This window comes from Helianthus annuus, chromosome 16 (genome assembly GCF_002127325.2).
Source record: "Helianthus annuus cultivar XRQ/B chromosome 16, HanXRQr2.0-SUNRISE, whole genome shotgun sequence".
In the NCBI taxonomy this organism is placed as follows: domain Eukaryota; kingdom Viridiplantae; phylum Streptophyta; class Magnoliopsida; order Asterales; family Asteraceae; genus Helianthus; species Helianthus annuus.
In genome coordinates, this window is record NC_035448.2 from 28,080,602 (window position 1) to 28,152,690 (window position 72,089).

General features: G+C 36.6%; 3 protein-coding genes and 1 long non-coding RNA gene across 4 annotated transcripts; all 4 read right to left on the minus strand.

The window, feature by feature from the left end:
• Positions 1-17,677: 17,677 nt before the first annotated feature.
• Positions 17,678-19,074, minus strand: LOC110919136. The gene is made up of 4 exons (XM_022163416.1): positions 18,510-19,074; positions 18,290-18,405; positions 17,833-18,008; positions 17,678-17,690 (listed from the first exon to the last, which is right to left on the minus strand). The coding sequence occupies exons 1-4, from the start codon at positions 19,072-19,074 to the stop codon at positions 17,678-17,680; spliced, it is 870 nt and encodes a 289-aa protein (XP_022019108.1).
• A 179-nt stretch (positions 19,075-19,253) lies between these two features.
• LOC110919137 lies at positions 19,254-24,708 on the minus strand. Its single transcript, XM_022163417.1, has 10 exons — positions 24,648-24,708; positions 24,491-24,556; positions 24,269-24,385; positions 23,800-24,012; positions 23,457-23,687; positions 22,942-23,380; positions 21,008-21,942; positions 20,072-20,913; positions 19,850-19,997; positions 19,254-19,618 (listed from the first exon to the last, which is right to left on the minus strand). The coding sequence occupies exons 1-10, from the start codon at positions 24,706-24,708 to the stop codon at positions 19,254-19,256; spliced, it is 3,417 nt and encodes a 1,138-aa protein (XP_022019109.1).
• Positions 24,709-25,737: 1,029 nt separating this feature from the next.
• Positions 25,738-28,433, minus strand: LOC110943974 (replication protein A 70 kDa DNA-binding subunit E-like). Its single transcript, XM_022185702.2, has 12 exons — positions 28,281-28,433; positions 28,033-28,183; positions 27,917-27,922; positions 27,704-27,803; positions 27,487-27,614; positions 27,277-27,361; positions 27,049-27,181; positions 26,755-26,963; positions 26,533-26,653; positions 26,206-26,397; positions 26,030-26,098; positions 25,738-25,959 (listed from the first exon to the last, which is right to left on the minus strand). The coding sequence occupies exons 1-12, from the start codon at positions 28,431-28,433 to the stop codon at positions 25,738-25,740; spliced, it is 1,569 nt and encodes a 522-aa protein (XP_022041394.2).
• Positions 28,434-31,380: 2,947 nt separating this feature from the next.
• On the minus strand, positions 31,381-31,866 carry LOC110918611. Its single transcript, XR_002581436.2, has 3 exons — positions 31,784-31,866; positions 31,573-31,689; positions 31,381-31,480 (listed from the first exon to the last, which is right to left on the minus strand). It is a non-coding gene; the product is annotated as an uncharacterized LOC110918611 (long non-coding RNA).
• Positions 31,867-72,089: the final 40,223 nt, after the last annotated feature.

Here is a 72,089-nt window from a genome sequence, read left to right on the forward strand (position 1 = left end):
TAGCCAAATAGCATTATTTGAGTTTTTGTCGTAAAATAATGATTCGAGAGGTAAAATTTGGTTTACATAGATCATCACATTAAACCCACCATAAATACAGTTGTGGTGGGAGATTATAGGATAAGAAATGTGGTGATGGAATGCTAGAAGCAATCGAAAGCGATTTTAGGCTCAAAAGTGCTTAAATACCCTTAACGGGTAAAAATAAGCATACGAGTGAAAACGGGTTTAAATTGTGTAATAAACCTATGGTTAGAACCTAAAATGGTAGATAACATTAATTTGAAGAAGTGTATGTGATATAGGAATCAAACAAATGTGCTTGTTTGATGAAATGCGTAAACGGGTCAAAATTTTGCAAAAAGGTAATAAGCCGAAGCCATAAAAGTTTCAAAATTTATTAAGCCGGATGTCGGATTTTAACTCCATATGATGGAGAATCAAATTACAATCACGTAGGAAGAAACGGTAGGTCAAACGGACAAGCGGATTGAAAGATACGAAAGATTTCGTGTCAAAAACGACAAAATGGGAAGGTCTGATACAGGGGCCACCGTAACTTACGGTGGAGCCTGAAAATGTTACGCCAGTTCTCTACTGAATTACGGTGGGAACATAATAAAACAGGGGCTACCGTAAATTACGGTATCCACCGTAATTTACGGTGGACCCTGTACAAGAATGTATTTTAATCAGTTTTGTTTTCCGGACTCGTTTAGATATGTTTTAAACCCCGTATGACTAAAGCATTTCATGTTTATGAAATGTAGGTACTCATTGGATGCCGGAAGACGATCAAGCTCAATGAAGAACCGAACATGATAAAGATACATGCTTCCGCACATTGCCTCGTCATAAATTTTAAACGACGAATCCGATCACGTTATGTTGAATAACTTATGATTTGTAAAAGTTTTAATAAATCCGTATTTTTATAGTATGTGTAGTCTTAACTACACATCTAATTGTTGGTATTTACATGTAAAACCGTTAAATAGTAGCTAGGGTCTTACAAGTTGGTAATCAGAGCTCAAGATTAAAAGAATAAATTGTTCGGTTCGAGGCTTGATCGCAAATCCGGTAAGTACAATGGTTTAGTATCATTAAAGTGTTGAGAACAACACACATGGTTATCGTGCAATACATGTTACACCAATAAAAACGATATAGAATAGATTTAGTCAACGAGATTACACGCATTGATGCGTATAGTAGAAAAGCCTTGTATTATAATACGGGCATCCATTAATGTCGAAATTACTAACTGTTGTAAATGTTTTAGTTGAAGGACACTCGCATATGGAGATAGCGAGAGTTAACAAATCGCGGATTTGACAAAGGAATGGTCCAAAGAACATGCTCACCAAGGACCTAAATCGCGTGGTGATAGCAAACAAGGTTAATGGCAAGAGAAGCCCGTTAGGGCAAGCATTACCAGGTGCACACTTTAAATTTAATTGCACAAATATTGATATGCAACAAATACGTAGAGATTGAAAGTTGCATATGTAGATTAAAAACTTGGAAAAACCCGAACAGAAAATCTATCCGGGATATTGTTTCCAAGAGAAACAAATAAAGGCATTACTTACATCGGGTGTAATGTGAAAATTATAAAAGGGTCATGTATACCAGGTATTGATCGCTTACTCTGGCCAAGTAAGTGGTGAGCATGTGGTACCATGAACTTTTTATGATGGACATGCTTATATCCGATGTAGTAAGGACGGGGTGAATGGGACAAATTAAAAAGTACCCAAATGAATCAGATAAGCAAAATATTTGTTCATAATGTAAACGAACAGCCGAGTGACGGAAGCGTATTATATTAGGATAATGAGCCCGAGAGAAGGGACAAAGAAACATGTAAAATGATGTAGACATGTATTGGGAGGGGGTGTACTTACACTCGAACCCGGAGAATGTAAACATGTAAAACGATTAAGATATGCACTGGGAGGGGGTGTATGATGTATTGCAAAATACATCATTTATTCGTGTACAGTTTGTATAGTTTTAGTTATATTTAGTTTTGTTTTTCGTTAGAATATGCATACTATTGATCAAATCATGTTTCGCAGGTCTTGATGTTCAAATATGCGAGAAAGCGAGTAAAACGAGTAAAAATATTGAAGTGTCAAGTCTTGAAGCATGTTGGAAAGGTCGAGGAGTTGAAATAGAGTTAAAGAGCTGAAAAATCACTCTCTGGCACCCCATCACCCACTAAGCAAGTTTCTGGCACCTGGCGAGAATCTGAAGTTAGTACATGAGCTGAAAAACAAGGTGGCACCCCACCACCCAGCCCCTGATTTTGTGGCGCCCAGCCAGAACGTTCTGGCTGGCAATTATTACGAAAATTAAAAGGGTTTGTTATGAAAAGATATATATAAACATCCTAAACTTGGGAAAAAACCCTAGTTTCGAATTTGAGGCATCTTGGGCGACTTATTGAGGATTCTTGGAGCACTTTTGGAGATTTTGAAGCCTAGGAATCATCGATACGAGTTCGGGGAAGAAGACTTTAAGATCTAATCGGGGTTTCTAGTTCTTTATTCTTGACTTTTCTTACGAAACTTGTTATGATGAATTCCGGTTTAGATTTCTTTGGATTGTTTTCACGTTTTATGATGCTTGGCTAAATTTATAAACCGCCTAGACTTGATGAATGGATTAAAATAAAGTTTTTACCGTTTTCGTTAGTTGCATGATTGTTATGGATTGATTGTGTTTTGTAAGAAGTTTGATTTAATGGTTTGATGTGTATGCGTACTTTGAATTGGTTTATTGTTATTATTTGCTTCATATGATTCTTAGTGACGGTCTATATCACAGCATAGAGTCATATTAGGGTTTAGGATTTCGGTGAGTGTCTATATCACATAAGAAAACCTTAGCTCTTTAGGGAGAATTGGCCAATAAACCCTAGAAGTAATTAGTAATAATTTGCTAATTCTTAGTGTTCTACTAGTCCTAATACCTGGAAAGTGAGGGGCTATTGGTAGGTCTTACCCGGCGAATTGCTTTAGATAGTCCTTGGAAAAGGTCATGTCTTGGTTTACCTGTAGGTTTTATTAGTCTATCAAGTCAAATTGATTACTTCAAACTACCCTAGATCTATGATTGGAAAAGAGTAGGTCAACATTAGGGTACTTACACAATAATTAGACAACTGGAAAGGCGTCTAATAACCGGTAAGATTAACGACCTAGGTAGCTCCACAGGTTTCTCCTTGAGAAGGGTCGAGGGGCCTCGATGGTTCTTAATAGGTTTAGTATTTTAAGATCCCGGTTCCATAACTCGTGCACTTAACTTAATCGGTAATCTCTTAAAAACGATCCAGGATTCTTGTCTAGGTGGTCTCATTCTCATATAAGAAAAGTCCTCAGTCTTTATTCGTCTTTAGTCTAGTTTTAGTTTAATTTAGTAGTTTAATATAGATTTCCTTAGTTTCCGTAACCCCCCCCCCCAAAACAATTAAACAAGTTTATGTCGTGTTTGTCAGTGTCTGTTAGAGTCTAGTTTGCGTGATATATAGAGTCATGTGGTTCGATATCCGGACTTCCTAGGTTATACTACATTGATCGGTACACTTGCCGATTGTGTGGTTTTAGGTCGAGTCTAGAATTAAAGCTTTGTAGTGTCTAGTTTAGAGAGTCTAATTTGGTTAATTTTTATAGTCTGTTTAGCACACATCAGTGTACTTACACCCGAACCCGGAAAACGCAAACATGTAAAATGATGTAGACATGTATTGGGAGGGGGTGTACTTACTCTCGAACCCGAAGAATATAAACATGTAGAATGATCAAGATATGCATTGGGAGGGAGTGTACTTACACTCGAACCCGGAAAAATGCGAATATGTCTCTAAACGGGTCGTTTTTGTACAACGTCAAAACTCGAGGACAAAGTCGGAATATAAAAATGAAATGAGGTCTTAATGCATGCCGGGAGGGTTGCAATAATAACGACTTCGGTAAAACACCCGGTTGATGGGTAAGAATTAAACACATGTGTATACCGAGAAACGAGAACTCGGATGGAAAGTTAAAAGACTCGGGTTTTAAGTCGTAACTAAAAGACGACAAGATAATGTAAATAGAGATTTTGAATAAATTATGTTCAACCATTTTAAAGTTGAACGGGTCGAATATAATATCATGCCGGACGGCATGAGTTAACGCAAGCAGGAAAATGGTAGCGTTAAAAGCAAAAGACTAATGAGCCCGGTAATGGGACATAATCAAATACGAATGTATGTAAACTTGATGATGGTGAGCATAAGATAAACCGACGGCGACGCATAAATGACGTGAGAAGTCATAAAGTCGGAAAATTTGTCCGAAAGGAAACGAATGTAGCCTTAGACTACGGTCAAGGTCAAAGAAAATACCAAGGCGAAAATAAATAATTTTAAACAAAAACAGGATGCCTTGACACCAAACATGTATTTTAAGGATGACATGAGTAAGGAATGATCTACGGGATCAACCTAACCCTTGGGGTTCTAAACAATGGAAAGGTCTACGAGACTAAAACGACACACGAGTCATGACTAGAAATAAATAGATTATAAGGACCTCACCTTAAGGAGGTGAAGGTCTAATAAAATAACCCATAGGCTAAGTGATAAAACCTACGGGTTAATTAGACAAGGCGAAGGAATAAATTGAAAATCCTCGCATAAAATAAAGACTGTAAAAGAATAAATTTTAGACTGTCAATATCCCGGTATGGATAATTAACAAGAGTTAAAGAGAAGGCGCTAAACTAAAACTTCAGTTTTAGTAAGAAATAACGTTTTTACAAATATGAATTCTGATAAACGCATAAATAGTAAACATGAAAGATACAAGTCTTGACACTGATAGGCGCAAGACGATATATTCGAAAAGCGATATTTTCGAAAATGGAAGGTTGATATAGATTAAACATGATGTGACACGAACACGGTCAAGAAATGCAATGTGAAGTGGAATCACATTATAACCAAGTGAGCGGTAAAGAGTAACTGGACTAATAAGTCTAATTAGTGAGACCAGTTAAGGTCATCTAAATAAATTTGGTTGCTTGTAAGCGGTGAATTCGGTATAACTGAACCGAATAAATGAATTTGAAAACAAAAGAAATTGTTGCTAAAAGTGAAATATTTCACTAAAGGCCTTTAAACGGGTCAAGGTAACGGATTCACAAAAGAGTTCGATAATATATAAAAGCGATGGATATCGCTAAGTTAATTAAACTAGTAGAAATAACGAAATTACGTTATTTCAAGTTGCATTATGTCGTATGAGGTACGTAAATGTTTTGTAACCAAAAAGATATTACCATAATTTTTCTGGAAATACTAACAATTGGTTAAAATATGAGTAATGCTTAAAAGATTGCTCAGGTCAAATGCATTGAGTTTAGAACTCGATGAACAATGTAAGAAAGGTTTCGAGGACGAAACCTCTTTAAGGGGGGTAGACTTCTAACACCCCGAAAATGGGTTTGGTAATCAAACTCCGTTAATACTAAAAGACGGGTAAAGTACCGCTAGTAGTAAAAAATAACCCGGTAAATATTTGGATTTAAATAAGAAATCCTAATAATTAAATACAAGCGATCAAAGAACTAAGGAATTGAGTTTATAAGAGCCCGAGTTAACGGGACTTAAAATAAAACAGGTTATGACTTCCCGAACCTAGTAAGTTAACTAGAGATAATTAACCTAGTTACTAGTATGTGCCTAAGTGATAAATGGTAAGTTGTAGCTTCAATTGATCAAGATAAAACATGAGGGACTAATATTTGCCAAGTGGGGAAACTTGTTTTAATTAAAAACAAGTAATAACACACAACACACACACACTAAGAGTGTGTGTGTACGTGATCGACCAGGAGACCAAAAGAAAGGGGGATAAACCCTAGTTCAACAAATCACCAAATTGAAGGAGTATTTGGGTCTCAAATTCGTGCATGAACGCGTAGAAACGATCACCAAGTCATGGGGATCACAAGGTATGCCGCAAAAACTAGATTGGTTGAAGTTGAAAATTGAGACAAGTAGGTTACTTGCTAATAAATCGATGGATTATGATCCAAGGACGAAGTTAGGAATGATTTTTATGTCTAGGAGTAAACCCTAGTCATTAACTTGTTGAATTGAGGTTCATAGTTATGAATTTCATGATTATCCATTTATGTGTTAAATGGGTTTTGTAGAAATAAGATGAACCCTAGAATTATGACTATTAAAATGATGATTAACTGATTTCCAAGAGATGAATCTGAGAATAGTATGCATGCTAGACATAATGGAATTGAAATTATGTTTATGTTTAGTAGAAATAACTAGTTATGAACTAGTTGTAAATGTGTAAAAATGTATGCCCATTAGGTGTTTGTTAAAATGTCTAAATGAAAACTAAAGTGTTGAAATTAGAGTGAAAATGTGTATTTGAATAATATGGCAAGTTTTATGAAATATGAAACAAGAAGAGTTCTAATCATCATATTGATTTGAACTAATGTTGTAAATTATGTGATCGAAAGTAGTTAACTTTAATAAGCTAAGTTAACTAATCATGAAGTCGAATAGTAGTTTCGACTTATGAAATAAGTGAGATGGAATAGTCGTGAATAATTATGACTAGTCTAACCATCTTACAATTTACAATGATAGTTTGACGATTAACAAGCTAGGTGAAAGCTTGGGAACGAAGCGGGTCAAACGAAGCAAGAATGACGGAAAAGCATAATTTGGGAAGTAAGGTAAGTATGGCTTACACTAGTCTTATATTTTAGAATATTCTCTTATCGTATTAGTTACGAATAAGATAAATACATAGTTGAGGTATGATGTTCCGGCGTGTAGACGTACGGAACAAGATAGTCCACCATAACTATTGGTTTTAAAAGACACTTATGAAGTAAGCCTTAATAGGCCGAAAAGTGTTAAGAAATGAATTATAAGTAAACGACCGCACGATGTAAATCGGAGCGAGTCATATAGTCGAGATGAAAATACATGTCATCTCGCTAATATAATCGGTCATTTAGACCAAACGGGTCAAAGGGTGAAGATACCACCTTTTGATAATAGCGACTAATGATTCTTGTCGAGTTATATGATTTCAGGAATAAATGTAGAAATGATATTTGCATCGCTATTATTTGGCGAATATTATACCAAGGCATTAAAACGGGTCAATACATTGACCCGAGCCAGGTATGTGTAATAGAGTAATTATTCATTAGAACGTAAGGTTCAATGAGCATTAAATGAAGTCTTAGATAGACAATGGGTTACTTAAATAGGTAAACCAAATGTTTTAAAAGAGGGTCGTGGCGTTTCGAAAAGCATAATAACTTTTCGAACAAGATCATAACTCAAAAGAAGAATTATGGACCAAACATGCTCTCAAAAGACCTTGTCGTAATTGAAAGATTAAAAAGGACCAATACGCCCTTGTTAGCTAATTCGATCAAACAACCTTTAAAGGTTGTTTGGAAACGAGTTTTATGTTTAGGTAAATACTTAGAATAAGTATAGAAGCTGAAAGAGGTAGTATATTAGCCAAATGGCATTATTTTAGTTTTTGCCGTAAAATAATGATTCGAGAGGTAAAATTTGGTTTATATAGATCACCACATTAAACCCACCATAAATACAGTTGTGGTGGGAGATTATAGGATAAGAAATGTGGTGATGGAATGCTAGAAGCAATCGTAAGCGATTTTAGGCTCGAAAGTGCTTAAATACCCTTAACGGGTCAAAATAAGCATACGAGTGAAAACGGGTTTAAATTGTGTAATAAACCTATGGTTAGAACCTAAAATGGTAGATAACATTAATTTGAAGAAGTGTATGTGATATAGGAATCAAACAAATGTGTTTGTTTGATGAAATGCGTAAACGGGTCAAAATTTTGCAAAAAGGTAATAAGCCGAAGCGATAAAAATTTCAAAATTTATTAAGCCGGATGTCGGATTTTAACTCCATATGATGGAGAATCAAATTACAATCACGTAGGAAGAAACGGTAGGTCAAACGGACAAGCGGATTGAAAGATACGAAAGATTTCGTGTCAAAAACGGCAAAATGGGAAGGTCTGATACAGGGGCCACCGTAAGTTACGGTGGAGCCTGAAAACGTTACGCCAGTTCTCTACTGAATTACGGTGGGAACATAATAAAACAGGGGCTACCGTAAATTACGGTATCCACCGAAATTTACGGTGGACCCTGTACAAGAATGTATTTTAATCAGTTTTGTTTTCCGGACTCGTTTAGATATGTTTTAAACCCCGTATGACTAAAGCATTTCATGTTTATGAAATGTAGGTACTCATTGGATGCCGGAAGACGATCAAGCTCAATGAAGAACCGAACATGATAAAGATACATGCTTCCGCACATTGCCTCGTCATAAATTTTAAACGACGAATCCGATCACGTTATGTTGAATAACTTATGATTTGTAAAAGTTTTAATAAATCCGTATTTTTATAGTATGTGTAGTCTTAACTACACATCTAATTGTTGGTATTTACATGTAAAACCGTTAAATAGTAGCTAGGGTCTTACAAGTTGGTAATCAGAGCTCAAGATTAAAAGAATAAATTGTTCGGTTCGAGGCTTGATCGCAAATCCGGTAAGTACAATGGTTTAGTATCATTAAAGTGTTGAGAACAACACACATGGTTATCGTGCAATACACGTTACACCAATAAAAACGATATAGAATAGATTTAGTCAACGAGATTACACGCATTGATGTGTATAGTAGAAAAGCCTTGTATTATAATACGGGCATCCATTAATGTCAAAATTACTAACTGTTGTAAATGTTTCAGTTGAATGACACTCGCATATGGAGATAGCGAGAGTTAACAAATCGCAGATTTGACAAAGGAATGGTCCAAAGAACATGCTCACCAAGGACCTAAATCGCGTGGTGATAGCAAACAAGGTTAATGGCAAGAGAAGCCCGTTAGGGCAAGCATTACCAGGTGCACACTTTAAATTTAATTGCACCAAACTATGCATAGTAGGGGCATTTTGGCCATTTCACACATAGTTATAAGGACAAAATTGAAAGTCTAAGTTCATGACTTATACCTACTGTAAAAATTATTAAAATTTATTTATAAATTCAGTGGGTAACAAGTCTTAGGTGCTAAATATGGTTTTGAACCATACTATGCACCTAATTAGCGTAAAAATCGATAAATTGATGATATTTGCAAAGTTTATGTGATTCTGAGATTTTGACCAGCCTTTGATGGTTAAAATATTTTATTTTACATATTAAATCAGTAGGAAAAAGGTTTGGCATGTTAATTATATGTAAATCACATTTTATTAACAAAAAGGGCATTATCGTCAATTATATAATGTATACAAGAACTCTAAGTTATGGTCGGTATATAATCTGACCCAACATTCCAAAAATTCCTAAAAATGATATCATAACAGTAGGTAATGAGTTTAGGGTCAAAAATTATTTTTAATCATGGTTTATGCATAAAAGGGTAGTTTAGACTTTATAAAAACTAAATTTACGATATCTAGCATATCATCAATTTGAGACCAGAAAATAATGTCAAAATAATTTAGACATGTTTATATATCAGTAACTAAGTTATTTGTATGACCATATATTCAAAAATCCCATTTTTGGACTATAAGGGCATAATGGTCAACTAAAAGCATAATAACGGAAATTTGCATATAACTCAGAATATCAAGTGACCAGGTAATATAACCTTAGAGGGTTATATTAAAACATTATTTGGTCCTAATGGAAGCTTAAAACATAAAGGATTTAAGTTTAATCGGGTCAGAACTGAAAGTCAAAGCAAAAGTCAACTTTTGCGACTTTCGGTTGCGAACCGAGCATAAACTCAGAATTGTCGGGTTGAACATGTCCAGACATGTTCTAATAATATTTACCAAGTTATTAAAGTGACAAAACATATTTTATAGCTTCTACATTATCAGATATGAATTTATTTAAAAACTGATCCGTTTGACTTTTTATGTTAATTACTTTGACCCGACAATTAACTAAGTAAACGTGGTAATTAGAAGGTGCCCTTTTGAGGGATTATCACCTACCTAATTACGATCACGTAGCCACATTCGCCTCGAACAATGGCTGGACCGTTAAGGTTTAAACTAAAAGTCAAAGCGTTATTACGACAACTTTGACTTTCGGTCTTTAAACATATAAAAACCGAATTACATAGGCTAAGAACACTTACACAAGGTCCTAGCACGAAACTTGTACTGAGGGGAGACTCCTTGACCAGGAAGCTCTAGAGAGGAAGTATAGAAAATTTTTTTTGATTGTGCAAGTTCAAGGGCTCAAGAATGAGCTCTATTTATAGTGCAAGAAGTCTCAAGAGATCAATCCAAGTGTTATGGAGTGTTACCAGATGATTACAGGTGTTAAGGTGGCAGTAAAAACCATCAAACAATCCATGGTATCGAGTTTTATGCATGCAAAGGCGGTGGACAGGTCTGCAACATGCAGATGTCCAGTTTTTGGACGCTGGTGTTTTCTCGCGGGCCGCGAATGAGATAAGAAAGGTTTACGCGCCCCGCGACTCTCCTTCGATCCGGTAAACCATGTTTCAAAGTTGACAATTTCAGTCCCGGTCCTTTATAACTTCAAATAACTTTCTTTTTTAGCACTTTTGACCCCGAAAGTTAGTTTTTAAGTATCTTGGGACTTGTAACAAACATCGTTCGGCTTCCGTACAGTTACGAGATCACCCGAAAGGTACTAGTTTCTCTCGTTGACGCTTTTAACCCTTTTTCTTGAAATCTTGCACAACTTTTAAATTAACGATACCGAAACCATATATAATTATCATTTGGCATTCTCGGAAGTATAATTGGACATTACAAAGCTCCAGGATCGTTAAAAGGTCACTCAGATGTAAGAATTAACATGTTGACACATTTAACCCCTTCATCTTATAAGTTTCACTTGTTTTTCACAAATGGCTTCTTAGGCCCAATAATTCATTCATTTAAAGATTACGAACATCGTGCAAGATTATCCAAGGCATAGTTTCAACATGTTGATACTTTTAGCCCTCCACATACATCTTTTCACTGTTTGTCAACTTTAGTCCTCAAAGTTAACTTATTACACGTTTAGGGTTTATGACACGTGTCTTCACTTTATTGGTCGTGATTTTGCGAGGTGTTACAGACTCACTAGTTCCTTTGTGGTCTAGGACCATCTTTTGAGTCATTCTCTGCCATCATCAAATCGAGTCAACCCCCGCCATCTCTTCAAGATCTTATTGCCAAAGCCGAAAGCCATGAAATGTTTTTTCGGTCATTACATGCAAACAATCAGCCTCCACTTGCTTTCACAGCTCAAACCGATCGCACCTCCACTCCTATGCGTGGTCGTGGTGGTCGTTCTTCTCGCTTCGCTGGATCTGGAAACCGTGGTGGTCGCAATGGTGGTCGTGGTTATAACAAGAGACCCCTCATTGCTAACTGTGCCGTCAATCGGGCCATTATACCTCTACATGCCCCTCGTTGTCTACCTTTGCTAATTGCCACAACTCAGTTGATGAGAGCATTGCTAATGCTTTCTTATCGAAATGTGTTGTTTCAGATAATAAACAAAAGTTACCAACGGTATCCACCTTCATCAACAAGTAATTAATATATACATAGATTTAATGCTTGTATAATTTGAGCTTTAATGCTTTATAGTTTTTTTAATAAAAATCTAATAACAAGTAATTAATATATATGCCCATGGCTTTAGACCATGCGTAGTCGTTTGGGTGAATAATGTCCCATCCTTGGGCGTTGTCGGCCACGTGGCATCCTTGTCAGCAAAAAGGCATTGTGCAGAAATGGGCGTAGTGGTATAATGCCCCACCCTTGGGCGTTGTCCGCCACGTATCACTTCCACACTTTCCTATTTTTTATTTTTTTTATTTTTAAAACAAATTATATTCTGTCAAAAACGTTCCAGCCAGCCTATTGGTCAAAATCTTCCCCCTTCCGGCGGGAATATTGGACACCCTTCGACTTCTTTCGATCAAAAAGCCCATCGGAGTCGTTCAGCGGCATGTTTGGGGCGTGTTTGGCTTTGAAAACCCCAGATCACAACGACTACATGTGGTCTTATAACCCAGTGGCATTTTAGGGGTGGGATAAGACTTTGGGACCAATAAGTCTTGAGTTCGATTCCTACAAGGGGGGTTTTTCTCATATTTATTGGGTTTCCTCCTGAATTGGTGTATAGTCATTATGCCTAATTGCCTAGTGGAGATGAATATGATCGGGTGGTTTCGCTGGTGGCATGATGATACTCCAGTGATCCGTCAGTGATCCAAATTTGTCGTTTAAAAAAAAATTAATGTATATTTTACCAATTTAAACAAAAAAGTTAAAGATTTGGTCTTCTTGTTTAAGACAACTTAGGGGCTGTTTGTTTAGTTCTTAATGAGGCTCTTAATGATTCAAACCTCTTACAGGTTCAGCACTTAATGGTTCAGATTGTTTGTTTCGTCAGCAGATGTCTGAATGGTTCAGACATTTGCCTCTGAATGGTTAAGCATTGTACTGAGTCCGAATGGTTAAGACCTCTAATCTGAATTGGTCAGACATTTGTCTCTGAACGCTTAAGCATTATACTGGCTCTTAATGGTTCAGACCTCTTACTGATTCAACACTTAATGGTTCAGACCTATTACTGATTTAGCACTTAACCATTCAGAAGTTGTCAAACAGCCCCTTAATCAAAAGCAGCGGGGTTTCATCTCGAACTATGTTTTAACATCATCGATCTCTTTGTTTATTGAAAAGTAATACCATTTTCTAATGTCCCGCTGAAATGATAATATTAAATTTTTTTAAACATTATTATAGTTTAGGTAAATAATGTTGCAGCTTTCAAGAACAAATATTTGCCATCACTTTTAACCATCTTTATCTACCCTTGTCACTAGGGTTGTTAATTAACCATCTTTATCTATCCTTGTCACTAGGGTTTTTAATTAACGATCTTTATCTACCTTGTCACTAGGGTTGTTAAAAAATCTAGTTCAAGTCGAGCCAATATCAAATTGGACTCGAGTTAGCTCGGCTAGTTACATATATATAGTATGTGCTATAGGCTTGGCTCATATTCAACTCGAGTAAGCTCATGGCTAATTGAGATGAGTTGTTTCTTTAAATTTTGACGATTATATATGTTTCTTTTTATACAAGCATTAAATCTTAAAGTAATAAAAACCTAAAATAACACACTACAAAGTACACATATACTAAGAAAGAAAACAAGAAATTAATCTTAAGCTTGGAAATATATACGAATAAACAAATGAGCTACCTTGTATTGTATTATTCAAGTGATCTAACGAACTTGCTACGTTACCTCACACTCAACACAAAAGTTTATAAAAACTAAATCAACTTAAACTGAATTTAATCAAACTTTTATTTTTAAGTAGTTTTAACAAGCTAACTTTTTACATATTAATTACTTTTCCAATCTTTACTCTTTTAAGTAGTTTTAACAAGCTAAGGGGCTGTTTGTTTACCTTTTAATAAGGCTCTTAATGGTTCAGTCTCTTACTGGTTCAGCACTTAATGGTTCAGACTGTTTGTTTCACGAGCAGATGTCTGAATGGTTCAAGCATTTGCCTCTGAATGGTTAAGATTTATACAGAGTCTGAATGATTAAGACCTCTAATCTGAATTGGTTAGACATTTGTCTCTGAACGGTTAAGCATTATACAGGCTCTTAATGGTTCATACCTCTTACTGATTCAGCATTTAATGGTTTAGAACTCTTACTGGTTCAGCACTTAACCATTCAGATATTGCCAAACAGACCCTAACTTTTACATATTAATTATTTTTCCAATCTTTACACAATTGGAATTGGAAGTCAACTACAAAACGTAACCAAATAGCAAAAAAGGCCTTTAGTGGGCCCTTGGTGCTTAGAATTTTTTTTTATCATGCATGTTGGGTTTGACGGTAGGAATGCCACTAAATAAATGGGGGCGTTTCTGATGAGTTACAATTCGATAAGGACCATAAACTATAATAGTATTTTCGCAACAATTCTTTTAAGTTGAATATCGACCGTAAAACTATTTTTTCACGTGACAACTTGGTCTATATAGTAGAGAAAACATGAGATCATCATATTCTAGTTGACTTTTAAAATAGAATAGTCAAAATTGATGTAACTTTAGTGGGTAGGAGCAAATGTTGGTCTACACCACATGTGAAGCCCATAACTTCCCACTAATGCTTTGTGACATTATTCCACTTTATTTCCAATCAAATCTTGCTTTTTTTTTTTATAGTATCTATTGTGAATATAATCAACTTATTTTTGGTTGTTAAGGAGTTTCCAAATTACCAATGGTTATGACATATTGAAAGCCATGTTTCATGTTTCATGATATAGGGTAGATGTTGCTCTTTATTGACTTTCTTTAGTGCTTTATAGGTAGTCTAATCAAAATCCCTATTTTGCTTTTGAAGCTTGCCACAAGATGTCTAAGTCACATTTTTTAGATATAACGTGTATCATTGTAATGGGATAATTTTTTTTTTTTTGGAAATTATGACCAAAGTTTTTGTGAAATTGCTTTTGTGGAAGAAAACTTATGATGGAAGGTTTGCTACCACTTTATTATTTGGTAATATAACACTCAAACGAAGTGTGAATTGGACTATTATACGTTATAAAAGTGTAAAGCCTTCTTTAATTTTATAACGGCTGTGGATGTGGTAGAATCTTGCTTTTGTATGCACAAGTTTCTCATGCATTACTCAAAGGTAATAACAACAATGCAATATAAATATGAAGTTTATATTATAACAATACGAATATTCTCATGATTTTTTTTTCCTTTGAACATTCCTTCAAGATTGTTTACAAACGATTTTATGACAAAAGGAAAGTGGAAAATAAATCTTGTTTAAAAATTTGTCTAATATGCGGTCCAAGTACATGTTAATATATGACACTCAACGTAATATTTTCCTAACAATGAGACTATATCTGAAATATCCTGATATTTCTCGTTACTTCTGATAACATAAACTTTGTCGAATATATTAATGGGTTTTTAGTTTCTTATAACAAATTTCTTAACTACATCATGTATACTAAAACCACAAGAAATTAGGGGTATTAAATTGGTCGTGTTTAAGAATTGCAGGTTGAACTCGGTACAAATCAGAAAACTAGCCTGCATTTGATTCAAACACAATATGAGAACCCATAAATCATGTCAGACGCTACTAGAAAATGTTTCATTTTCCTTGGAAAACTTCATAGTAAAAGTTGGACAAAAATCCCGACTAAATACAAACAACACTAGAAACCTAATTTAGCGACCAAATACTATAAAAGCCATTTCTTAAGAAAATTATCGAAAGTTTCCTACGCATTTCCCATCAAAAACTAACACCACTGAAAAGCCAAAATTAATGACTAACTACCGACAAAATTTATTCGGGGGAAATGTTAGAAAATTTCATACGCATTTCCCAAATAAAACTTTGTTATTTAATATAATAAAGTTTCCTTGATAAAATAGCCAAAAGTTTTCTATGTATTTTCCACAAAAACTTTGTTTTTAATATATTACAATTGTTATTTAATACAATAAAGTCTCCTTGATAAAATAGCCAAAAGTTTTCTATGTATTTTCCACAAAAAGCTTTGTTTTTAATATATTACAATTTTAGATGTGGTCGGAAGTTTCCTACGTATTTCAATCAAAACTTTGATTTTTTTAATATATTTGATTTTTATGGTAACTAGGTTTTTTCCAGTCGCGTGTTGCGGCGAAACAGAGCAAATGATAATGTAAAACAAACATTATTTGAAAATGTAGCATGTTGTTTAGAAAGCCAAACCGTGAGAATCGGTTCAGTTTATTATCGTATCATTTTACGATAGTAAATAAATACTTTATTTTTTAATATAAATTAGTTTTTAATAAAACTTATATTAATCGAGGGTAAAAATTAAGCTCAACTACGTACTTAAGTTTTTAGAAAAAACAATTAACGAACATAAGTTATTAAAGAAATATCAAATTAATTGATAAAGTAAAGATAGATTTAAAAAAATAAAAATACGTTAAAAGTAAATAGAAAAAAATTAAAATATGTTAAAAGTTAAAAGTAAATATTAAAAAAATATATTAATATAATAAAATATTAAAAAGCTATATATTATTTTAAATTTGAAATTACTATTCATGATCGTTCGAAAACTATATGTACTAGTTTTTTTTATATCGCACGTTGCGGCGAAACCGAGCAAATAGTATAAAACAAATGTGATTTGAAAATAAAGCATGTTGTTTAGAAAGTCAAACCATTAGAACGATTTAGTTTATTATCGCACCGTTTTATGATACCAGATAAATATTTTATTTTGAGTATAACCTCGTTTTTAACAAAACTTATAACGGAATATCAGGGAAAGAAATCAAGCACAACTACGTACTTAAATTTTTAGAAAAAAGTTATAAACGTAACTTATTAACAAAATATCAAATTAATCGATAAATTAATATATGTTCAAAAAAAAAAGAAAAAAACAGTTATTAAAAAAAGGTAAAGGAAATATATGTTTTTAAAAAGGAAAAATATGTTAATAAAAGTAAATATAATAATATACTATTATATTATAATATATTAAATATTTATAATATATTAAATAATAAAATAATAAAAACTATATACTATTATAAAAATAAATTTACTATTCATCACCCTCAAAATCAATATATATATAATATATACTAGGTTTTTACCCGTGATTACTTCCCGGGCTCGGGAAAGTTATTTAGATTAATTAATTACTATTTGTTTGTAATACGACCACATTACATCAACCATCTCATTCGATTCAACATCAATGTCTTCAAATCACTGGATTAGATCATGAACTCATATTAGAGGACAAACAAAAGCACAACAGGACCATATGAATAATATCATTTCCACTTTTACATCAATGCACTTACATGATAGGGTGATTTGGAATTTTGAAAAAATCTTTGTTTTTGTACCTCTTTTACAAAATAAGGTGTTGACCAAATTTGAAACAGATATTAACCAAAAGTCAATAAGATATTGACAAATAGTTAAACAGATGTTGAGCTTAAACAGATGTTTGGTTTAAGGCCAAACATCTGTTTATGCAAACATCTGTTTAAGTCCAAATATCTGATATAGAAGAAGAACATCTGTTTATGGCAAAACATCTGTTTAAGGTCAAACATGTGTTTAAGGTCAAACAACTGTTTAAGTCCAAACATCTGATATAAAAGGCCAAACATTTGTTAAATGCCAAACATCTGTTTAAGCCTTAACAGATCTTTAACTTGTTAAGATCTACTGTCTTCTAACACAGTGTTCCTCTTCAAAACACTGTTAAACCTAACATGGGTTTCCATTAACTATTGACCAAAAGGCAAACAGATGTTCAAACCACTATTTGTTATTGAAGTTCTTTAAAAAATTAGATAGAATTCAAGAAAATGGAACAATGACTTAAAGGACTATAATTTAACACATAATCTAATTGGCCAAATTTAAAACATAAAGTGCTAATAACAGTGTTTTATCATCTTAGCCATACATAGCAACAAATCATCAAGTTAATAATTTAAGAAAAAAACCTACACATCACCATCAAAAAATTCATAATTAGTATCTGATAACAGAACAGACTTAAAATATGTTTGTTAAACTGATGTAACTTGATTTAATACTATCTTCTGTTGCGAAGACACGTATGTGAAATGCAACATATCACCAAACCTCAAGTTATTGTCAGTCATAAACTTTCGCCAACCGTCCAACGCATAACGTGGCTTCAATTCATTTAACTCCAACTTAACATCATAAACCTCCACAACTCCAACCATGTTTTGAACTTTCAAAGGATGAAGATCAAGAGAAAGACCTGCTCGTCTCGCAACTTCAGCAGGAAGACGCTACATGTATTGTGTGAAAAAAAATAATAGTCAGACAAATAAACGTAAATCATTAGTTTATTATAAAAAATGGTATACTAGCCTATAGTCTCCTTTGCGATCAAAATGAAAGAACTCAGGGTCAAGGGGATGTCCAGAATGTTTTTTTGCAGTCTTTGCAATCTTATTTCTATGGTTAATCTTTGTCTTCGTTGAAATTGAAAAGGTATTTTTTTGTCAGACGGAATCATATTAATCCTTGGAATAAAAACTCTCGTGCCAATGTTCCCACCAGATATTACTTCAGCTTCTATAACTCGTTTACCAAGAAAAGTAATTTGAAGCCTTGTACCGTTACATAACCCTTTCTGTTGATCAATGTTTCGAAGAAGCATCACAGGAACACCAACTCTAAGAACTAATATGTGATTAGGCAAGCCAGAATCTTAAGAGCATTCAAATTTTCTGTTGAGTATAAGCTTTGTTGAAAAGAATCAAGAATTTGTTCAGTTTGACATATACTATCAGAACTCAGATACTCTTTCGCATCACCAGGAAATAACGAAAGCAATCGATCATTAATTTCATGAACTACCTCATTTTTGGGTGCTAGAATTGCTCGCTCAGAAAAAAATCCAGCAATCCTAAATTGTTGAATAATTGAAGGATATACAAAGTCAATTAAACTTTGTATTGGGTCATAAATATCGGTGATCAGTAAATCATCTGGTATCTCTATAATGGCGTCACCATCATTATCATCTCCAACGTTTCCTTCACCAATATCAATAAGCCATTTTGCAAATTCTATGATAGACTTCATATTCGAACTTTCAGCTCCAATAGTTAGACGCATGTTTTTAGTCAGCCGTAAGAGTCTGCATTTTGCCCATATGTATGAAGAGCTTAAAGACGCACTAACAATTTCTTGTCTAGTACCATTAGGAATAACATGTAGTATTTGTCTAAAGTCACCACCAAATACAATAACTTTACCACCAAAAGGAATATCCGAACGAATACTCCTACCTTCCGAAAATACGTCGGTCATGGTCCTATCTAAAGCTTCAACATGTTTGTGTACCATCGGTGCTTCATCCCATATTATTAATTGGGTTTCCTTTAATAATCTCGCAATATCACTATCTGGCTTAATATTGCACATTGAATCTTCTGTTAGATTAATGGGAATATGGAACCGAGAATGAGTTGTCCTTCCACGGGAAAGTAATAACGAAGCAATACCACTTGAAGCCACATTTAAAACTATTCTATTTCTGCATCGAACAGCTGAAGCCAAAGTCTTCCATAAAAAGGTTTTTCCAGTTCCACCATAACCATAGACAAAAAAAGGCCTCCTTTACGCCCTACAACTGCTTCCATTTTTTCATCAAAAACCGCTCGTTGTTCATCTGTAAGAGATTGATGCAACCTGTTAAACTCAGCTTGTACTTCATCTAGGTCATGTGACAGCTCTTCATTGATCAGACGATTAGAAGCATCACGTAAGGAATCGTCATCAGGGTACGGCATAGTGACAAACCTTCGTAATGACGAACCATTGGAAATTAAATAGTTTTCAATTTTCAACAAAGTAAGGTTCTTAATCTGATGTTCAGGAAGCACTAAACCTAGCAAATAAAAAAATTAACATTATTAAATAAAAAATCAAAATGTAGTATATGAAATAAAAAAAAATAGATCAGAACCTGAAATATTTGTTTCTTTTTGACGTCTATAAACAATATCATCAGCTAAGTATTTCCACGTATTCTCCTAAACAAATTCTGGCCGAGATAGAGTATTTGACAAAAGCAGGGTAGCAAATAACGCTCGAAGATACCCAGCATGTCCTTCAAAACTTGCTTCTTTAATGGCCTCAACGTATTCATTGTCATCATCTAAAAGTCCCATCGCATAGCAAGCATCTCTAAAAGTCGGGAATAATTGACCGTTAACTGTACGTATCTCCTCAAATGATCTAGGTCCTTTAACTTTATCAGTAGTATCCTCAAAAAATAAGGTTCGCCCAAAGCAGGAGATACAGAATGAATCCGGCCAACACACTGGTACAACTTACGTACCTGCCAACATCTATCTTTAAGTATCCAAACAAATTTGGAAGGAAACTCAACATAAGTTAGCTTTCTAGCATCTTTATTTATCTCGTTCAACTTCATCCATTGCATAAATATTGAAGAAGCAACAAAAGGCTTGCTTAAAACATTATCAATATCGTCATCAGCACCATACACAACATTCTCTTGGCCGGGCAAATGAAAGGGAAGCCTCATAACAGCAGGATACCTATAGTGAACCTCATTAGAGAATATTCTCCAGGATGCCTCACAAGCTGAAATATATCTACAATCATAATACTCCTTGATCTCGTCTTTTGGCTTTTCTTTGATGGTTGAACTTGTATCACCAGAAACTACCACAGTAGCCATATCAGGACCTTTGTTGATGTACTTGAACAAATATTTCACTGAACCGGCTTGATTACACCATTCAACATTAATGTGTGCTTGATATCTTTTCAAAAGCCTTTTGTTATAAGGAACAACATTTCTGTTGTCTAATCTAACACCAGATTTTATAACTGTATGACCTGAATCTCTTCTTCTGTATACAGGAAAACCATTTGAATCAATAGTTGTATGTGGTGTGAATTTCTTCGGAAAGTTTTTTGAACATCTTTTATCAACCATGCAAGGACAATTCAAATTAGCATTCCCACACGGACCATGAATCATATAATCAGTCACAAGAGAATAAAGTTCAGGATCTTCTTTTTTATCGGGAATCTCAGCAGAAATAAATGGATCTATATGATCTATGGTTGGAAGTTTGTGATCGACCTTCATGAATAAGCATATATGTGCATGAGGAAGACCACACTTTTGAAATTCTACTGTATAAACAACTAAATAAAAAGGAACAATAAATAAATTTATTAGTTAATAACCTTGATTAAAAATATACATCAGAGGATAAGCTGTGAAAACAAAATAACATACCAGCGTTAATCTCACCAAAATACTTGGAATCCTTAAAATCTTTAATTAAGGAATCAAGCTTCCTTTTAAACAATCGACACAATATGTCAGGCCTGTCTTCGGCTTTGATGGTTGAATCTTTTAGAAATCTTTTTACTTCAGGCCACTTAGGATTACATGTTATAGTTATGAAGAAATCAAGGTACCCATACCACTTACATAAGGCCATTGCATCGAGGTAATTTTGTTGCATGAATCTTGCACCACCAGTAAATGAAGAAGGAAGTATAACAGGCTTTCCAGTATCTGTTAAAACTTCCTTACCTTTAGATTTATACTTTTGAAGATTCTCAAATGTTTCAGAACGAAGGTTCGCTTGTTGCCTACGAATGTAATTTAATCTTTCGCTCTCAATCATTGTGTACGCATCAACCAAAAACTGTTGTAACAACCTTCGCCCATTTAAAATTAAGGAAAAGCCATAAGTTCTATCTTGGATCCTATATGAAAAAAATTCTCTCATTGTGCACTTTGGTTTTATTTTCTTTTGTGTGGACATAAAATCTCTATGAGGAATATCAACTCTATAACCATTATCACCATATGGAAAAAGTAACGGATATTGAAGAGCAAGATACGATGGGTGTAATTCGCTAATACACTGCAGCATTCTCGACTGCGTATGGACAACAATATCACGATGGTCTATAGCTTTATCTATGTCTCCGACAACCAAAGCAGCAACTTCAGATGTGGTGGGTAAGTTATATGTCATGCCGTCTTTTTCTCTTCTATAAATTAGTCGAAGACTAAGGTTGGCATCTGGAGATTGGTGAAAATGGTTTCTAACCATCCTATATTTCTTAACCAACATATTTTGTGAATCTAATAAAGCCCTCAAATACTTTATCATTTCAACATCAAGTTCTTTATCAGCAGGCGATGAAGGTTTGGTTCTTTTGTTGTTAAAAGAAAAAAAACAACAAAACGTTAACATAACATAACTATTGTAATAAGCAGTGGATAAAGAATCAGTTATTAGTAATTAAGTGTTAAGGAAAAACAGATTAGTACTAAGTCAAACAGCTGATGTAAAACTTGTAAGCACTGATAGTAATTAAAACACTGATGATACTTAACAACTGATAGTGAACTACAAAAGGTTAACAACTGCTATTGTAATAAGCAGTGGATAGAGAATCAGTGATTAATAATTAACTTTTAAGGAAGAACAGTTGTAAACAACTGTTGATACCAGCTCAAAACTTTTAGAATATGTTGAGAAAAAGTAACATTTCAGATATTTGGGCTTAAGCAATGGTTTGGTAGGCATCAGTGGTTTGGTCTTGAACATTGGATGGGGTTAATTAGACTTTGTGTACAAATGTAATTGTATCCAACAGTATTTTGCCTTATTAAATAGTTATAACCAATGTCATTGTAGGAAACTTAGCTGGGCAGAGTTTATTGTAGGAAACTTCAGTTTACCTACAACAGCTGATGAATTTAGAATTAATAACGCAAACTACTGTTAAGTCAAACAACTGATGAAAAAAACTTTTAAGCACTGCTAGTGATTAAAACACTGATGGTACTTAACAACTGATAGTGAACTTTTAAGCACTGCTAGTGATTAAAACACTGATGAATTGTAATTATAAATTTAAAATGAATTTAAAATGAATAAAGCAAACTACTGTTAAGTGAAACTACTGTTAAGTGAAACAGCTGATGAAAAACTTGTAAGCACTGCTAGTAATTAAAACACTAATAGTACTTAACAACTGATAGTGAACTACTAATGGTTAACAACTGCTGTTGTAGCAATCTCTGGATAGAGAATCGGTGATTAAGGATTAAGTGATAGTACTTAACAACTGATATTGAACTACAAATGGTTAAATTTCTAGATGTTCTTTAATAGAATAAAAATGGAACTTAGAAATCACTCGTACCTGAATAATGCCTGTCTATTTGTTATTTCATTTTCAGTATCATGTATGTATAGCTGACAAAACTTAGCTTCATTTCCAGCTGGAGGTTTGAGACTCCCCATGCAATGATAGTTTTGGCCACTGATACGATATATAAATGGAGCATTGCCCTTGTTGATATTAGAATCAAGCTTTCCACCCATAGATGTAAAAGAGAACATAGATTTGTATCGTCTTATGTTCTTCCGGAAGAACTTGCTTTCTGGATTTGAGGAAGAAAACAAATTTTGATAAGACGGATGTGCATCCTTTAAAGGCGGTAGCTGAACTTTACCATACCCACAACACATACCATAACATGGCTTATTTAAAGTTAAACGACCTTTTCCACCTTCCAATGCCCATAACTTTGCACTACAAAGCTGACATGTAAGCACTTGGTCACCATGGTCCAAATAATCTGTTAACAAATGATTGAGAGTTATATTACAGGTAGAACCCAATAAATGTCCTAAAACAATAAAATAGATTAAAACCTTTAGATATCCCTTTATAAGGATCTTCATCAGTGCAAAAGAACACATTTTCTTGATCGGAATCCAAAGAGAGCATAGGTACAGGAGTATTATCACGCTTCTTGCCCTCAAGGTTACGTTTACCAGAAGACAGCCGTGTAAGCGTAGAGTTACTACCCAATATCGACTGATTGTTACTGCTAATAATGCTAGAAGTAATGGAATATCGACGGTTGCTATCTGCTGGTGTACCTATGTTAATGTCATTATATGAACATCCAATATTAAAACATTGATGTTAAGACCGGTATGTGGTTTAGTAATGTGTTTATCAAAACAAATAATAAAGAAACAAAATACAAACCTGGTGTAGTTGAAATTAAAGAACCAGTAGCATTTCTAACTGCTCGACACGCAATGGAGTACATATGTTGATCCGTAGAATCAGAACATTCAACCATATTTGCATTGTCAGAAAAGATGTTACGAACATTCGTTGATGATGACGATGCGTTTAACAATTTCTTATTATGAAGTGTTAATTTTTGAAGCTTACGCCTTTCATTCGGTGGAGTAACTAAATAACAGAGAAAGTATAATATGTAAGAAAAACAACAATCAGTCCCCTTAGAAACCTAAAACGGAAAAAAGTATACTTATAATCAAATTCAAGAGGTATTACAATTTGTGATATCTGAAAGAGGAGATCAGTGAGAGATATCTGAAACAGGAGTTCTCGTAAGAGGACCTACAAAAAAACCAAGTAGAATTATGATTTCAATCTGAAAACTGATTTTGATTTGGGAAATGATGAGTTAAGAAGTTATAATTACTCTTACTACGTAAATTTCGTTGAGATGAATTAGCAGCTGATGATGACCACACATTCTTTAATTTCTTATTATCAAGTATTAATTTTCGAAGCTTACGCCTTTCATTCGGTGAAGTAACTAAATAACAAAGAAAGTATAATATGTACAAAACACAAGAATCAGTCCACTTAGAAACATAAAACGGAAAAAAGAATACTTATAATCAAATTTAAGAGCTATTACCATTTGTGATATCTGAAAGAGGAGATCTGTTAGAGATATCTGAAACAGGAGTTCTCATAAGAGGATCTACAAAAAAACCAAGTAGAATTATGATTTGAATCTAAAAGTTGATTTTGATTTGGGAAATGATAAGTTAAGAAGTTATAATTTCACTTACTATGTAAATTTCGTTGAGATGAATTAACTGCTGTAGAAGATGAACGTGAATTCTTTGACATTGTTAAGTCTGAAAGAAGGAGATGCTTTCAAAAGAAGAAAGAGTATAAGATTAGGAACATTAAAAAAATAGAAGAAAACAGTGCTTTTTAAATTTTGAATTACAGTATGTAATACCTAGGGATTAAACATAACCTCAATAAATTATAATATTGCATTTTATCATTTTGTAACTAAAAATCATTTTATGAAAAGCAAAATAAAATTGTTTCATATTATTGAATTAATTATTCCAAATAATCTATTACATTGATAAAAAACTTAACAACAAATTTTGTAATCTTTGTGGAATGTAAATCGGATGTTCATCGGTTAGGTTTATGGTTTATTTGTATATGATTTAAGTTAAACAATATTTTTTCCAGCTATCCAAATAAATCAAAGAAAACAAATAAAATAAAACATGGATTGATAAACCAAACAAAAAACCAAATAAAATGGGTTTGAATTTACGCTTCATACTTGGTTACGATTTTTCTTAACGACATACTTTGAATGACTTACAGAAAATTTGAAGTATATAAAAAACCTATTGAATGAGATTACTTAAATAAGTTAATGGGAGAAACAGGCAAAAATTAAATATTTTTTTTTAAACTGTAACATATGACGGATACTTACTAAATCTTAGTGGGCATGGATAACGGTAAAAACCAATAAAGAACAACCACATCCACTAATAATCCTATATAAATTATGAGATAAGATAATAAGATTAAAATTGCTTAAAGATTACAAATGTTTGTAGATAAAAAAGTTGTTAATTGGGTGTATACAATATATATTATAAATTGTTGCTACTATTCATACACATAAGTTTTAAACATAAATATTGACTATTGAACATCTGAATATTTATTTAACAATATACATTATAATAAGCAGATAAGTTTTTAGGAATTCAAAACCACATAATCAGTCCAAAACATAACCCACCAAACACCCAAAAGTAACAAAACGAAAACCATAAGTTCAACATGGCAACAACATATGAAATCAACACGTAAATGTATTTGAAAATACAGAAGACACTATTTCTCAATCTTTGGAATCAAAAGCGTTGAAACACCAGCATCTTCATCCTGAGAGAGTTCATCACTAATGCGGCGCTTTGTCGAGGAGCAACCTAATGCATCATCCACATCGAACACTTCACGAATATTACGTTTTGTTTCATCAGAAGACGGATTCTCAGTGCCTAAAAGTGCTTGGGATGCAGGTGTAACATTGTCACCGCAGTATGACATCTCATCCTGATATAAAAAGACAATAATTACTAATGTTTAAAAAAATTTAGTATAAATAAGAAAATTCTCATATTACCTTCATAAGGTCAACAGGAGTAGACAAACTGCAGGAATCTGGAACATCCAACGATTCGGACTGCTCATGCTTTAAGTACATAATACACAATAACATAAAATACACACAATGGTATAAATATATTTTAAAACGATATGAATATCAAATTAAAAGAATGACATAATGAACATTTAGACCTGGTTAAGATTGAATTTGGCGCAGAGCGCGGCAAGGATCTCATCATCGTTAGTGGCCATTGAAATACCATAGTTTTCAACCTGATGCTCAATGTTATAGTCTTTAACACTTATGATGAAAGCATACCTCTTTCCAATCAATGTGTCAAAGATCTCAGGATATGGGTTCGGTATCTCTCCAGAATTAACAACCTATGATTTTATAAAAATTAATATAAATTACAATGAGCAGAATGATTCCATAATTGAGAACATACAATTTTATAAAAATTAACTTTAAATTATATATAGTACGTGACCAAATAACTGAATGCATGTATTTGTTACCTGATCTTGAATTGAAACTAACTCTTTGGCAGTTTTCTGAAGAATCTTGTAAGCTTCAAAATCAAACAGTGTCAAAGACACAGTACCGGAAGAGTCTTGCACCCTAATAGGTATCTTGAACCTATCAAAGTTAAAAACAAATGAAAACATTAGTATTACTAATAACAAAAGTGTGGTTCATATTAGTATTTAGCATAAGGAAATAAAACTGTAATCTCAAACCGGGGAATAGAATAGATGTCGACTCCTTCACATTTATCATTTGTACACACCAACGATTTTTCATGATAAACATCAGATAAACCATCCGGATTTTCTTTCGTTACAAATCTTTCCTCCACACCTGACTTACAGTGGTTACAACCATTGTAATACCAAAGTTTATCAGTGCATATAGCTGTGATTGTGCCAACAACCAGAACCTTCTTTGTCTATCAACATCAAACAAAAATAATTACACTTAGAAAAGACTTTTAAAAAACTCAGCATGTAGAGTACTTATAAGAAAATACACACCGTTGATATGGTTCCAAGGAAACCAATAAGCATGAAATCAGGGTTATTAAGAAACTCATCTTCGACACTTGAGATAACGATTGAACCAACATGATCATTTGATGAAGATGAAGCAGAAATTTTCTCTACATACCTAAACAGATTCATGTAATCAAATTAAAACGTAAAAAATAAATATAAGTACAAAATAATACTGTTCAATGTTTATATGCATATTACTAACTATACCTCTTCCTAAAAGAGGATATCTCTTCAATGTCAGTGTCAATAAAAAGTCTGCTTAGCTCAAAGCCGTTTGCAACACCACGCTTGCCTGAATTTAAAAATAAAACCAAATATAGATCAATATAAATAGTGTCAAATTTAAAAACATATAAGTAAATCTAAAGATAAATCTATAACAATAAAAAAATTAAACTAATTAAGTTTAAATTGTACCTTTGTAAAGGTTAACCATACCAAAATGACAAAGGATAACAACATATTTCTCTCGTTTCTTATCATTCATGTAAGCAAACATGTCAATAGCAAAACCATCCCACAAAGTAACTGGACACTTTTGACCTCTAAAATATTAACATAAAACATAATAACATCAAGCAACCTTATAATGGTTTAAACGTCAAAATGCAACAACTTAATAAAAAGAACGCACTCAATGTCTTCAAGTCTAAGATTAAGTCTCTTGCCCTTGCTCCCATCCTTCTTTGACGTATCCTCTAGATTGAAACATACATCCACATAACCAATCCAATCTATAAACAAAAATATATTGTGAAAAGAAAACAACATTAAAAAGTGATAACAATAAAAGAAAAAAAACAATAAGACAAAACAATAGATATATATCATGTAGTGATTTACATACCAATAACTGTATTAACTTCAAATTTATTTTTAACAAAATTCTTAAGGTTAACGAAATTAAAACGGTATTTCGGTCCAGACCAGTCAAAGTATTTCTCAACAGAAGTATAGAAATACAGTGATATTTGTCATTTCTCTTGGTATACTTAGCAGAGGACTTATTAGTAGCAAGAGAAGGTTTGGTGATAAGAAGACATTCATCCAACTGAAGAAATTCCTTGAATTTTCCTAGCATCTTATGCAAACAGCTGGCTTGAATCATAGTTCCCTAGGAATATGAAACATCCGCTTAAATAAAAAAGGTGTTATATTCATTTGGATATTCATATGTCCAAAAAAAACTATAAGACAACTATATACGGTACCATCTCATCCATGAAGATAATATCAAGACGATATATTTCATTTTTGTTATTATTCATCATCTTCTTCGAAATGCTAACAATCTTCACTCTAATCGAATAGTTGTTTGAGAATGTATTAAGATCGTTAAGCATGCTAACCTTTGCAACCTCCATTTGAAGACTGTACATAAAAAAAAAAAGAATATGCAAAATATAAGTATTGTTAAACGTAATATGATAATACAATAAGCATGGACGTTCTTAAAAAAATATCAAGGTTGGTATTCAAGCTTACCGATTATCCAATAAAAATTTTAACTGAATGCAGTGGCAAATGTAATTTCAAATGTAGGGAGAGTATATCTTTATATGCTGGTTTATTAAAGTAATAAAATATTAGAAATGATATGCAAAGTAGGCAAAAAAAGAGAAAGAACGTCAATTTTAAATTACCATTTTGTATATTTAGAATTTCAAAATTACTGACTTGATTTCAAAGCAATTGTCATAATTTCTTTTCTATATTTTATTTTAAATTTAATTAAGAAATAATAACCGTCAATTTGAAATTCACATTTTGCTTAACTCAAATGTCCAAAGCTCAAGAAATTAGCATTAATTACTGATTTGATTTGCAACAAATAGTCATTAACATCCAAGTGTATAGGAATTTCATTTGAAATTCACATTTTGCTTAACTAAATATAAACACTTAAACACTGTTAACATCCAAGTGTATAGGAATTTTATTTTATTAAAATAAAGATTAAACAACTGTTCAATTAATAGTACAGATGAAACCACTGAAGTGATGTGATAAAAACAACTGTTCCTAAACACTGTTACATATAAACACTGATGCCATAAAAATGGTTGTATATAAAACACTGAGGTGATGACAACTAACAACCTAACAGTCTATAAAACATTCATGGGGAAAACACTGTTACATATAAACACTGTTAACATAAACAAATAAACAAACATAGAATAACTAAAGTTGATGCTGAACCACTGTTGTAGTTTGACACTGTTGTTGGACGTCATAAATTTCAGATTTAATTTCAAAGGTAAAAGTAGTGTAATATTCTTACATGCTGCTTTATTAAAGTAATTAAATATTAGAAATGATATGCAAAGTAGGAAAAAAAAAGAGAGAACGAAAATTTGAAATTACCATTTTGAGTATTTTGAATTTCAAAATTACTGATATTGTCAGTAACTACTGACTTGATTTGAAAGCAAATGCCATAATGACTTTTTTAAATTTTATTTTAACTTTAATCAAGATATAATAACCGTCAATTTGAAATTCAAAATTTGCTTAATCAAATGTCCAAAGCTCAAGAAATCAACATTAATTACTGATTTGATTTGAAACAAATAGTCATCAAGAATTTTTATTTTTATTTTTTTATATTAACTTTAAATTTTATCATAAAAAATAATGTTGGTGGAACTCTTATGTAATTGGAATGTAAAGATTAGGTAAAATGGTAATTTAATTGTAATTCTAGTTCTCATTTGATAATTTCAATGTATCACAAATTAACAACATCAATAATAAAAATGTGAGCACTGACTATTTTTTAGGGAAACCGCTGATGGTCAATATCAGTAAATGTCAACAATGTAAAAGTGAACAGTGGCTATTTTTTCCAATCAGTGGATACCAACCAGTTTTCGAAACCCTGATGTTCGGTCAGTTAGTGGTCAACATGGAGATTGAAGAAACAGAGGTTGTATTTCAGCAGTGGAATACTTGAACAATCAAATGTGATAAATAGTGTTACATATAAACAACAGTCCTAAACACTGTTACATATAAACACTGATGCCATAAAAATGCTTACATATAAAACACTGAGGTGATGACATCTAACAACCTAACAGTCTTTAAAACATTGATGCGGAAAACACTGTTACATATAAACACTGTTAACATAAACAAATAAACAATAGAATAACTAAAGTTGATGCTGAACCACTGTTGTAGTTTGAAACTGTTGTTGGACGTCATAAATTTCAGATTTAATTTTCAAAGGTAAGTAGTGTATATATTTATACGCTGCTTTATTAAACTAATTAAATATTAGAAATGATATGCAAAGTAGGAAAAAAAAGATAACGAAAATTTTAAATTACCATTTTGCATATTTTGAATTTCAAAATTAATGATATTATCAGTAACTACTGACTTGATTTGAAATCAAAGCCATAATGACTTTTTTAAAATTTATTTTAACTTTAATCAAGATATAATAACCGTCAATTTGAAATTCAAAATTTGCTTAATCAAATGTCCAATGCTCAAGAAATCAGCATTAATTACTAATTTGATTTGAAACAAATAGTCATCAAGAATTTTTTTTTATTTTTTAATTTAACTTTAAATTTTATCATGAAAATAATGTTGGTGGAACTCTTATGTAATTGGATGTCAACAATGTAAAAGTGAGCAGTGGTTATTTTTCCGATCAGTGGATACCAACCAGTTTTGGAAACACTGATGTTTGGTCAATCAGTGGTCAACATGGAGATTGAAGAAACAGAGGTTGTATTTCAGCAGTGGAATATTTTGAACAATCAAATGTTTGAACCAATTTCAAGAATACTATACCCAAACAATCAAGATGAGGTGCTTAATATTCATCCAAGTGTATAGGAATTTTTTTAGTATAAAAATGAAACAACTGTTCAATTAATAGTACAGATCAAAACACTGAAGTGATAGGATAAATTATGTTATATATAAACACTGTTAAAATAAACAAAGATAGAATAAACACTGTTAACATAAACAAAGATAGAACAACTAATGTTGATGGGGAACCACTGTTGTTGGAGAGTGTTTCACATTTAGTTGATCAGTGCTTGTCTGGACTTTAGTCTTGATCAGTGGTTTTTCATAATTGAACAGTGGATGATGTTTATCAAACTTTATGTACAACCATCGTTATATCCAACACTTGTTAGGCAGATAAGTGATTTGCCATATTAACTTGTTATAACCACTGTCATTGTAGGAAACTTAGCTGGGCAGTGCCTATTGTAGGAAACTTCAGTTTACCTACAAAAACTGATGAATTTAGAATAAATAACGCAAACTATTGTTAAGTCAAACAGCTGATGAAAAACTTTTTAAGCACTGCTAGTAATTAAAACACCGATAGTGATTAACAAAACTACGTTTAATTGCTCAAATTGAGATGACGGGAGATCTGCAAAGGATTACAAATGAATCAATACACCAATAAACAGTAAATCAAAACGTTAGAAATACCAAAAAATAAATCACACCAATTTAAGTTACCTTGGTGATGTCCTAAACTTTTGTACTGGTATCACCTATCAACACACCTGGTATCACCTTTCACATTTCCATCTCCTCAACAACCGTCCGGCAGAGGTTGCTTCTAATCAACAAACTCTATAAAGCAACAAAAAAGCTTTAGAAAGACAAAGTACAAAACATATCAAAATAAATCTACTCGTAATCACATGATACAACAAAGCAAACATACCAGAGTCACCGATTAAGAGGAGCTTGTACAAAAGCGTTCATCGAGTACGATAAGAAACCATAGGAGATCTGTTTCTTCTTCTGAGGATAGAAAAGGCTTCATCATGTTTAGTATGAGAAAATAGATAAAACGAAATAAAATTTCTAAATAAAAAAATAGATCTTACATGATTATTCTCTTCTTCAACCACTCAACGGTACATGATTTAGGGTTTCAAACGCAGATGTATCCAATAGAAGTAACCTCTGCCGTACATTGTTGAGGAGATGAATATGAGGAGAAGAAGAAGAAAGATAAACATCAAAGAGGACAAACATCGATCGGAATAGAGCAGAGCAGAGAGAGAAAGAAAGCATTAGCCCTAAATGAGTAAATGAGGGATGATATAAATAGAGGAGGACAGTGGTACTGTTGGGCGGGAAAAGAGAATTGAGGATGCCCTAATTAAGTGACATTTGGCCCAAATAACTTTCATTTATTATATATAATAGATAATAGATATAATGCGGTCTACGAATTTCTCACGAGAACTTTGTTATTAGTATTGTTATTAACTTAATTTTTATTATCATTATTAAATAACTTTATAATAATAATAAGTAGTAGTAATAATAATAACTAGGTGATTTGACTGCGCGTTGCGGCATTATATTACCGCGAGTATTGGATTGGTATCGGTTTGGTTCATTATAATACCGGTATGATACATGTACTTCGTATAGAAATCAATAGACTGAAAACGACAAAAATGAACACGGGTACTGATGAAACAATGGTTAACCGGGCAGGGTTAACACACTGGTCTCGTCAAGAAGGGTTAATCCCTTCCTCTCGAGGATCGCTGGCTGGATCACCGGTGGTTGATCTCCTGCACAAGGAAACAAGTCGTGACTCGTAACAAGGAGGATGGGGTGGGGGGTGCTCCTTGTTACCACTCTCCGGCGTGAGAATCAGTAGTTTGCTTGGGAAGCAAAGTAAGATAGTAGTAGTAGTGAGAGAGTTGTGAAGAGATACCTCAAACCTGGTTTGGGGTTGGTATTTATAGCCGAGGAGTGAAGGAGGATGACGATGGATGGACTGACGACGTGCTGCACCTTTGCAGGTGTGTCAGGCTTGTCGGTTGTGGAGGTTACGCCACGTCAGTCCATTGCTTACGTAGCTCTGACAGGTAACTGCCATTGGTGCCACTTGCACTGTGGTGTCAGTCCCACTTGTTTGAGTACATAGGATGCGGTGCAAGCCGCATCGCTACATGCGGTAACATCTGAAGTTACCGCGTCTCCTACTTGTGATCAAGGAATACGCGAGATGCGGTGCTAGCCGCATCGTCGTCCGCGGAGACTATTTGCCTGCATCCCTTGTCGTGACGAAAATGCCCATATGGTGCGGTGTCAGCCGCACCGTTACGTTCATCTTCTTTTATGCCTAAGGTAAGGCTTTCTTGTATTGATAGAAGTGTTCACTGGATGCGGTGCGGTGCCGCATCGCTGTGAATACTTCCGTTTTCGTACACCAGATGTGATGCTCTGTCGCATCACTCTACCGTTCTCATATTCCATGTAAGTCCTCCTTCGTTACTAGATAGATTTGATTCAACCCTTGTGCCGACGCGTTCCCGCATGGGCACAAGTAGGTTGTTAGCTAGTGGGGGTTTTGATAAGGGTAATGGTCACTCGCGGTCGATGCTGACGCGAGATCTGGGACCATACCCCTTCAAGTCCCCCCAGTCTAGTGTTGCTGCCACATACAAGTTGTATGTGGGAGGAGTACTGGACTATGGTGTTTGGAAGGTAGTTTGGAGTCTGGAGAAGATCCTAGACCATGTGTGGTCTTTTCTGTATGTAAATCAAGCTGGAGGTCTGGAAGGGTCATCTGACGCCTCTTCCGTATCGGTGAAGGAATCTCGTCGGACGCGAAATTCTCAGCCGATTTATAGCACTAGGTGGCTTGCCACCTGTTGTTGTGCCGAAGGTCTCTTGGAGACTTTGTTAGTAATGCTGCACAAACTTCGAACCAACCTCTGAGATGGTGGTTTGAAGGTATGCAGAGGTTTCCCATCCTTTAAAGGTGGTCTTTTCCTCGTGCCAATTGTTGAATTGGTGCATGAAGAAGAAAAGAAACTTTTGGACCAATCTTTGAGACTGGGATCAAAAAGTAGTTGATGCTTGTAAGTGCTTTGCTCAAGCTCTATGTTCAGCATCTAGTCATGAGATGACGATTCCTTTTTTGTTGGGTTTTCGTGTTCGTCGTCATAGCTCTCTAGTAACCGTACGTCCTTTGCGGTTACCTCGTTGCGTCATTGTTGGCCATGTTTGGTCGAACAATGTATATTTGTACTATGGGTAAATAAACATGGTCATAGGCAAGGGTATGCCCACCATTGTTTATTCTATCCGGCCCATAGGCGGGCAAACAAAGTCATAAGCAGACTTGTTACCGCTGTTCGGACGCTTGTTGTTCGACGAGGGCTCGTTTAGAGCGCTTATCTGCGTTCGTTTTGGAGCCACTTACCTTCCCGCTCCAATACCGAGTTTGCCTTGCAGTAGCATTGCTCGGTGATGTGGAGTGAGCTTGGCTCTTCCGTATCAACCACTCTGCGGAAGCTATGGTTATGTCCGTAGCTCCTCGTGAGTGTCTGTGGTTTTGCATTACCACATTTGCTCGAAGCGGGTGTGGCTCGGATGTAGCTCTTGAAGGTTCAGGAGACAGGGTTGCTGATGTGCGTTCACGTACATTCCCTTCCTTCCTTTTGTTAAAGAAGGTGTTCATGTACCCTCTGCGGTTGTGAACCGGACAGGAGGGATTTGAAGCTTGAAGAGAATGAAGGTAATGCGGTTCCCCTGTGTATGAGATGCGGTTCAGTCCAACGGACTACGCTGGTTCTGAGCATCTGACACACCTGAACGGGCTCGTGTGTGTCATGTCCGCATATTCCACGTGTGCTCGTGGGTAGTGCGGATAGGTATTATACCCCCTTATAGTGTAGAGATATATATTTTTACCTATTTTTAGGGGTATGTTAAAAAACGACATGCGGTATGGGTTATGGTGCGGTATACCAGAGAAACCGCATGCCGCTTATAATTGGATAATGTAGTCGCTTTTTGTTGCATACGTGGCTGATCTCACGTGTGAGTTGGTGGAAGTTGGTGAGATCTTCCTGGCATGTGCTGAAATGAAAGGACGTTTGCACTGCCCGAGGCATTAAATGCACTGTAGCGAAGAGTGTATACGTCTCTTTTGTCAGGCGTGTGGGCGGCCACGCGCGCGTGATAACCGTCAGCGAAAACGGCGCTTGACACGTGGTGTCATATGATTCGCGCTTTTTGAACGTGATGATTTGTTTTCTCCCTCCGCATTAATTGCGATGGGTATATAAGGGGAAACCGTTCGTGGTTTCCTCTCACTTGTTCGAAATTTCAAAAATTTGCCGGTGAGAGAAACCTTGTTCTTTGTCTTCTCCGACGAAATTTCTTGAAGTTCCAGTGAGGGTTTTGGTTTTTCTACTCACGTTCTTTCATATCTCTGATATTTTCTGATGGCTGAACCATCAAATCCACACAATGTGGAGGGTGAAAACCCTGAACAGCCGGTAGTATCGGCTGATGAAGACGAAGATGATGACGTTGACGTTCCCGGTGGTGGGTTACCGGTGTTGAAGTGGTCAAAGGGTGGTTTTAAACTCCTGATGGCCACTGTGCAGATGGCCAAAGATTGGGATGCCACCTACCCACAAGAGGGGGACACCGGTGCCGATGCTCCGGCCGGTTATATAACCTTGTGGGCTGATTTTTTCAACGACGGCAACCTTAGGTTGCCAGTGACGGTGTTTGTTGCGGAGGTATTGGAGTATTATCATCTCCATATCTCCCAACTTAGTCCCTTTGGAATGTTCCGAATTAGGAACTTTGAATATACATTCCGTGCCCATGGCTTGCCCGTTACAGTGGAAAATTTCCGGCGGTTCTACCAGTTGACGGTGAACACCGGTTTTTTCTCGTTTACTCAACGGCATGGGAGCTTGAAGTTGATGATGCCCCCTAAGGGTGTGACAGGCTGGAAGAAAAGGTTCTTCTATGTGAAAGCCTGTGCGGTCTATGCTAGCATGTCTTTCAGGAATGTCAACGTTGGAGTTTCTGATGAAGACATTCCTGTTGCTACCGCAAAGACCGTGGACTGGTTCTCTAGGCTGCGGCCTATTGAACTCAAGAAGTTGGATAACGATCAACTGTGGATATTGCGGATGATGCTCTCGAGACCAGATAGGAAGGCAAGGCCCGTTTTGCGGGAAAAGGGTGGTGGTAAGCTCCTTACACTTTGTTATTTTCCTTACTTCCTAAGCCTTGTAGTAACCTGCATGCATGTATCAGCGGATGCGGTTGGCTTGTGGAGAATGTTTGAGCCCGATTTCGAGGGCCGGGTTGAACTTATTGCGGTTGAGCTGAAGAAAGGCTTCAACCTTGAAATTCTTAGCAACTTCCGCGTACCGTCGCGTGCGGTGCTGGATGCCCCGGTGCTGGGAGACGCAAGAGGTATGTCGTACGTGGCATTAATTTTTTCAGTTTATCTTTTTGACTGGTTTTTTTTTTTTTGATTGTGTCAATCCAGGTATCCTTGCGGATTTGGGGAAGTTTGAGAAACGCATCCCCAAAAAGACTGTGGAGAAGAAACCAGTGAAGAAGACCGTGCGGGGTCGTGGCAAGGGGAGTTCTGAAGGCTCAGTTGCCCCTTCTTCAGTCGCTGAAGCCGCAGGTACCTATCGATCTTGTTATCGGGGATATACCGATTACGTGGTAGTATCTGACACCCTTGAGGGTTTGGGTGTTATAGGTAGTGGTGCGGCTGCGGGTGGAACTGCTGTGGTTCCCCCCGTTGTTGGTGAGAAAAGAGGACCAGAGCAGAAGGCTGCTGGTGGTGGTGAAACGAAGCGTCGGAGACTGCAGACCAAGAGAGTTGCTCCGGCACAAAAGAAACCTGCAGTTGCTGCTGGTAAGTATACCCCTTTTCATTGTTTTGTATGTACAATAGGTGGGAATAATCATTGATGCTCTTTGTGTTGCAGAATCCCGAGATGCAGGGTATTCTTTCTTTGACTTCCCTTCGTCTCCTCTGCATACCGCTGCTGCGGGTGCGGGGGTATCGAAAGAGACTGTCGTGCCCAAGGAGCCTATGGCCCCTTTTGTTGGGCCGGTTCGCGATCCCTCCTTGGAGAAAACGGTGGAAACGACTGCTGACCAGATATTTGACACTGTGGATTCCTCAGACAATCTGATCTCTCCTAATGAGGGTGATGGATTGGACTTGAGGTTTTCAGATACTGGTAAGCAGAAGTCTGATGCTGAGGTGCGGCAGCAGGATGCTGAGCCGCAGAAGTCTCCTGCTGGTGAGAAGGGTACCGGCTCGTCTGCTGGTGGTGTGGGTTACGATGGGCCTCCAATTCAGCCTGGGGAGTCTGAATTGGAGTATTACTACCGCACTTACACGCAGGGTCGCAGTACTATGTATCATCGACCCCCCTGGACTGTTTTGCAGGGGGATGATATTTCTAATGACCCTTCTGCATGCAAAGAGATTTTGGGTGGTCTGGGCACCCCTTTTGAAGTGGAGCGTGCCCGTGCTGCACCCCGGGAGCTGCGCATAAACCAACTCTCAACAATGTTGATAGGATCTTCCATTGTGGCGAATGCCATTTTGGAAGATTACAAGGTGTTGGGCCGCCGCGAGGAAGAGGCTGCTCGCATGCGGGCTGAAGCGGAGAAGTTGGTCAAGGCTGCCCGTGCGGGTACGGAGCAGCTTGAGAAGGATCGTGCTGCTTTTGAGAAGCAGAAACAGACCGCGGAGTGGGCTGCCGCTGCTCAGCTTAAACAGGTTCGTACTCTTGCCAAACTCCTTGCTGATGAACGCAAGACTTGGAATGAAAAGTTGTCCAATGAGCGTAAGAAGTGGAATGAATCCTGGGCTAAGCAGAATGACACTCTGTTTTATGCTCGACAGGAGTTGACGAACGCCAAGGCAGCGAACGTTGCCTTGGGTAAAGAAAAAGCTGCAGCAGAGGCCATTGCTGTGAAAGCGCAGCAGGCGAGGGCCGAGGCCCTAAAGGCGCTTGAGGAGGCCAAGGAAGCCGGGGCGCGTGCTGCGAAGGCCCTTGAAGAGGCCGAAGAGAAGGAGAGCCGTTCGTCTAAGGCTCTTGAAGAGGCGAATGCGGAGCGCATTCGTTTGGATAAAGTTGTTGCCAGCCTTCAGGTATGTTTCGTGACCTCTGTTGTATATTTCCTTTATTGTTTTGAAAATATTTATCGAGTGAACTGTTTGCTGTTTTTGTAACAGGCTGAGGTTCAGGCCCGGGAGGTCGCGGTTACAGACCTTACTGCCCGCGTCTCTGTTGCGGAGGAGCGGGCTGATGCCGCTGTTGAGGCCAAGGATGCCTTGGTGTCCTCTTTTAACCAGCTGGAGGCTGACCGTGAGTGGTTGCGGGCTCACGGTATCGCGCGTGTAAGTATCCCTTTTCTTTAGATTTGCTTGGACTAATATCCGAGACTTATGATCCTTGTGTTGCAGATTGTTGAGGCTATTATGAATGCCCCTGAGACCGCGGCTGGTTTGAATCTGGTCAGGGATCGCGCGCGTGATGCTGGCTTTAAAGCTGCGTATAACCGCTGCATTGGGCATATCAATGTATTATCCGCAGGCGGTTATATTGATAAGCGATCCGGGTTCCAAGGTGTGGACACCGAATCGCTTCTTAAGGCGGCCGAAGCCTCCTTTTATAATACGTCCCTTGCCTGTGTAGAGGAACTGGACGATTGTTTGGATGCTGCGGACTATGTTGACCGCTTGCGGATGCTTTATCCGGATGCGGAAGAGGAAGAACCCGCTGGTGGTGCCGGAGGAGATGCGGGAACCAGCGGTACAAAATAGGGTTTAGGTTGGCTAGTGGGCCTCCTTTTTGTGTTCCTCTTGTATAGAATAGGAACTTTATGTAAATTCATTAAGCATCATGTGGGTGCTTGAATTTTTTGAATACAAAGTTTCTTTGTTCAGTTTGTACAAGTGTTTTTAATTCTTGCATGTCTGAACGTATGTATGCGTAACTTTACCCATTTATGAACGGGGTCAAGTATACTCCATACTTTTTGTCGTATGAGGACGCGTCAATTCTGTTATTTACCGTGCGAGGGTTTTAGAATTGCTTAAGCTTTGTAAACGCTTATATATCCGGAACTCTACCCATTTGTGAATGGGGTCAAGTGTACTCCATACCTTTGTCGTATGAGTCCGCGTCAATTCCATTGTTTGCCTTTTTGGGCTCAGGAATTGTTTAAGCTTTGTAAACGCTTATATATCCGGAACTCTACCCATTTGTGAATGGGGTCAAGTGTACTCCATACCTTTGTCGTATGAGTCCGCGTCAATTCCATTGTTTGCCTTTTTGGGCTCAGGAATTGTGTTAAGTGTTAACAAAAACTTGTTGATCCGGCCGGATAACTATGCAAGTCTTTTTGCCTTTTGCTGGCCTATTACAATATTTGTGTGTGGTTACCACTTTGTATGGGTATCGCGAATGAAGATTTTGCCAATCTGTTTTTGGGATACCGCAAAGTGGAACACGCATTTGTAATAGAAATATCAAACAATAATGTATAAAATTGCTTATTTATTTATTTATTTGCAAATGGCTTGCGGCCCGATAGGTTACATAGAGAAATGTAAGAACATGGCTTACATATAACAGCGTCGAAGCTGTTGAGCATTCCATGTTCGTGCGATAGGTTCGCCTTCTAGCGTTTGTAATTTGTACGCGCCTTTCCCTAAGACCTCTTTGATGAGGTAGGGTCCTTCCCACTTGGGGGCAAGTTTGCCTGGGCGCTCGGCATTAGATGCCTCATTGTCGCGTAGGACGTAGTCTCCTGGGTTGAAAGTACAAACGCGGACGCGCGCGTTGTAGTACTTTTCAAGTTTGGATTTATATTTGGCCTCATTGATGGCAGCGTTTTCGCGCCTTTCTTCCAAGAGGTCCAAATCGATCCTGCGTTCCATGTTGTTGTCTAGTTTTTCAATAGCCAACATTCTAGGAGAGGGGAGACCCACTTCTGCGGGGATCACCGCTTCTGAACCGTAGACTAGGCTGAAGGGTGTTTCCCCATTGCTTGTTTTTGGGCTTGTACGGTGAGCCCATAAGATACTTGGGAGTTCATCGACCCAGCCATGCCTGGCCGTTCCCAACCGCGCCTTGATCCCTTCGACTAGGCTTTTATTGATACTCTCAACTTGGCCGTTCCCTTGCGGGTGTGCGACTGATGAGAATATGTGCTCAATATGTCGTTCTTTTAGCCATTTTTGGAATTCGTCGGCAGCGAAGTTGGTGCCGTTATCGGTGACAATGCACATTGGTAATCCGAAACGGCAGATGATGTGTTCCCAAATGAACTTTCTTGTTATCATAGCAGTGGTTGAGGCGAGCGGTTTTGCTTCCACCCATTTTGTGAAGTAATCAACCGCTACTATGATAAATTTAACCGCTCCTGGAGCGTCAGGGAAAGGTCCCACAACGTCAATTGCCCATTTCTGAAAGGGCGATGCGGTTGTGACGGGGACTAAGTTGTTCTTTGGCCGCAAGGTTTTTGGAGCATGACGTTGACAGTCGATGCACTTGCGCAACTCTTTGACGGCGTCCAGGTGCATGCCGGGCCAGTAATACCCGGCATTCATGATTTTGGCCACTACCATGCGTGGTCCAGCATGTATGCCACATATGCCCTCGTGTATCTCTCGGATGAGGTATGTGGCATCCTGGGGGTTGACGCATCGTAGTAGTGGCCCTAGGTATGATTTGCGGTACAAGATACCGTCTCCCATTTGATAGTGGCACGCTTTGTATTGGAGCTTGCGTGCCTCTGATTTGCTTTCGGGAGTCACACCGGATTGTAGATATGCGATAATAGGTGTCATCCATGATGTTGAACCGTATTGAATGACGTTGACTTGGCGCAGGGGTAACGAAGGATTTTGCAGGATTTCGATGCGTATCTCGTTTGCCAAGTGTTGGAAGCTGGTAGATGCAAGTTTTGATAGTGCATCTGCGGACTTGTTTTCGCTTCGATTAATATGGCGAATATTGAACGAAGCGAATTTGGATTTTAGTTGCAGGGCTTGCTCGAGGTAGAGGATCATGATATCCCCTTTTGCGGCATAGTCGCCGCGTACTTGGCCTGCAACTAACAAAGAGTCGACGTGTGCTTCCAGATGTTGCACGCCGATTTTGATTGCTAAACGTAGCCCCGCTAACAGGGCCTCATATTCTGCCACGTTGTTTGTGCTTTTGAATTCGAGGCGGATTGCATATGTAAGCTCTTGGCCGTCAGGGCTGACGAGTCGCAGACCTGCACCCGCACCTTCGTCGTTGGAGGCACCATCTGTGAACAGTGCCCATGTCTCGGAGGAGGATGGCGTTGGTGCAGGAGTTTGTGCTTCTTCGCATTCTTGGATGCGATTCACCGGTACTTCGGCGGCGAAATCAGCTAAGATCTGGCCTTTAATCGCGGGGCGCGGTTTATAGTGTATCGTGTGCGCGCCCAGCTCGATTGCCCATTTTGCTAATCTCCCAGAGATGTCGGGTTTGGATAGGATCGGGCCGATCCTGTAATTGGTTAGCACTGTGATGACGTGGTTTACGAAGTAGCGTCGCAACCGTCTTGAAGCGTGCACTAATGCTAGCACCAATTTCTCCATTATTGAGTATCTCGTCTCTGGGTCGTTGAGCATCTTGCTGATGTAATAGATGGGTGTTTGAACCCCCTTTCGCTCCACTATTAATACCGCACCCACCGCGTTATCTGCGGCGGATAGGTATATTATGAGTGGCTCATCTTTGCGTGGTGCGGTTAGGGTTGGGAGTTGTATCAAACACTCCTTCATTTCCCGAAAAGCCTGTTCAGCCTCTGCGGTCCACTGGAATTGTTCTTTCTTTGAACAGCTCCGCAGGGTCTTGATGAACGGATAAGACTTAGCTGCGTGGTTGGCTAAGAATCTGTTAAGTGCCGCTAGCCTGCCGGCTAGCCGTTGCATATCCTTCATCGATGAAGGCGATGGCATGCGCTCGATCGCCTGGACTTTCTCCGGGTTTACCTTGAATCCATCTTTAGTGACGATGAACCCAAGGAATTTGCCTTCTTCCATTCCAAACGAGCATTTTCCTGGATTGAGCTTTATGTTAACGCTGCGCAGAGTTTGGAATGTTCTTTCAATATCTGTGAGCATGGTATCCTCTTCCATGCTCATGACGACCAGGTCGTCCATGTAGATTTTGACACTTTTGCTTATTTGGCCGCGGAAAGTGTCGTTCATCAACTTTTGGTAGGTTGAGCCCGCGTTGCGCAACCCAAACGGCATTTTTGTGTAGCAGTAATTTCCGGTGGGAGTCCGGAATGCCGTTTTGTCTTCATCCTCGATTGCCATTTGTACTTGATGGTACCCTTCGTAGCAATCGAGGAAACACTTCCACCTGAATGGTGCGAGATTATCGACTTTTTCGTTGATTTCTGGAAGCGCGTAACAATCCTTGGGGCAGGCTTTGTTAAGGTCTTTGTAATCGACGCACATGCGCCAGCCCCCGGACGGTTTTTCTACCATGACTGGGTTGGATAACCACGTCTGGTATTTGACTTCCCGCAGGATGCCTGCGGAGAGCAGTTCTTCGATCTGCTCTTGCATCGCCTGATTTTTCCCTGACCCAAGGTGGCGTTGGCCTTGGATCACTGGCTTAATACCTGGCAAGGTATTCAAGTGATGTTGCGCAATATCACGTGGGACCCCGGTCATGTCCGCGGGTGTCCACGCGAAGATGTCCTGGTTCCCGAAGAGAAGCTGCTTCAGTTGCGCTTTTGTGGTCGGGGATAAGGCGTGACCCAACGTGACCTTTTGTTCTGGGTATCTCGCGTTGAGAACCCACTTTTCTGGTTGGTCGTTGGGAGTGGGCCTTGCGACCTTGGTCGGACGTACTTCGTCCGACATCATGACGTCCCTGCGGGCATAGATTATCGCGACCCCCGATTCGGTTGGGAAACCCACCGCAGAGTGGGGGACGGACGTAATCATATTGAAATCTCCTTGGGATTCTCTCCCGAGGAGTACGTCATATCTGGAGGTGTGAGGTAAAACCATGAAGTTTACCTCTTCTGTCCTTGTGCGGTTTCCGCTGGAAAGACGCACAGGGAAAGTAATCTGGCCTAGGGGAAAGACAGTTTCCCCTGCGAACCCGGTTAACGGGTAATCTACTGCTTGCAACCGATCTTTGTCCTCCTGGTCGAACTGGTTGAAGCATTGTTCGTAGATTATATCAGATGTACTGCCCGGGTCGATGAATAGACGCTCGGTGCAGTAGTGTGCCAGTTGGCCTGAAATGACGACGGCGCGCCTATCGCGCGGTCCGCCTCGGACTTTTGGAAAGACGACTTGCTCGTCTTTCCAGTCACATTCCGGCCTTCTCGCCGCTTTGCGCGGCCTGCCCTTGCCTCCGTGGATCATGTGGGTGGAAGCCACGTGCATGGTTCTCTTCCCGGAGGAGGTACCTTCGCCATGAGGGGTAATGCGCTTGGTGGGTTTTTGCCCACCTGGCAAAAGGTGTTGCAGTTTCCCCTCCTTTAAGGCGCGCTCAATCTCCAGTCGGAGACTGATGCAGTTGTTGGTGGTGTGGCCCGAGTCCTTGTGGTACTCACAGTAGAGTGTGAGGTCCTGATTTTTCTTGGACTTCATTGGTTGGGCCGGTCGCAAGAACTGTGGGTCCGCAAGGAGGACCTCACTTGGCGACATGGTGATTTCGGTCCAGTTGCGGTCCCGAGAATCTTTTTTGACGCCCGACTGTCTCGGGCGGGGTTGTAGTTCTTTGGGTCGAACGTGTTGGTTCGCGGGAAATACGGTTTGGAAATATCGCGATTTCCAACGTCCCGGTTGCGTTTATTGTTACGCTTGGACCCTTGGTGGGATGTTTCGGCTTGGGGCTTTGCCTTCGTCACATGCGGTTCGAGTGACCGCTGTGTCTGGGCGTATGTCTTGACCGCGGTCATGACATCTTCCCATTTTTTGGGCAAACCCTCTTTGCCAGAGATGGTCATGATCATCTCTCTGTCTTTGACGGCCCGGATGAAGTGGTTTCGTGCCATCTGGTCTGCCACGTCACCTATTTCCAGGCACTCTTTATTGTATCGGACGACGAATGCTTCGAGCGATTCGTCGTCCCTTCGCCAGATGTTCATGACGTCCAACGAATCTCGTTCGTGGCGTCGCTGCTGGCTAAAATGGGCGAGGAACTTGGTACGCAAGTCCTCGAATGAATCCAGTGATCCCACTGGCAAAGAATCGAACCATGCCCTGGCCAGGCCCGTAAGGGTCTGGGGGAAAAATTACACCAAGTGGGTTCATCCTACTGGCCGTTGATGCCCACGCCCATGAAGATGTTCATGTGGTCGTCCGGGTCGGTCGAACCACTGTATTTCCCAACGTTGAATGGGAACTTTGTCGTGGTGACATGGGCGTTGGCAATCCGCGTGCCGAACTTGGAATTTTCGGCCGCTTCCTTTGGCCTGTATGGCTCGTTCGCAGGGCGCTTTGCCGCCCTAAGGTATGTGTTGCGGGGGTGACTGGGAGGAACATAGTTGCGTCCTCCCGGTCTGCTGCTGGTGTCATGCGAATCACCGCGGTAGCTATGGTCGTCAGGGTCGGTATGACCGTACCCTTCGGTGTATGGTTGCGGGCCCAATCGGCTCTGAATGCCTGGGCCGCTTCGGGAGGTTGATCGCCTCCTGTCCTCGCCATGGGGGCCAAGGCGGGTATGCACCGGTCCTCTGGTATGGGACCCGTATGAGGAATCATCCTCGTTGAGGGTGTGGACCGAACAGTAAGACGATCCCCGTTCTTCACGTCGGCTTCTTGAAGCCGGGCGTGAATGTATCCTGCCGTCGTATTGTAAAATACGCTCAACAGGGGTGTGCGGTGCTGGGGGAAGTCCAGCTCGTATATTCGCTTCAGTACAAGCGCGGTTGTATGCTGCGGTCAGCATGGCTGCCTGCTGCTCGTACCAGGTATGAACGGTCATGCCTGGTGGGATCACAGATGGGAACTGTGATAAGTCATGTCCAAACATAAAGGAGGGACTCCTTTGTGTGGACGTGCCGATGTGTCCGGGTTGGGAGGTCGAGGCATTGACCCCTACCGGATATGGGATTGGGGGATTTTGGTTATCCGCAGTGTTGTTTTGGTGATCAGTCATGATCGTGAGAGAGGAAAAAGGATGGTTTAGAAAATGCTAAGAGTAGCGGTGGGCGCCAATGATGAAACAATGGTTAACCGGGTAGGGTTAACACACTGGTCTCGTCAAGAAGGGTTAATCCCTTCCTCTCGAGGATCGCTGGCTGGATCACCGGTGGTTGATCTCCTGCACAAGGAAACAAGCCGTGACTCGTAACAAGGAGGATGGGGTGGGGGGTGCTCCTTGTTACCACTCTCCGGCGTGAGAATCAGTAGTTTGCTTGGGAAGCAAAGTAAAATAGTAGTAGTAGTGAGAGAGTTGTGAAGAGATACCTCAAACCTGGTTTGGGGTTGGTATTTATAGCCGAGGAGTGAAGGAGGATGATGATGGATGGACTGACGACGTGCTGCACCTTTGCAGGTGTGTCAGGCTTGTCGGTTGTGGAGGTTACGCCACGTCAGTCCATTGCTTACGTAGCTCTGACAGGTAACTGCCATTGGTGCCACTTGCACTGTGGTGTCAGTCCCACTTGTTTGAGTACATAGGATGCGGTGCAAGCCGCATCGCTACATGCGGTAACATCTGAAGTTACCGCGTCTCCTACTTGTGATCAAGGAATACGCGAGATGCGGTGCTAGCCGCATCGTCGTCCGCGGAGACTATTTGCCTGCATCCCTTGTCGTGACGAAAATGCCCATATGGTGCGGTGTCAGCCGCACCGTTACGTTCATCTTCTTTTATGCCTAAGGTAAGGCTTTCTTGTATTGATAGAAGTGTTCACTGGATGCGGTGCGGTGCCGCATCGCTGTGAATACTTCCGTTTTCGTACACCAGATGTGATGCTCTGTCGCATCACTCTACCGTTCTCATATTCCATGTAAGTCCTCCTTCGTTACTAGATAGATTGGATTCAACCCTTGTGCCGACGCGTTCCCGCATGGGCACAAGTAGGTTGTTAGCTAGTGGGGGTTTTGATAAGGGTAATGGTCACTCGCGGTCGATGCTGACGCGAGATCTGGGACCATACCCCTTCAGGTACCGAGACGAATGTTCAAACGATTTTTGATTGATTCAGATCGTCACAGTATTAATATCATTATTCATATATCGTTGCAGACAAAGTTGTATAAACCGGTACAAATGTTGTTCATTTGGTTTGTTATGGTATAATAACGATATGGTGCCAGTTTATCAAAAGTAAACAATAAAAATAATTAATAGCGGTATCGATACAGATGTTGTTCAATCGATTCGGTACGTTAGTGGCACATTATCTATTTAAAAAAAAAACTTTATCACAATATTGGAAATAATAAACACAAATTATTAGAAAAAAAATCAAAAATAATTGATAAATAATATTTTTTTTTAAAAAGTACTTCAAAATAATAATTACCATTCATTGTTGCTTTCGGTTCGGTTTGGTACACCTCCAGCACAATATCCATTTTCATTAAAAGTTATACTGCATTGTTAAAAAAAACATGATTGCGTATTTTTTTTCTAAACTAATAAACGCAAGTTATTAAAAAAATTAAACTAAATGATTGAATAAAATAGTATCTAAAAATAAATAAATACTTGAATATAACAATTTAAAAAATCAACATTTTAAAATAAAAACACTTTCAATTGATATGTAATAATAATAATAATAATAATAATAATAATAATAATAATAATAATAATAATTTGTGTGTCTATATGTTTGTGTGTATGTATTTGAATGCCTTTATATGTATTTTATATGTATCTGTATGCGTATGTGTATGTATTTCTAACGTATGTGGTACATATATGTTTGGTATTGTTATAAACTTACTCGTATTATCATTATTTAGTTTTTAGTAAACTGCTATTTTGGTCCTTAAGTTTTGGTCACTTTTGCCACTTTAGTCCAAATTTGAAACCTTATACATATGGGTCCCTGTGGTTTCATTTTTTTTTTGTCATTTTTGTCCAAAAATAAAATCCGCTCATATTTCATAAATTAAATCCTGGTTTTTTGTCCTTTTCATTAGGGGCAAAATGGTCATTATGAGTTTTAATATAAAAAATATTAAATAAAATAATTAAATTTATTTATCCTTTGACCTTATAAAAGAAGCACAGACCCCCCCTTCTCATCACCGCCACCACTCTCCTCTCTCTAACACCACCGCCACCGCCACCATGAACTCCACCACCGTCACCTCCTCCCCTCTCTCACCACCGCCACCACATCCTCCTTCTCACCACAACCACCGTTCCCCTCCTCAACACCACCGCCTCCTTCTCACCACTGCCACCATCTCCTTCTTCTCACCACAGCCAACTGCATCTCACATCTGCCGCTATTCTCGGTCTTGACGGTACCGTTTGCCGCTATTTCATTAAACGTATTCCCCTGAGCAGACCACTGTCTCCGTCTTCTCCGCCGGCCGTCGTCTGCTTCACGATCTCACACCTAACACTATTACAAACCCTAAATATCATCACATCATTCCATTTCAGTTGTTCCAGACTCTCAGGTTGCAGAAATATGTAATCTAGGGTTTCTATTTGATGGATATTTCATCGAATCGTTCTTCGTCGACAGAATCATTACCGGCATTGTCGCCTGGTTCACGATCTCATACGTAACACAGTTACAAACTCTATGTGTCATTGCAGCATTCAATTTTTGTTGTTTCAGACGTTTAGGTTGTCGAAATATGTGAGTTAGGGTTTCTGAATTGATGTTCTTAGTTGGGTTTGGAGAAGATGATGGTTGGGTCTGTGCTTTTTTTATAAGCTAAATGGATTAATTAATTTTATTATTTTAATTAATAATTTGTTAAAATAATACTTGTAATGACCAAATTACCCCTGAGGAATAGGACAAAACATCAGGATTTAATTTGAGAAATTTGAGCTGATTTCACTTTTGGACCAAAATGGCAACAAAATTGAAACCACAGGGACCCAGATGCAAAAGGTTTGAGATTTGGACTAAAATGGCAAAACTGGCCAAACCCCAGAAACCAAAATGACAGTTTACTCTTTAGTTTTTGAACAATTTCTAGATTTTATATGGTAAATACACAACCATGTGCACATTACAGGATTTAGACTCACAACCTTTAGGTTGTGAAACACACAGAGATACATACACATACGTATATACCAATTTCTGACTAAAACCTTTTGGTTGTCGTTATTATTCTTATAATGAAGTAAATAAATAACTAGTCAGAAATTGGTTGGTAACGTTTTGTTTGAAAATTGATCGGAGATTGGTTCGCATGACCCTTTTTTATGACAACGTTTTTTGACGAAAATTGGTCGGAAATAGTTGTTTCTTACGAAATTTTGACCAAAATTTGCGTAGGAAAATGAGACTTTTTCTAGTATCAAGACACATGAAATGAAACAGATTTTTTCTCGGATTTACACAAACATGCATCGTAGTCACCTGTGCGTTGTGTAGGGACACGGTTAGAATTCAAAACGTATCAGACATAATGATAACCGATGAATAAATTCATAAAACTAAACACAATGATATCTAAATGTGTTATACTATTACGCTATTTGCGTCGTAACTCGACTTTAAACATCAAAATAATTAGAAAAGGTAAAACAATATGAAAAATGTGACTTTTTCTAGTATTGAGACACATGAACAGAAACATATTTTTTCATGGATTTACACAAACATGACTTATTTAATTGGAAATTTTATTTTATTTATCTTTTAAATATTAATACTCTAAAAAACGTATAAAATTACAACGATATAGAAAAATAATTACTATTAATACTCTAAAAAAAGTTATAAAACTACGACCATATAGAAAAATAATTACTATAGGCTAAAGGGTATGGGGAGCATGAGTTGGGTCATTAATGTCACATAGGATTATTAATGGATTGTTATACCATCCCCTTCCTTCATCCACCATGGTTGGCATGGATTAAACCATGACAACCATGAGCCTACTTTCCTTTTACAATGATTCATTTTCCTTTTCTACAAAAATAAATTAAAATAGGAAGATAGTGGTTTGGGTCATGACCACACCCTTAGGGTAATGGTTTTGGATGATGGATTAGAAGTGAATGACATGGCGCCGATGTGGATGATCATGGTGACCATGAGAGTCATGACCACACACTATAGGCATATATAATTTTATAAGCTACCCAAAATACGAACACGATGTATTCAAACTCCTAAACCTTTACATAAGAAGATTAAACTATGGCTAAGCTATTAGATTTTTTATTTTTACATAAGAAGATTAAACTATGGCTAAGCTGTTAGATTTTTTATAACTAAATTTAACCACATATAATCAATTATAAAGTTATTAAAATAAAATAAAATAAAATAAATAAGCGTTCGCAATCAACAAACCATAACCACGCCTATTTCGACACGTAACATATCATTATCCATTAATTTCCCAATCATTTCGTTATTTGAAACTTTAGATCATGAGGATTGAAATGATTTCACTACAAAAGTTGACTCTTCCACTAAAGAAGTTGACTTCACTAGTCTCTTTCACAAGTTTGAAACGGCAACCCTCTTTTTGTTGCATTTGTTTAACATTTTTCCGACCAACTTTTGGAAATTACAACCAAAGTTTTGGGAAATTGCTTTTGTGGATAAAACCTTTTGACGGCAGGTTTAATTGGTAATATAACACTCAAAAAAGAAGTGGGAATTGGACCATTTTTTGGTTAACAAAGTGTAGATCCTTGCTTTTGAGTGCAGAAATTTCTCATGCAGTCCCTCAAAGGTGTCTTCCACTGTTGTTGATCATCATGACACTTTTATTGATTGTTGCGTATTCACGAGGAACATGTTCGTCCACACAAAAGATTATAACGCGTTTTGCAGAAGGTTCAATGAATAGAGTAGAAAGTTGAATTAAGACGGGAAGAGGGGTGGTATGGTTTTGTTAGGGGACATCTTGTCTCATATTGTTCCCCCTAAGACGACTAACGTGTTAGTAGCGGATATGTTACATTACATATTTAGTGAGAACAACATTCACAGTCAAATCTCTTACTCCATCTCTATAATTACACTAAATAACAATACATTTTCTCTCTTCTTTCCAATTAAATATTATTACTTTTTTATATTTTTATCATTACCTTTTCTGTCTTCTACACTTACAACCACTTTAAAAAAATATTAAAAAATTATAGAGGTGAACAGTATCTTCTCCAAATTTACTAATTAACGTAACTTTTATTCTTTTTCTCTCTCATCTACTCACACCAATTTACAACCACTTTAATAAATATAAAGGTTACACTCACATAAATATGGAGAATCCATTGTGAATAGTCGAAGGTTTGATGAAATACTAATTTGAAATAGCTACACATTTTATCTTGCATGCATGCATGCATAATAATTAATATATTGTGGGTAATCTGGTTGTAATCCTATCTTGATCTACGTTTAGTTATGATTCATAAAAAAAATATACAATTACTCACGCTCTAACTCAATAAATATGCTTGTGGTCAAAATATCTTCACGATGCCTGCAATACAATAATAAACTTTGGTTTTAACATTAAAAAATTTTGTATTAATTATATAATTCAGCAATGTTACTATTGAAATAAAGAAGGGAATATTCTTTCAGTTATAATGGGAAGGATTATGTTAGGGCACAGGGTATAATGTGCGGTGACTTATGCGGTGAGTTGGTGTCACTGAGCAGTGATCATACCGCGGTGATGATGTTTTTTGGTGAGTAGGAGAGAGGTTACCAAAAATGGTGTGTAGTCATCGAATGTGATTGAAGAGTGATGGAGGAGAGAGAGAGGAAAGAAAACAATCAATCAAAAGTGAGAATCACTCAAACACCCTAGGGTGATTAACCATACCCTCTGATTGAGTGCAAAATGGAGAGTGAAATGGGGAGTTGACATGTCATAATATTATTGGTTGGGATTTCACTCAATCACCCTAGAGTGATTAACCATACCCTCCACCCTTATATTGTTAAATCATAAAGTCAATAAAACTCACGCGTGTGGTCAAATTTGAATAAGCTCAAATTTCGTGTCCAAAGAGTAATAAGGTGGTGGTGGAGTGGTAAGGCAGAGACTTGATGTTCTAAAGGACCCAGGTTCAATTTCTGCCATCTTCATTATTTTCTCCGGCACCTGGTGATGATGGGAGACTAGGCGAATAGGTGGAGATCGCTAGTTCGATACTTGAACTGCGGATTTTACCTCACCGCACTGTCGTGTCTTTGGGCTAGTGTTCACGGGCTTCGGCTCTAGGTGAGGGTTTTCCCTGGTTCAGAGGCGAGTTTATCCTGATGTGGTGAATTTCGCCAGTAACCCATTTGGAGGATTCGTTGGCCGTTCAAAAAAAAGTTGGCGGATTAATTGTGACATATTTGGAAAGAAATTTATAGAAAGGTTGGTGTTGACTAAGGTTAAAATAATTACTTTAGGCTATAGGATGTAGTCATGACTCTCAATATCACTATTATCCTTCATGTCAACGTCATGTCACTCCACTCTCATCCACCATCTTATATGGTCCGGTCATGACCCAAACTACCATCCCTATTTTTTTAAAATTTATTTTGTGTAAAGATATTTAACTAATTTAGGAAAGTGAGGTGCATGGTTGTCATGGTTTAATCCATGCGAACCATGGTGGTTAACGGGGTGTAGTACATTATCCACCATCCTAGGTGACAATCCATGACTCATCCCATGCCCCCATACCCTTAGCTTTACGAGAAAGTTCATTAAGATTTTGTATGTCCTTGGGGTATATTTAACCCCCATTATTTTCATCTAGGTGTCACATCACTTGCTTTTCTCCGCTACATTTCATCTCACCTTAAGGAAACGATTTAATCCATTAACTTCACATAATCCTATTCTTTTAGTGATTTGGGTATAAAAAAGGAAAACAAATTAATTCAATCTCTTAACATTCCGTTAACATATTAATAAATAATCTCTTTACCGTCCCTTAACACAAGGAGAGAGTAGTGTTCAATGTTGGTTAATATGTCATGTCTCCATTAATGCCTTAGGTGTTAGGGTACAACGCAAGGCCTAAGGATATTCATGAATAAATAGGTTATCACTAAATTCTATTCTCTAACCGGCGAAGGTAGTAACTTTTGTTTTAAACATTGTGGGTCGTGTAGCTCGTTTTATCAAACACGTAAGTATGAGTGTTTAAGTAAATGACACAAATAGTTAAACATGTCATGATCGATTGAATAGCCGATTTAAAAATGTTGTGTAGCACACATCCCATTTAACACAAAATGTCATGCTTTGCTAGCTCTACTCACTCTCTAAATGCGATAGACATGTGATTAAGCTAACTAAGAAAACCAAATGAGTTTTTGGTAAAGGACGTGCACTACAACAACAAAAATAAATGTAAGTGACGTGCACTGCAATTTTGTCTATCAATTTAAATAAGATGATGTTAACAAAGTGGATAAAATTGACAAGTTTTAGAAAACATAAGAGTAGCCAGGTAGGAAAAAAACAATTAAATGAAAGTGACAAAAGTAATCAAACCTATAAACTACAATTAAATGTTTACTACTTTTTAAAGTGACGGGTGATTTTGGGTCGTTGATGACCCAAGTCTAAAATCTGATAATGTAAATATGATGACTAATTTGAGTCAACTCTTTAGAGCATCAACATCCCTTTCACCAAAATCAATCATGTAATTATACTAAAAACAACTATATTTTCTCTCTTCTTTCAACTAAATAACATTTTTCTATACGTTTATCACTACTTTTTTCTTCCTCATTTACTCACAACCACTTTCAAAATATATTAAAAAATCTTAGAAAATTTTAGAGAGTAAATAGTGTTCCCTTAAATATATAGATGAACAGTAATATTTTATCTCTTTTTCACTCACGATCACGGCCACCTTTTATAGATTAAAAATCTACATAACATAATTTAATAGAACGGATGTGAATGCTGTTACCAAAAACCATTTTAAAGTGCCTCCCACTTGATGTTAAATTCTTAATACAATGTACATGCATTATTTTGGGCTAACAAAGTCTACATGCTGAGTAGAAAGATTGTTGTTGACTTTGCTTTTTAACTTCTACTTTTTTTTTTTAATTTTTAAATATGTGATGGAATAGTTTTTGGTGTGTTTCAACTGTCTTCTCTTCATCTTTGAGTATCTTTTTTCAGTTGTAATAATAAATACTATTTATATTAAAGCGACTTATTTCCTTTTTTAATTTCCTTTGGTTCTTGGATGAATTCTTTTCTACAAAATGTACTGTTTCAGTGGATACTTAACGAGAGGCAAAGCCAACTTCTGCCCAGGCTTGAACTAAACAAGCTAGTGATGGATGCAAAATTTTATTCTAATAGGTTTCTTTTGGTAAATTCTCATTATTTTTTTCTAAATTCTACAAAGTTCTCTCTAATTTTTTCCAAACGTACTGGGTTCCTGAGAACCTACAAATGTAGGCTGGATCCGCCCCTGAAACAAGCAAGCTGAGGTTGGAAACTCTTTACCAAGTTGAAAATTTAAACTCAAACAAAGATATGAGGGTTTGATGAACATGATCTGTGACCTGCGAAATTAGAGAATAAGATTTTTTTTTTTTTCCAGAAATGTCAAATGACCTATCAGATTTGATAAACATGTGTGTATATTAACTAGTTAATTAATTAAAAATTAGTTTTAAGCCCCTCGCGTTGTAGAGTATTGGTTGTGGGGCGTAAAATCGTGCTACCAGCGGTGTGGGGGGAGGTGTTATTGGTGCAGTAGATCAGAAACCAAAAAAGCGAATATCGATACCGATTTCGATAATATCAATACTCTAAACTGTAAAAAACTAAACTCCTTCAAATCTTGTGGTTGGAATTATAAAAAACCAAAGGTTTGTTGCAAAAATATAAAACACTAAAGTTATTATACTTATAAATTAAAAACACAAAAAGATAAAATAGACACATTCATCTAAATAGTTAATTACACAGATGGATTGTAAATAACACTTTTGAGTAGTAACTTATTTTTTTAATAGGTTCAAGTTCTATGGTTTTGATTTTGTAACACTTTTGAGTATTAAGACTAATTGTTGTTAATTTTTCTGTTTAATTAATATAAAATGACTAAAACACCCTTATATAATTTTTTTAGTACTCAAGGGTGTTACCTTTAATAAATCACAAGAGCTATCTGTGCAATTAACTCTAAAAATATAAAAACTCATTATATGTGTGAAAAATAATATTATAAGATATGCTATATAAAACGTTTAATAATTATATTTCTAAAATTAATATACATACAATTTTCAAACGTTTATTATGAGAGAAAACATTGTAGTAGGGACAATGTTTAGTTTTTTTAATAATTTTTATATAACTATTTTCAAAAAACAATATGATGAATATAAAACTCATGCATATTATCTCAAATATAATATATACACACATCTATTTTTTTATTATATTCGGACTAACAAATTTTTATTACGATTCTTTGTTTTGCTTAGTTGATATTATATTATATAAATATTATGTTATATTATATTATATTCTTTGTTTTGGTTTAGATAATATTACATTATATTATTTTAAGTTATACCATGTGATGTCATATTACCAAAACTAAACAAAGAATATAATAATATAATAAAATATATATAACGCAATATTTATATAATATTAACTAAACTAAACCAGAGAATAATATTATATTATGTAATATAATATCAACTAAACAAAACAAAGAATCGTAACAAAAAATTATATGTCCAAGTATAATAAAAGATAAAAAATATGTGTGATATATTATATTAAAGATAATATGCATGAGTTTTATATTCATCATATTAAATAAAACATTCTTCCTACTATAGTGTTTTCTCTCATAATAGACATTTGGAAATTTTATGTAAATTAATTTTGAAATATAATTATTAAATATTTTTATGTAGCATATTTTATAATATTATTTTTTTACAAATATAATGAGTTTTAATATTTTTAGAGTTAATTACATAGACAGTCCTTATAGTTTATTGAAAGTAACACCTTTGAGTATGAACTAAAAGTTATATAAGGGTATTTTAGTCATTTTGCATTGACTTAACAAAAAAATTAATTGCAGTTAGCCTTAATACTCAAAAGTGTTACAAAACCAAAACCATGAAACCTTAACCTATTAAAAAAATAAGTTAATACTCAAATGTGTTATTTACACTAAACCACAAGGACTATTTGTGTAATTAACTCTTCATCTAAATGTTTTAAATATATATATACATATATATATATATATATATGTATGTATGTAGAGATGGGCATAATCGGGTATTTTTAATACTCGAACCGGTTCTTACCCGGATCCGGTTCCCCTTAAATTTGAACGTACCCGGTTCCTCTTAGAACCGGTTCCGGGCTATACCCGGGTATTTGTCAAAAAACCCAGAACCTGTTGTACCCGGTTACGGGTATTGTGGAACTGGGTTTCAACAGAACCGGGTTCGGGTCGGAACCGGTTCTGTCGTATATGTGAAGAAAAAGGCTGACATCTCTACTGTGTGGAACCGGTTCTTCAGTGTACAGTCAAATCAATGTTAAAAGCTGCATTAATGTTGGAGCCAGTTCTTTAATATTATAATCGGTTATTTTTTGTTATTTAAACACTTTAACCTCTACCGAAAACACACTCTTAAACCTCTCTACAAGTCCAACACCCTTTCTAATTCATACTTGCTAAGAGATATCATGGCATGCAACGATGAAGTGGTTACGGTTTTGGAAACAAAAAGGAACCCGACGATTTGGAAGAACTTTGATTTATGCTTAATGTCTGATAGCCACGAGATGGCTAGATGCAAAGGTTGCGGCAAGTTTATTAAGGTGTCGGCTAACTCGATGCTAAAGAAGCACACCGACCGCCATTGTCCGTTGACAAAAGGCGAAAAAAAGTGAAAAGGGTGAAGCCTCCGGGACCGGCTCGTCTAAAGTTTAGGTGTTTTATGTAAAACCGGTTTGTGTGGTTTATGATTATGTTTGATGTTTTATGTTTTATGTGTTTTGTTCAATGTTGTATTTTTAGGTTGTTTGTGTGGTTTATGATTATGTTTGATGTTTTATGTGGTTTATGAACTTTATGATTATGTTTGACGTTCTATACTTGAAGTTAAATCTATAAAAAACGTTGTTCTAATAAAAAAGTCACATTAAAAATACTTGAACCGATTACAATACATAAGCTCAAAAAAAAAATTATACGAACTGGAACTGGACAACCTGTTTTACAGCCTACTGGAACCGGTTTCCAGAGTAACAGTAACCGGTTATTTTCCAACAGGCCATCCTATCGCGAGTTACGTTATGTTCATAACGGAATATCGTACCGTCTTTTGAGAGTTGCACTTGACTGGGTGTCGCCTCCTTTAATGTCTTACAATACTTCTTAACATGCCTGGTTAACGTTGAGTTAGAGTCCTTGCTTAACAAGGAGCCACAATGTTTGCATTGGGTCCTTTGGGAACCATCACTCAACTCGACCAAGTCCCAATTACACCACACCTCAATATTGTGATTGTGTGATAATGTTCCAACGACAAATGGAGCGGATTGATCACCATTGTTGACGGATATGGAGTTTGTAACTTTGGAATTTTTGGTAGCTATTATAGAAGAATAAGCTAGAAGAAGAAGATTAGGGAGAATTGTGTGATAATCTTGAAAAAATGGCAAAGTTTTTATAGTCGGAACCGGTTCCAACGGTAAGAAATCGGTTCCAATGGTAAGAATTGTATTAAATGCTGAATTTGACCGTTAGAATCGATTCCAACGGTAACAAATCGATTCTAACGGTAATAAAGTGGCACCGGGTATTGTTTTATTACGGAGGAACCGGGTACGCATGGAAACCGGGTACGGGTAGAAACCAGGTACAGGGTGGAACCGGGTATGTAACTTATTTTTTTTAAATTATGGAACCGGGTAGGATCCGTCGGGTTTTTAAACCCGGAACCGGGTATGCTTTATACCGGGTTTGGACTGGAACCGGTTACGGGTCGGTTCTAACGGGTCGGGTTTGGAACCGGTTATTATGCCCATCTCTATATGTATGTATGTATGTATGTATGTATGTATGTATGTATGTATGTATGTATGTATGTATGTATGTATGTATAGGGGAGGGTTCAAGCGAAAATTCCTTTTATTGTGAAAACTTGAAAACTAACTAAAAAAGCCTAAAGAACGTACCAAAATTTTTTTAAACAATTTTTTTATAAATTTTCGCTACATTTTATATATAAAAAAACTTTTTTTTTTCAAAAAAAAAAAATTTAGTGCACATGTACAATAATGCAAATGTGTAGTACACATATAACGCACATGTGCGGTACAAAGTTTTTTTTTTTTTGAAAAAAAGTCTTTTTATATATAAAAATTAGCGAAAACTTGTAAAAAAGTTGGTATGCTTTTAGGTTTTTTTAGTTAGTTTTCAAGTTTTCACTTTAATTAGTGGTTTTTAATTGAACCCTCCCCTATATAAATATATATAGGGGAGGGTTCAAGCGAAAACTCTTTTTATTGTGAAAACAAACTAAAAAAGCTTAAAAAACATACCAATTTTTTTAACAATTTTTTAATAAATTTTAGCTACTTTTTATATATAAAAAATTCAAAAAAAAAAAAAAATTATAGTGCACATGTGCAATAATGCACATGTGCAGTACAAGTTTTTTTTTTATATATAAAAAGTAGCGAGAATTTGTAAAAAAAAAATTGGCATGTTTTTTAGGCCTTTTTAGTTAGTTTTCAAGTTTTCACTTTAATTAGTGGTTTTTAATTGAACACTCCCCTATATATATATATATATATATATATATATATATAGGGTGAGGTTCCTCTACAAAGTGTGTTTTTTCTACAAAGTGTAGGAACTATTTTGTGCCATTGGATATGTTTGATCAATGGTTGAGATTAGTTGGGTGACATTTTTGTAATATTTGTTTTTTAATTATTGATTCATTTAATAGGCGAGGGGCATTGTAGTCATTAATCGTGTTTTAAATAAAGAAACTACCATCAGTTCCTTTATTCTAGCCATTTCTTCATTAATTAACCACCAATCTCTAAAATCATGGATCTAGACATCAACATGATTCAAGAACATTCAAACAATGGAGAACAATAACACTATAATCTATTCCAAAAAAATGTTCATACGTTTTTTTTTTGCGATCTAATCTGTTTATACTAGTGTGTTATACTGAATGCAATCTTTTGTAATGGTGTGTTATACATAAACTAAGTTGTTTATATTGGTGTGCTATACTAGAGATCGAAGTTGTTTATACTGGTGTGTTATACGGAATCTAAGTTGTTTATACTAGTGTGTTATACTAACGATCAAAGTTGTTTATACTGGTGTGTTATAAAGTTGTTTATACTAGTGTGTTATACTGGCGATCAAAGTTGTTTATACTGGTGTATTATACGGAATCTAAGTTGTTTATACTAGTGTGTTATACTGGCGATCAAAGTTGTTTATACTGGTGTGTTATACAGAATCCAAGCTGTTTATACTGGTGTGTTATATGGAATGTAAGCTGTTTATACTAGTGTGTTATAAATGTAAGTTATTTATGTTGGTGTACTATACAGACTCTAAACTATTTATACCAGTGTAATCTACGGAAATGTAAGTTGTATACACTTGTAACTGATAAAACACAACGTGAATAAACTAATAACCTAAAACACAACGTCAAGAATTTGTTCATGAGTGATCGCATGTCATGTTAATTTGTTCTGTATACGTTATTTACATTATAAGTAACTGACAATTTTGAATTCTTAAAAGATTTGTTGTTTCCTTAAAAATCTTCTTATTTTGTTTAAGAAATAAATCTTCCATAAATAAGTTAATTATTCAATTACTTTTATGCCCTTTAATATAAAACTAGTTGTAGGACCCGTGTGAGAACACGGGTAATATTAATAACCATCGAAATCAAATACTAAAAATAGATTCTAATACACCATTTAAATTGTTTGTGTTTAGTTACATTTCTTTATAAAACATTGCTAAAAACAATATGTGTTTGAACATAAAAATTTTATTACTATGTTACAAAAAAATTATTAGCTAAGGTTTGATATAGAAATAACCATAATGCTATCTTCATTCAATTTTTACTAAGATCTACAAAATCATCATAGCCTCATGTTGAAAGGACAAGAAAAATGCAATTTGCATTCCTTTTTATTCATCATCATAGTCAACACTAAATGATTTGCTAAAGTAATACAAATGATTTGAAAATGTCAGACCTCGCGTATATTCGGGCAGACGTTTCCTTCATCATAGTTTTAGACTCAGGTGAGAAGCATCTCATCAACATCATTGACTGAATATCCCTTAGGTGACATCGATCTAATTATCATCAACCAAACATCAATTACACCCAACGCTACCTAGAACAGCGGCGAACGGCAGCCGGCAACTATTAGGGCATGTTGCAACAACACGCCAGATCTCGCCATCATAGCCTCAAATGACAAAAGCATCTACGGTGATCAAAACTGAACCGATCAATTTTCAAAATCAAAAAAATCCTAATTGAATCTTAATATAACAACACATACAAGTTCAGTCAACACAGTTCAGAATTCAGATGATACAGGTTCAGGTAATAATCTGTTTTTTTAGGAGGCAAAATTTGAAATGCATAGGAAGTTGTTTTGGCCATTTAATGCACTCAGAAGTAATCATATCTCCTTCCAACTCTCTCTTTCTTCTCTATTCATGGTGAAGTTGCAAAACATTTATATTGTCAGACTGTCAGGCTCAGATTGTGCATAAAGATGACAACACCATGGCTGCAAGAGAGGTTGCATGAACAAATGCCATCCTACAACCTTGCCATACCATAATGCTATCTTCATTCAATTTTTACACAGTTTGCAAAATCATCATAGCCTCATGTCGAAAGCACAAGAAAAATGCACTTTGAATTCATTTTTATTCATCATCACAGTCAACACTAAATGATTTGCTAAAGTAATACAAATGATTTGAAAATGTCAGACCTCGCTTATATTCGGGCAGACGTTTGCTTCATCATAGTTTTAGTCTCAGGTGAGAAGCATCTCATCAACATCATTGACTGAATATCCCTTAGGTGACATCGATCCAATTATCATCAACCAAACATCGATTACACCCAACGCTACCTAAAACAGCCACGAACGGCAGCCGGCAACGATTAGGGCATGTTGCAACAACACGCCAGATCTCGCCATCATAGCCTCAGATACAAAAGCATCTAAGGTGATCAAAACTGAACCGATCAATTTTCAAAATAAAAAAAAATCATAATTGAATCTTAATGTAACAACACATACAGGGTCAGTCAACACAGTTGAGATGACACAGGTTCAGGTAACAAAAAGAAACCCTCTGGTGTAGAAGCAACCAGTGAGAGTGTTTTGATGGAATTTTTAGGAGGGGTCGGTGACATTGTCGAGGGTTGTCAGGAAATGCTATCACTTAGCATTTCCTGAGAACCCTCGACAACGTCACCGACCATCCAACTTGAAAGCCAACACACTCTCACTGGTTGCTTCTTCAACAAAGGACATCCTCTAATCTCCCTTAATAGCTAAGAACGTGACACGTAGGCAAATCGAGGTCATCCTCTAATCTCCCTTAATAGAATCCTGAATTCAAACCGTTACATAATAAAATTTGATAAACTTAATTTGATCAATTTAATTGATTTGAGATAAAGCAAAACCAAAACTGATGCATTATTTACTAAATGATTTAAACTTCCAACTAATGTTAAAAGCGACCATTTTTATGCAGTGAAAACAGGCTGGGGTTGAAATGGGCATTTTTTGTATAGTAAAAGTCAACCATATTGGACAGGAATAGCTTAATCGAACATCGTAAAGACTTTTTGAAAGGGTCAATCGAAACAACCCCTTATTGAAATGCCCAATTCAAATGTAAATATAAACGGAAAATGACAGAAAACTTACATTAGCTGGATCTGGTGTAAAAATGATGCAATTGGCCATTCCAACATCTCAGGACCAAGAGCGCATAGCCGCAGTCCAATTTGCAACAACAACATTTGATACACTCCAGTTACGTGTGATATTTTCATCATCGCCAAATTTACCTTCATCATCACTATCCTATTAAACGAATATCTACGCAACCAACATAAGTGATGCAAATATTAAGAAATCTAATTACAAAAAAAAAAAAAAACAAAACAGAATAGGCAAAATTGATAACTGGAATTTCAAAATAATGAGACAAACCTGTGGAACGATGTGCTCCTTTGGATGAGAGCAATTACGTATACTGTCAGGAAGAAGGTTCTCAAAATACTCTATTCCAAGAGCAGCCACAACCTAAATAAAGAGAGATCGTTTGTTAACATTGCTCCGAATAGTCAAATCCGTATAGTTTTTATTTACATCAATAGTACGTTAGTTGTTTTATTTACTTTATAAACCTAACAGTTCCATAATAGTTTCCTTCAGATATCCTTGCCAAAATAATATAGCTTGCAACATGAATAAACAAAACAAATTTAGAAAGATAATTCTTTCAAACATCTACCTTGCAACATACACTAACTTAATAACTTTTAAAAACACTGTGTACCTGAACATTTCACCTACTAAAATCCAAACTGACTTCTAACCTACTACGAAAGTCAAGTCAATATGTTATTTATACAACAAAATTAAAGAAACTGTACCCATTAAGAAACTGCCATGTAATTGTACTTCATTTAAAAAAAGAATATGAAATTGATGAAAATGTAGAGTTACTATATAACTTTGGCATTTAATTAAGATATAGAAGTAGAAACATTGAAAAGATAAATTCAATCATAAACATTGAAACATGGCATATGCTCTTAATTTGTTGGTAAGATAACCTTATTTCACTAAATGGCTGGGATTAATACGTTTTTTTTACTGGCCAAAGGAGACTTCATTAAACCAAACCAAACAAAGAAAAAGCCTTTAGCAAGCTACTAAAAGGCCCTTGTACAGGTACAGCAAAAATAAAAAGCACAGAAACAACAATTAATCAACAAACTCTCCCTTAAACAAAAGCACTAATTAACAAATCAAAAACTAAAACACTAATTTCTAGATATTAAACCTTACTAACCCTAGAAACACTAAAAGTTCACTAATTACATTAACATATCAACTGAATTCAGCAACAAACACTACCTTTAACAAAAGACTTAACCAAATCAAAAGTTGAAACACCAATTTTAACATATTAAGACATACAAACCCTAGAAAACATAAAAAGCTCACCAATATCCGACCAACCAATGTGAGTAGGCTTCTGTTTATATGGTTGCCTTCCTTCAATCGGGCACCTGCAGCATACGTTTGAGATGCACGCTCACTGCCAGCAAGATCCACAAGACTCTGCAAGACAATGGATACCTCATAACTAAGTAATTGTGCAAGAGAAGATTTCTAAGTGTGTAGAGTTACCTAAGGCTATCGGAATTCCCTTCGCTCGTCGGAAAGATGCTATAGTCAGGCTCAGAGTTTACACAAAAACGAAAGCACTGTAGGATCGTGATCTGACCCGAATCAGTCATTCAGAGGAGCTTTACTCTGTTCCAGGTGTGGAATAACAAGAAACAAAGCTAGAAACAGCTGATTCTTCACTTTAACTACTGATTGTATTGATAAAATCACGAATACAAGCAGTCTTCACACCGGCAACACTTCAGCGTGGAATACAAGGCAACTTTTTTTTGATTTCGCTCAGAACAACCTATATATAATGTTCTGATTTCGCCTCAGACTACACAAAACCACAGGAGTGAAATCAACCCATGTGATTTCGCCCGAAATCACCTAAAGTGACACTTTGGGGCGAAATCATCTATTAAGACCCTAGGAGCGAAATCAGCTTCTACTACACATACACTCTCCTATTTTCTCGTAAAACGTGCCCTAATCTATACAATGCAATCTAAGACTCGATACAAGACGAAGTCGACAGATGTAGTGCACCAACAGACTCCCCCTCAGATGTTGACGAGTCGTCCATCGAGTCTTTGACAATGTCATGTCTTCACTTCTTCAGTCTTGATCAATCTCTGGGCTTCTCTCTCTCTATCTTCATCAACAGACTCCCCTTTTAATAATATCTACTTGAATATCTTCAGATTCCCCCTCTCGATTTGCTGGCATTTCTTTGTTCTTCAGCAACATCTGCTACAGGATCGTTGTCTGGCTTTCACAGGTCCAAGATTGATGCCTGGCTTTAATTTTGACCACAGAATCGAAACTTGGCTCTAGTTCAGCTCTCGATCGATAACCTGGCTCAAATCTTTGTTTTCAGAATCCACAGGAATCACAAACCTGGCTTTCTTCAATCAGAGTCCTCAGGTATCGTAACATGGCTCTCGTTCAGCTTAGATCTCAGGATTGAATTAACCTGGCTCAACTTAACCTGCATAAACTCTACCTCAAAGTCAGATTTACATTTTTAATAATTTGAATATAAACGTATACACAACAATGACTCCCTCTCATAAACACTTCCTCTTTGATGAACCAATTGTTGATTTAAAAACAAATTTTAACATTTAAAACACACTCCCCCTCACAACAATGTCATCATGTTTAGCACTCGGAATTTTGAAAATCAGCTTTCTAACATCAGTTGTCGAAAATCTTTTTGACTTTTTCAAAAGTTATGCTAAAACACACACAAAATCTTTTTGGATTTTCTGAAAGAAAGTAACTGACCAACTGAAAAATTAAAAGAATGCAGAAATGAAATATTTACAGACAATATTTTGTGAGTTTGTGTAAGAGGATCATATCAGTTAATGAGACATGTCACTAACACCGTTAAGCTGATTATATTTTAAGTTCTAAACAATTCACCTAGATTGTCAGTATATTGGTCCACTTAAATTTTCACACAAATTTCAACTGATCCGAGATATGTAATTAATGTTTTAAGCTCTTGAACTTATCCGTGTGTCCCACTACTTGAATATACTCCCGTATCCAGATCCCAATATTCAATCTTACAGGTGAGTATACCACAGATGATATCTGTTCAGGGGTTAAAATACGAGGGTCGCGAGAGCTCAGGTCGATACTTCTGTATATGCAAAGAGATGACGGCTTCGACTTTTCGGTGTGTCCCCTTTAGAGGATCTTTTGTTACAACAGCAGTGACTATCAATTTTATTGTTTCATCAACTTGCTGAGGGCGAAGCTATGTATCAAGCTTTTGCGGAAAGCATTATCCGGGGACTAGGTCAGAACTTCCATTCAGCAGAAGTCCCGGGATAATACCCCAGATATCACTGAGCATAAAGACCTAGTATCTCAGAATAAGGGACCTTTCAAACAAGATTTCAGGGGTTACCTATATATCCAAGAAGTTTGTTAACCCACAGAATAATCAAGTTCGAATTTTTAGGTTTATATCTCGTCACAATTTACTAAATATGTAAAAACCTACTAACACATCCGCAATGAGATTGTTTATCACATTTTAACTCTCCAATTCTTTAGCATGTTGTGACAGTCTACTGATGTACTATCATTTCCTCTTTTCTCAACAAAACTCATTTTTGATTTTATTATGTTTTTGTCTTTTTCAAAATTTCTAATGTTTTTGGATTTTCTGAAAATTTTCTACTCCCCCTAAAATGCAAACACATTTCAAAGGAAATTTGAAAACTTGACAAGACTCTTGACCCAATTGTAAACACAGAAAGTAAAATAAACTATACAGAAACTTGACAACTGACATTGAATCGCATCAATTCGCCATTCACTAGACATAAACAATCAGAACTCCCCCTTTCAACAAACTATTTTCTCATTTAGATCTCAAAACACTTAAATTTGTTTTAATCAAAATGATTTTTCGGAAAATGAGTTTGTTTTTACCACTTGTAGGATCATCAATAATCGATTTGGGGTTATGGTTCATCATCTTGTTCATCAATCACATATGTAGTAAATCAAGTACAACTTAATGTCCCTGATTTACCATTTGCAGTTCAGCAACCTCTGTACCAATTGTAAGAATAACCACTTGTAGATATAATCAAGCAATACCAAATGTAGGAATGTCACGTCTACATCAACCATTTTACCAATCAGAATGCCAATTCCTGCTTCTCACTTACCAACCTGGAAGCTCCGGCGTAGTCATTTAACCTGTAAAATTTAAACTCAATCAAAAAATCTTTCAAACAAACTTTTCAAACACTAGAATGATGCCGATTCCTGATCCACGATATAAACTTGGGATCTCAGGAATAGTCCTAAGACTTCAAGGGAAACAAACTTCCATCCAAGTCTTCTCCGACTTGATTGTTTTCAATTCTTGCGCAGTAGGGTTGTAAGTTGCCTTTTTAGTTGCATAAAAACTTTAACCCCCTTTGCTTTCCCATTTAACATTTTCCCAAAAATTTTTTTAACATTCCCATTGAATGTTTTCTCGACATCAAATTTAGTTTTCTCTGTATAAAACTGATTCGAGATTTCAACTTTACCCACTTTCTGTTTAACCTCTTCAAATTTCAATGACGGAAACTCATCATCATTCACTGAAATTTTTACATCAACCTGTGGCTCTTCTGGCTTTGTGGAACCAGATTCATCGCCAACTTTCTCATCAACCTTTTTAACAATACACACTTGGTTGTCTTTCTCTTTCTTTTTGTAAAAATTCTTTTTAGAACACTCACCAATCTCATAAGTTGAATTTTCAAAAATTTCAAATTTCTCGATTGGTGGTTCAACATCAACAACCTTTTCTTTCAATTTCTTAGAAACTCCTTGTTTTGTTTTGGCATTTTTCGGACAGTTCCAAGCAATGTGACCAGCTTCATTGCATTTGTAACAGGTCCGAGTTTCTTTTGGATAAAACACTCCAGTTCCATTCCTTTTCTTCTCAGCAAGAAACTCTTGATTTGACTGTCTCCAGAATGGTTTCTTCTGTTCATCCTCAGCACTTCCACCTGACACAAATTCTGTTTTTGTTTTAGAATTTTTCATATTTTTATGATTTTCTGGTGGAACAAATCCTAAACCTTTCTTTTTGTAGCTACGATTTTGGTTAGGTTTCTTTTGAAAACCAGAACCAGAATTGTAACCCTTTTTCTTGTTTAATCGTTGTTGAACTCTTGAAGTGTATTTTTTAGGTTTTCCGGTAAGATTTAAATCTTTTATTTCAGAAATATTAATTTCTGTCATTTTGAAAACCTTTTTGATCTTGTCAAAACGAACACTTCTTATTGGAAACTCTTTGTCAGAGTATAATTTGTCAGAATCATTTAAAGTGTATGCAACTTCAAATGTTTCATCATCCAAATTTGCTTTTGATAACAAAAATTCTTTGCTATAAAACCGTTTGACCGACGACTTTTGACTGTTGACTGATTAACTTGACCCTCCAGACTCAGACTTTGACTCGGACTCCTCATCAGTATCCAACACTTGATCGACCACCTTTTTGATTAACTCAGACTCATGATCAGTGTCAGACGAGGTAAACGTGACGTCAATGTTTTCTGGTAATTCAACAGTTGTGTCGGTTTTTAGCTTTATATTGACTGCTTTTTCAAGTTGCTCCTCGTTTGGTTTTCTAGGAGAATACCCTTCCCAAATTGGAGGCGGACACTTGTTATAGCTAACAGTCGGTTTCTTACCAGTATCCTTTTTCTTCAGCTTGTCATCTTGAAAAGCTTCCATACCTGCAACAGTTGGGTAAATACGATCAATGAGATAATCAGAACTAGAATAACTTTGCAATAAACGTCAAATTCTCTCATTCTCAATTTTCTCTGTTTCCAACTCTTGCTTCCATTTAGCACTTTCTTCGATGTAGAAATTTATAGCTTTTTGCTTTGTCATCATGACTGCATTCATCATCATTAGTGTTTGTTCTCTTTCAGAATTTGTCTTTTGAAGACCAGTTACTGTTTTGTTCAAGACATCATAGGATTCTTTCACATAATTGAGGTTGAACAATAACTGCTCCTTCTTTTTCTCATACTCAGCAATTATATCATCTTTCGCTGCACATTCCTTGCATGCTTCCAAACACTTCTTGTAAGTCCCGTAACGCGTATGGATCGTAACAGAATCGTCGATCTAACCTAGAGTGCGGAATCCTCTAGATCAGATTTCACAGAAAACTAGTAGAACACGAATCACTTCAAACCCGATCTTTATTGATTATCTTCGTAACGATTACAATCAATCAAGATCCTAATTCGTCCAAGCCTTTCTCTTTTACGAACTCTCTCCAAGTGATTAAGGTGATTAGAAGATTAGCCAAAACCCTAATGCTAAGCTTTGTTTATATAGGACAAAGCTTTGCATATGGGCTAGGTCATGGGCAAGGCCCATTTCGCAAACCTTCCCCCATATGTGGGTTTGGTTTGGCCCAATCACTCTTACTTCACTATTACAAACTATTACAAAGCTAAACCCGCTAACTGTTTATCGTTTTACTAATTACAAGATATCCAAAGACCAAATCTAAGCTGTTGTCACAAAACATGCACCAACAAACTCCCCCTTGACAATAGCTTGCAAAGGTAACTTCAGTCTTCAGAATCTGACAGTCTTTTGGTCTTTGGATAGCTTCAGCTTTAACAGACTTCTGTCAGCAACAGACTCCCCCTAAGCTGATGCATCCAATCACCAAATCTTCAAAACTTTAGCGCTTGAGTAAACTCCAGTTCAGCATTTGAATAACAGTCTTCAACTCTTCAACTCTTCGACTTTGTCTGCAATGTAGAAAGGAGGTTCTACCATGCATCCAAGCAAACTCTCATCTTTATAGCAACTTTGCAGTAACATACAGCTTCAATCTGTATACTATAAAACAAGCATCTCGAGAAACCATAAGAATTTTTCAACAAAAGTTAAATAAATTATTACTATTCAAGATATTTGTTAAACTGTGTTACAGATTTAAGTATTTTCCATTTAGCACCAACACGCACAAAATTTCAAACAAAACACACCATAACCTACTGATTTGAAAATTTTGAACTCACGTACTAACACCGTCTCCCCCTATCAGCAACAATTCCTCCAAGAATAACAGTTTTCCGTACGTTAAGAATTTTAAAACAGAAAAAGACACTATTTTTGTATTTTTGTATTTTCTGAAAGCAAATAAATAACAATAAGCAGTAAACACTCTATTTTTGTGAGAATCACTGGTAAGAAGATCATATCAGCACAATCAAACTGTTTCACACAATTAGATAATTCTTTATTTAGTGAAAAGCAGTTCAAGACGATTACCAGTATGTTTGTCCACTTAAACAAAATGCATGAACATTTCAAGTACCATTACTATATGATACGTTAAGGTAATTTTATTATACTGAAATACGAGCGTGTCCCACTTCAGGATATACCCCCGCGATCAAGGTATGCACAAAGATTCATCGTAGTAGGTGAGTATACTGAAGTCATACTATAAGATATCATGACGGTGTCTAGATCTGCATATAATATGTGTTATCATGTTTTGATTGCTTAACAATGAACACCCAAATAAAGACTAATCAAATCCTGGAAATATAAACAGCACACTCTATCATGCAAGTATCTTCCCTACCACATATTTCACAAGTCCAATCCTGAGTTCTGAAATCTTAACTGGGAATAGGTTGAGAAGAGAAAAGAATAGATCTTTAGGAGAGATGGTATAATGTACAGATCAAATGAGATTTTCTCAGTTTGATATAGGTTTATTGGGTTTCTTTTGGGCACTTGAGGGCCTCTTTCGGGTGTATTAGATCTATAGCGCGACAACGTACAGCTAGGTCAGCATGTATCTGGATGCAGCAGAAGCTGTCGTTGCCTAGCACCTCCAGGTCAGCATATATCTGGATGCAGCAGAGGAGGTACACGACTTTTTTCAGAGAAGATTTCAGAATCAGATCAAAATTGTGTGTATCGGGAAAACATACAGACATTCAAATAGAAATGAGCTAATTCCAAGTGACTTTCTTTCTTGAGGTCATGTACAATTTTAGATCTAACAGACAGACAACCAAGATATCCCTAGATGAAATAACAGTATAAAGACCCAAAACTTCAGATTTTGGCAATCTATCAACACAAGAATTAAGGTCATTAAACCATACACCACTGATGTGTTCCCCACTCATACACAGTGCATTTATATTTATATCACTTTGGTAAGTTGATTATTTCATGCTTTTTGCCTACTAGTACATCATATGATGAAGCTGCTAGCACACTTAAGCAATTTTGGTTCAACTTCAGTGTGACAGTCTAACTTGCTGATGTACTATCATTTCTTCTTTTTCACACAGTGATAACGCATTTTTGATTTTCTATTTTTTTTTATGTTTTTGATTTTTCAGTGTTTTTGTATTTTTGATTTTTGAGAAAGCAGTAAACTATTTACAAAATTCTTATGAAAAACCAGTTATTCAGGATTCCTCATCCCGTTGAGTTCGACTAAGTGTTCAAAGCGAGCTCGATCAAAAGCTTTAGTGTAAAGATCAGCAAGGTTATCTTCTGTGTCGACTCGATGTAATTCAATTAGTCGTTTTTCAGCACAATCCCGTATAAAGTGATGACGTATGTCAATATGTTTAGTTCTACTGTGCTTTACGGGATTGTTTGTGATTGATATAGTGGCATTATTATCTATCATAATAGGAGTACGAGTGAAATCCAAACCGTAATCGCGCATCTGCTGTTGAATCCAGAGAACCTGAGAGCAACAGCTACCCGCAGCAATATATTCAGCTTCACACGTAGAGGTAGACACACAGGATTGCTTCTTGCATTGCCAAGACACGATCCTGCATCCTAAGAACTGACAACCACCTGTTGTAGACTTTCTGTTTGATTTGCATCCTCCAAAGTCTGAATCAGTGTAAGCAACGAACCGCAAATCACTATCAGCTGGATACCATAACCCAAGTTTAGGTCTCCCCTTCAAGTAACGAATAATGCGCTTCACTGCTTTCATGTGTGACTCTTTTGGATTCGCCTGATATCTGGCACACAAGCATACGGCAAACATGATGTCAGGTCTTGAAGCAGTCAAGTACATCAGTGAACCAATCATCGCCCTGTATTGAGTAGGATCAACATCTTCAGTGCTTTCATGATCTGGGCCGAGATTATGGTTTTCGCAAATGGGTGTGTTGCAAGCAGTGCAATCATTCATTTTGAACCGATCCACAATGTCATACACATACTTCGTTTGATGAATAAACATCCCATCCTCCTTCTGATCAACTTGTAATCCCAGAAAGTAAGACAGCTCACCCATAGCGCTCATTTCAAACTTGCTCTTCATCACCTGTTCAAACTCCTTACACATGTTTTCATCAGATGACCCAAAGATGATGTCATCCACGTATACCTGTACCAGCAGAAAATCATCCTTCTTTCTCTTTATGAACAGTGTACTGTCAATCTGACCTCTTTCAAAACCATTCTTGAGCAGATGTGTAGACAGTGTCTCGTACCATGCCCTGGGAGCTTGATGTAACCCATACAATGTCTTATCAAGTTTGTACACTCGATCTGGATAGTCTGGATCCACGAACCCTTCTGGTTGTGAGACATACACCAGTTCTTGGACTTTCCCGTAAAGAAATGCACTCTTCACGTCTAGTTGGTAAACTTTGAATCCCTTGAATGAAGCAAAAGCCAGAAACAACCGAATTGCTTCTAACCTTGCCACTGGTGCAAACACTTCATTGTAATCAATCCCTTCTTGCTGATTGAAACCTTTGACAACTAATCGAGCCTTGTTGCGCGTAACAATCCCTCTTTCATCCTTCTTGCACCTAAATACCCATTTAGTGCCAATCTCTCTTTCGCCTTTAGGAAGGTCCACTAACTCCCAAACCTTCAACTTCGCAAACTGAGACAATTCCTCTTGCATAGCCTCAACCCATGAATTGTCTTTAAGAGCCATATGAATGTTCTTTGGCTCCTCTTGGGAAATAAAGCAGCTATACAGGCACTCATTCACTATCCCGGTCTTCTCAATCGAAACAAATAACCCAGAATTCGCTGCAATGCTTCTTCTTGTCTGAACACCTGCAGTAGGATCTCCAAGTATCATGTCAACTGGATGATCTCTATTTGCTCGTGTAGTAGCAACAGCATCGACTTCTAGATTATCACCCAGGTTTGATCCAACCTCCCCCGGAATATTCTGATTTGCAAATGGATTAATGAAATCCTCCCCCTGAATGGGTTCAGGTTCACTATCACTTGAATCAGGATCAGCAGCACCATGGGAAGTTTCCGGAGCATCTGACATATCCACATTCGATCTAGGCATGAAATCGCCTTCATCGTCTTCACCAACCACTGTTTGAATCAGCTGAGAATCATCTGCATCAGAAACCTCAGGAATATTAAATGATTTAAAAACACTTTCATAATCATATAATATAGCAGGACCACTCGTTGATTGTTGAGGCTTGTAGGAAGTAATTTCCACATTAAAAACAACCTCAATTTTACCAGTTTTTAGATTGAAAACCCTTTTATTCGGTGTGCCAGGCACGTAGCCTAGAAAGTAGCCTTCGTCTGCCACCTCACCGAATTTTTGTTTATCTTTGTTTCGCACAATGGTGCAGGGTAATCCAAATGGTTCAAAGCCAGTTAAGTTTGGTTTTTCGTTAAACATCAACTCATGACACGTTTTGTTAAAACGTTTAACGGTCAAAACTTTGTTTAGGACATAGCAAGCTGTATTCACAGCTTCTCCCCAGAAAAGAACTGGTAGCTTTGAATCTGAAAGCATCGTCCTAGCGGCTTCAATCAACGTCCTGTTTTTCCTCTCAGCTACTCCATTTTGTTGAGGAGTGTAAGGAGCAGAATATTGATGTTCAATTCCCTTTCGAAGACAGTAGAGATCCAGAATACGATTCTTGAACTCCGTGCCATTATCACTCCTTATCCTCTTGATCCTTGCATCATGAACGTTTTCCAATTTTGT

Coding starts and splice junctions, on each gene's coding strand:
- LOC110919136 (XM_022163416.1), bottom strand. CDS start 19,074: ATGGTACACAAACATGTTGAAGCTTTAGATAGGACCATGACCGACGTA. Junction 18,406..18,509: donor AGAGTATCTGAGTTCTGATA/GTATATGTCAAA, acceptor ATCACATATTAG/TTCTTAGAGTTGGTGTTCCT. Junction 18,009..18,289: donor AACGAGTTATAGAAGCTGAA/GTAATATCTGGT, acceptor CAATACATGTAG/CGTCTTCCTGCTGAAGTTGC.
- LOC110919137 (XM_022163417.1), bottom strand. CDS start 24,708: ATGTCAAAGAATTCACGTTCATCTTCTACAGCAGTTAATTCATCTCAA. Junction 20,914..21,007: donor TTTTGGTGAGATTAACGCTG/GTATGTTATTTT, acceptor CTTTTTATTTAG/TTGTTTATACAGTAGAATTT. Junction 19,619..19,849: donor TGAGGCCATTAAAGAAGCAA/GTTTTGAAGGAC, acceptor TTTATTTGCTAG/GTTTAGTGCTTCCTGAACAT.
- LOC110943974 (XM_022185702.2), bottom strand. CDS start 28,433: ATGGAGGTTGCAAAGGTTAGCATGCTTAACGATCTTAATACATTCTCA. Junction 27,615..27,703: donor CTTAGACTTGAAGACATTGA/GTGCGTTCTTTT, acceptor TTAATATTTTAG/AGGTCAAAAGTGTCCAGTTA. Junction 26,654..26,754: donor GACATCTATTCTATTCCCCG/GTTTGAGATTAC, acceptor TAACTTTGATAG/GTTCAAGATACCTATTAGGG.